This window comes from Echinops telfairi, unplaced genomic scaffold (genome assembly GCF_000313985.2).
Source record: "Echinops telfairi isolate 266 unplaced genomic scaffold, ASM31398v2 ScPeMD7_7400;HRSCAF=8409, whole genome shotgun sequence".
Lineage (NCBI taxonomy): Eukaryota > Metazoa > Chordata > Mammalia > Afrosoricida > Tenrecidae > Echinops > Echinops telfairi.
Window position 1 is genome coordinate 8,322,285 of NW_022111300.1, and position 72,089 is coordinate 8,394,373.

The 72,089-nt window shown below is 41.6% G+C and overlaps 1 long non-coding RNA gene across 1 annotated transcript; it reads right to left on the reverse strand.

The window, feature by feature from the left end:
• Positions 1-4,171: 4,171 nt before the first annotated feature.
• LOC123522388 lies at positions 4,172-43,629 on the reverse strand. The gene is made up of 5 exons (XR_006680649.1): positions 43,608-43,629; positions 38,859-38,928; positions 28,336-28,398; positions 23,784-23,870; positions 4,172-4,311 (listed from the first exon to the last, which is right to left on the reverse strand). It is a non-coding gene; the product is annotated as an uncharacterized LOC123522388 (long non-coding RNA).
• Positions 43,630-72,089: the final 28,460 nt, after the last annotated feature.

The following is a 72,089-nucleotide window of genomic DNA, read 5'->3' on the forward strand; positions in this document are numbered from 1 at the left end:
TCCTCCGAGGATTTCTCCCAATCCCTAATTGGGGGGGGGGGGGGGGGCGAGGAATAAACTGGTTACCAGAGAGTACTGGAAAGATGACGATAGCAGATTAAAATGATAAACCCGATTTGAAAGGTTAAGACCTTATCACTTGATCTTCCCTCTGATATACTTTGGCTCGATCTGGTTTTCAATATTTGCTCTCTGTGTGTGTGTGTGTGTGTTTCATATTGGAGTTTATCTATGATCTAGTTTCTCATTGTGGGTCGCCTTTATGAATTTTTGTTTTGCGCTTTTCGGTACCTGAAGCCCAGGATTGATGCACCCCCAGAGACAAGGACTAGAGTAAGGGGTCCTGGGTGGTCTGGTAGGGAGGATGGCGGAGGGGAAAGGGCTGCTGATGTCAAGGAGTCCAAGAAGGAAGAAAGGGTTTTGAAACAGACTGCAGTGGCGATTGTACAACCCTGCTTGATGTGATTGAACTGTGCAATAGTGTGATGTCTGAATTAGCTCCAAGTAACACAGCATGTATTGCTTTCTAACTATAAAATGTATTCTAATTTAATAACATTTAGAAACACCTAAAACAGAAAAGAAAAACTCACTGTAATCCCATCCCCCTGGGAAATTCTTACTGAGCTGGCACCATGCTAAACATGGAGTTTCATATCTTGCTTTATCTTTCACCCAACATTGGATCATAAGCTTTCTCCTCTATCCTCTATTAAAAATGCTTCACAAATGTGACAGTTCATGACAGACTAATAGTCTGTTATGTGGATGCACCATGATTTATTGAGATATTTCTATACTGTGGAAGGATGTTTTGATGAAACTAAGCTTTAATGTTAGAGGTATTTACAATATTTATTTGTTTCCTATTATCTCCATTAAAATACGTTATCAGAAATTAAATCATTAGAAAATTAGGAAACATTTCATGTTCTCCTGCATTAATTATTCTGCTTCCTTTAATTTTTTCTCTATTCTTGTTTGCTTACATTCTCAGCTTCACTTTATTCAAAATCTTCACATTCTACAAAATTTCTTTACAATTTTAATTAAGATTTCATTAAATGAATATTTTTAGATAGGAAGACTTGATTTTTTCATAATTTTAGGAACTTGATATGTATATCTATTCATTCAAATCCTTTATCACTCAATAAAAATTTGCAGTTTTGTGTTTTTTAAAGAAGTTCCCACACATTCCAATTCCAGACTAAAGGTCATCTTCTCAGAAAGGTCTTCTTTAATTACCCAATTCAACTTTGATTCCTCTGCCCCATTGCTATTATGCTCATCACAGAAACCTGCTTGTTTCTCCTAGGAGTCATCATCATTGTTTGTAATTATTTGTTTATTCATGTATTATCGATTCTCCTCATCTAAGTCCATGAAATCAGGGACCATAATATCATGTCCATTGCATTGGGCCTCTACTCAAGTACTCCCTCAATGCAAGAACACTCTGTTCTATTAAACTGGCATTCCATGATGTGCATCTTCCCGACAGGATCGTTGAAGACAAAGTAGGTGCATAAACAAATGTGGTGAAGAAAGCTGATGGTGCCTGGCTATCAAAAGATACAGTGTTGGGGGCCTTAAAGGCTTGAAGATAAACAAGCAGCCATCTAGCTGAGAAGAAGCAAAACCGACATGGAAGAAGCACACCAGCCTGTGTGATCACAAGGTGTCGATGGGATCAGGTGTCAGACATCAAAGAACAAAAATGTTATATCACTGTGAATGAGGGGGAGTGCGGAGTGGAGACCCAAAGCCCATTTGTAGGCAACTGGACATGCCCTTACAGAAGGGTCATGGGGAGGAGATGAACCAGTCAGGGTGCAGTATAGCACCAATGTAACATACAACTTTCCTCTAGTTCTTTAATGCTTCCTCTCCACCACTATTATGATCCCAATTCTACCTTACAAATCCAGCTAGAACGGAGGATGTACACTGGTACAGATAAAAGTTGGGAACACAGGGAATCCAGGACAGATAAACCCCTCAGGACCAATAATGCGAGTAGCGATACCAGGAGGGTCAAGGGAAGGTAAGGGAGAAAGGGGGAGCCGATCCCAATGATCTACATATAACCCTCTCCCTGGGGCACAGACAGCAGAAAAGTGGGTAAAGGGAGACATCGGACAGTGTAAGACATGAAAAAATAATAATAATTTATAAATTAGCAAGAGTTCATGAGGGAAGGAGGGTAGGGGAGGGAAGGAAAAAAATGAGGAACTTAAAAAAAATGAGGAGCTGAAGTAGAAAGAAAATGTTTTGAGAATGACGATGGCAACAAATGTACAAATGCGCTTGACACAATGGATGTATGTATGTATTGTGATAAGATTTGTATAAGCCCCCAATAAAATGATTAAAAAACAAACTATTATATATGTGTGTGTGTGTATATATTATATATCTTGTCCACTGTTGTATACCTACCCAGTGCTCAGCCAATATTTTCTGAATAAATGAATGAAAACCTCATTAACTGAGAAGTTATAGAGACAGAATAGGATAATATTTGAAAGGTAAAGGCAAGCGTATTTACTTATATTTCATCTAAATTTCAATCCGAAAATTGTGTGTTGGTTGTGGTGGGTATCTTTATACTAAAACATCTACCTGCTCGACAGTTTTTACATTTACAAGTCAGTGGCAGTAATTATGTTCATCCTGTTGTATAATCATCACCACTATCAACTTCGGCATTTTTCCATCACATTTTACAAAAGACCAATACCCTCTACGCGACAGCTCCCCCGTCCCCAGCCCCTTGTAATTATTAACAAACTTCCGACGCTAACAAAAACCCACTGCCATCGAGCAGCTTCTGACTCATATAACTTCATATGCGGTTTCTAAGGCTGTCCATTTTTGCGGAAGCCGATATTCTCAAGTTTTTCCCTATGAATGACTGATGGGTTTGAACTTCCAACCTTGTGTCTGGCAGTGCAAGGCTTACCCAATGGCACCAGCAGGACTCCCTCTTGGTTTCTATGTATCACCCTACTCTAGCTAGTTCACAGAAGTGAAATCATGCAATATGTGAGCTACTCACCTTCACTCAGCATGATGTGCTCACACTTAATCCATGTAACAGCGTGCTTCATAGTTTCCATGATGGCTTAATAAGACTTCACCGTGCGCGCCTCATTTTGTCGATTCATTGCCGATTAAAGGATATTGAGGTTGTTTCCACGATAAGGGCCAGGGCACCGTTTCAAGTCTATGTTGGTGGCCTCTCATCTGAAGGATGTGTCTGTGTCTTATGTTGTTTTTGTCTCTTTTAGGGCTTTTTTTAAAATTAACTGTTTTCTTTAAATTAAAAAAAAGCTAAGCATCTCTATTTCCTTTTTTTTTTTTTTTTTCGGTGCTGATATCTTCCTTTAGAAACGTTTGTCATAACTTTGGTCATGAAAGATTCTTTATAAAGAATATAAAAAATTCATAATGTAATACAAATTTGTATTCTAATATGTACTATTAAATACATACGATCATTAAATATGATCATTAAATATACATATAGATGGAATTTTATTGTATTCATAAATCTTCTATAGGTACGATGTATAAAATATATAATAGAAATATAACAAATTATATCTATTGTTTTCACTTTATAAAACAATAATAATGGTATTATTCTTATTATAACAATAATAATTGTAACAAACTGAACAATAATGAGGTGCTACCTGGCATTCATAAGAATGAGGGCTATCAGGGAAATAGACACAGGATAGAGAATATAGGACATAGAAAGAAGAACATCTTCATACATGATTAATGAACACATACACTGATTCAGACATTCTGGAGAACAATAAGGTCATGTAAGCCAGGATTCACCAGAGAAACAGAAAAACTTAGAGATTTAGAATTTCTGAGGAATTGGCTCACGTGGTTGTCTGGGCTCGCAAGTCCACATGCAGAGTCTCCACTGTAGGGATTCTCTCAGAGGATGAAGCTTTTTCACACCCCTCTGAGAATTCTTGCATAGATTGGGGTATGAGAAAAATATACAATCTGTTGTATGTTTGCTGTTGGCTTAGATTCCACCAAATCGTCAAATAGGAAATTAATAAGTGTAGTAGAACCTTACACTGCAGACAGAATAAATGAGCCAGATTACAACGTGTGCAGTGGATAAAAATGTAGTGTCGATTTAAACAATGAAAGAAACAGAAAAGTGAAAGCAGAAATACAACAAGGTACCTACAGATAGTTGCTTTTTGATGGAAGACACGTTCGGTGGGGAAGAGATAGTCTTTTCAACAAGCAGTGCCGGAAATCTAGGATCCCCGCCTGCAAAAGAACGAAACAGGAGTCGTACCTACATCATAACCAACAATGAACTCGAATGGGCTTAAGGCCTAAGCACAAACCTGAGAGTTATGATGAACAATGAAGAAAGAGGCATACATTTAGGGGGTTTAATGCAGGAGATGAATACACTATTGGGATTTTAAAAACGCCCACACCACAGAAGACAAAATAGAGGAGAGGGGCCTCCTCAAATATGACATTTCCATCCATCAAAAGGGTTCAACAGAAGAGTGAAAAGTACGCCCACAGATTGGGTGGGGGTGGGGATTTGCAGTGCTGTATCAGATGAAGGGCTACTTTTAAAAATCTATAGAAACCGGCCACATCTCAATAAGAAAAACACAAATAATCCAATAAAAAATGAGCAAAAGCCGTGAGCAGATAATCCGCAAACGATGCCGTTCGAACAGTCATCCTATGAAGAAATGCTCACAATCATTCGCTATAAGAGAAACACAAATTAAAATGAGGATGAGGTTCACAGACGTCACACTGACAGTGATAACACTGTTTTCTTTTTTTTAAGTAAACAATGTTGGAGAGGATATGGAGAGACTGGAACACTCAGACACTGCTGGTGGGACTGCGGAATTGTAGAGCAGCGATGTAAAACGGGGGCACTCCTCTAGACAAATAGAACTACCACATGACCCTGTACTATCTCAACTCGGTATACAGAAATCAAGACAAAAATACAAACAGATACATGCACACCCATGTTTATCACAGTGCTTTCTATAATAGCAAAAAATAAAAACCCCAAAAGCCCATCAGTGGAGAATGGGTAAAAAGGCTCTGGTTTATACACACAATGGAATACTCTGTGTTTTTAAAGCACAATAATGAATATGTCAAACACCTTATAACATGGGCGACCTTGGAAGACATCATGTTCAACACAATGAGTCAATCCCATAAAGACAAATACTTCATGACACAATTATTATAAAAAAGGCAGGGGGAGGAGAAGCAAACTTTGCAGACTAAACTTTGCAGCCACGAGTCCAAAGGCAGATGAAGAATAACTTTGAACTCAGGTTGGTTCCTCCATTGCGGTTCTTGCACGACTTAAACAGCCCCACCCCCACCGCCCCCACCCCGAGAAAATGGGCGGAGAGGTGGGAGGAGGGTCAAACCAAACCACCAAAGAGACTGACTGTGAGCTGTAATCCCACTTCACTGTATGATTAGGATTAAAATAAAGCTGCGGAATATGGTTGCAAAAAAGTGTAAATATTATATGCCCAAATGATTACACAAAGTAGAAAGAATAAAAGCAGTTTTGAGAGGAAAGGGGGGAAAGTGGGAACGTCAGCATGTTAAATCTCTCATTTGTAGTCTCACGCACACACACGCACGCATTCACTCACGCACTGTCTCACTCACTCACTCACTCACTCACTCACTCACTCACTCACTCACTCACTGTCTCACTCACTTATGCACGCACTCACTCACTCAGGCACTCACTCACTCACTCATGCACTCACTCACTCACTCAGGCACTCACTCACTCACTCATTCACTCACTCAGGCACTCACTCACTCACTCAGGCACTCACTCACTCACTCACGCACTCACTCATTCACTCACTCAGGCACTCACTCACTCACTCAGGCACTCACTCACTCACTCACTCACTCACTCATTCACTCACTCATGCACTCACTCACTCTCATCAAGTAGATTCTGACACACCACTGCTCTAGGAAACAGCTGGAATTGCCCCCTTTGAGCTTCCAAGATTTTCAACGTTTCAGGAGTAACAGCCTGATCTTTGTTGTTGCTCTGTTCGGATAACTTACTTAACAACAAAACTCAATAAAGATATAAGAAAGGCTAAAGGTGAAAGCTAAGGATGGTGATGTGATAAACTAGACACTGGAGGAGAAATCCTTGTTCATAGCGGGGGTTAAAAGATACTATAAGAAGAAATAGAAGTCCATGAGGATGATGAAACATTTTGATTGCAATATAGACACTGAATAAAATATAAACATTTCAGTTTATCAAGAGAAACATTCACAGAATTCAAATACAGGTTATAGATGGGAACACAGCTAAGAAAAAACATTACATAAAATAATATGCAAAACTAAAGACTAAATACAGTTAGAGTTGTGAATATGAGGAGCTAAATTAGTGTATAAATAGAAGACAAAAATAAAACTCAGATTGACTCATAAAACAAAAACCAAAATCTAATGCCAAAGGATGGGCGCCACAGCACACGTCAGTAAGCAGAGGTGCTCCAAGCAAAGATAAAGAAGCCGAGGCAGTTTGCCTTGCCCAATATTTACTGCTTTCCCTGTTTTCTTACCTTCCTTCAGATAGTGGCCCTTGTGACTATCTCTGGCCAATAGAACACATGCTGAAATGCTAAGTAAGAACCAGGAGGCCTCTTTCATCCAACACTTTCCCTGTTACGTGTTCCTGATGGCCTAGATGCCAGATGGAAGTGGTCCACTCAACCCACATTGGACTGTGCATGAGCCACTTCAAATGTGAGCTTTAACTTTTACAGTAATGGTTGTCTGACTTGACCATTAAAAGTAGCCAAGACTGCTTGGCAAAATGTCCATGTCCAGATCTGGGACAGGCAATGTGTAAGATTAGCCTAGGGCATCTCTTCATAAAAGAAAGTACAGAAGCTAATATCAGTGATTTTTATCGTGTCTAAAGACGTCAAGGGCCAATTGGTTTCCAGTGGCCCAAAATAAACAATCTCTACACCATCAAATAGGAATAATAACTGCAATAGACTTAACCACCTAAAGTATGTTTAAAACTCAGCAATTCACAACTAAATAGATGGAAACAGAGCAAAATTTCCCTGGTCAGCTTTGATGGATGAACCAATGTGTTATTTTGAAAAAAAACATATATCCTATTTCTCCAATAGGAGTGAAACTTAGATAAATGTATCTCAGTATAAGTCCAAATAACTGATAAGCACAAAAAGTCTGTTTAGAAATATTCCTGCTAATTAATGAAGAAAATGGTAGAGTTAGAATATCATTTTGGAATTGTTAATGAAGCAATAGATCTAAGAACTAGCTTTCAATTGGTTCTAATATCATAAAAAGAAAATCCACCAGGTGAAAAATCCACGCAGAGAAATCTCTGAGGATCTGTCTGGACAAGACTGCCTTGTCTTTTGTGGGTCTCTAAAGACAGGGTACACGGGAAGGGGAAACATCCTACTAAACAAGCCTATGAAAAGTTTAGGATTCTAGTACAAGAATGGACAGCAAAATAGGAAATAACATTTAGGAATAAATATAAAAGCATACAGTGATCATGTGTAAGATGTGGCTGACATTTAAAACTGTGAAGAAAAAATGACATTGAGTTCCTGGCTAATTCCAGGAGTAAAAATAAAGTTCTAGCCTTACTACTAAGACTGGGAAAGATTTTTCTAGGAATGATTCAAAATCCATAAAAGAAAATGATTTTAAATCAACCTGTATAAATAATAGGAGTAAAACGGAGCAAAACCAAAAACCTTAAAAAAAATAGAAGGAAAGTCAGACATGACAATATAATTAATTACTGACTCACCAGAAACAAGGGCGGCCAGGTGGCGGTAACTGACATACACACTTGAGATGCTAGAAATTATCAATCAAGAATTCTATGTCCTTTAGAAACAAACACAAAATACAGACATTTTCAAATAAACAATTAAAAGTCAAAAATACATGAACATTATAGTGCATCACCACCACGGATAAATTGCTTAATATATAAAAAGCTCTTACAGTGAAAAGAGACAATGTAGTAGACATCCACATTTTTATGGTATAGTATGTAGGTCTACGTGGTCAGTCTGAAGGAAAGTAAGTGGAAATGTCACATAAACATGTGATGAGACATCCATCATCCTCACTCACGTAATTTCACAGCACACTGAGTTTTCATGGGTGTGAGGAAATGGGATTTCATATATTATTCGTGAGTGTATTCATATATTCTTGATGAGTGTATGTTCATATATTCTTGGTGAGTGTATCTTTAAGGCTCTTTATTTAAGGGAAATTTGACAATATTTCCAAATTTTTAAATATGTAAATACTCTGACCCAGGAATTTATACTATAGATATCCTTTCAGCATTGAAATGAGGTTGGTGCAACTTGATTTAATGGAATATCGTTGTAGAAAAGAGTGAAAAATCAACCTTGCTTGCTCTTCAACCGGGACTTATGGATAAATTACACCCCAGTTATGGAATACTAATGACAGGAACTTTGGTCATGTAGTGGGTTATGGATTGGACTGCTAACCTCAAAGTCAGCAGTTCGAAACTACCAACCACTCCGCAGGAGAAAGCGGAGGCTTTCTACTCCTGCAAAGAGTCACACGCTTGGAAACCCACAGAGCTAGCTGTACTCTGTCCTGCAGATGAGTCCAAATCGACTTGATGGCAGTGGGTTGAGTTTTCTCGAGAACCACAGTTTAAAAGCAAGAGGCAGGCATTTATGTATGATACTCAAGGATCTTTTGATCCATTTAATGCACTAAATGTAATATTATGTGAAAAAAATCAAAGTAAAGAGCAGTACATATAGTATGGTCCACTTATGCAATAGAGGGAGAAAAGCAGTAAAGCCAACTGGTGTGGCTGACTTCACATAGTAACTATTCAACAAGTCAGTCAACTTTATTCTTTATCTATAAACAACCTCAGATGTTTTCTGTGAAGCTTGACTTGCGTGAGATGTGAAAGTCTTTGTAAATGCAAATTCTGTGCAGCTCATCACAGGACAGTGGGCGCAAGAATGGGTTACTTTGGGGGCAGCCCTGTGTACTTACTCAACATCTTAGAGCCTTCACACATACACCTCAAGTTCCTGTATTTAAATCACAAAAATGCTAACAATAATGCCCCCAATCCTTTTAGAAATTGCTGTGAGAATCATCGAACGTAATCTATGTGAACCGGCTTTGTAAATGACCTCACCGTAAAGAACATAGATGTTATAGTTACAGAGTTCGAACTTAAAACATGTACCCACGACTCTGACAGAAACAGGATTTCAGAGGTGGGAAGACTGGACAGAGTAGCTGTGCAATGTTTGCAATGGTAGCAACCAGCTAATTTACTTTGGAAATGGGCGGTGGGGGTTGGGGGGCAGTGCTTATCTGAATTCCAATGTGCTGGAAATACAACCTAGGCTTGCCCAAACTCTCTACCATCCAGGCGATCCTGGCTCTTAGTGACCCTGCAGGAGAGGATAGAACTGTTGAGTTTCCAAACGTGTAAATCTTTAAAGAAGCTGACTGCCTTATCTTCTTCCCACAGAGTGGCTGGTGGGTTCAAAATGAGTGACCTTTTGATTAACAGCCCAACACATGACCCGCTGCAACACCAGGGTCCTTTCAAAGAGGGATGAGTTCCCCCCTCCCCATCCCCAAAGTGAACTATCTTACTACTTTTTATATTCATTATGTATTACAATAATATTTGATGTAGTCAATAAAATATATCACTGAAATACATTTTACCTGTCTTTTAAAAGAATGTAGCTACTATGAAAGTTTAAAATTACTTATATGGCTTGCGTTATATTTCTTTTGGACAGCACTGACAAGGAAGTTCAGGATAAAATTTAGGTTCCATTGGAAAGGACAGAGAAGAGGGATGAGGAGTTTTAGGCATTCCCACCACATGTACAAACTTACAGAGGGTCCCGACAATGGTCAAATGCACCCTTCCGTGAGCAGACCAGTGGACTTGCTGCAAAGAGGCAGGGCAGTGCCAGATAAGTGTTGTGAATCTACATAAGGAAGAACTTTGAAAACCAATCTGAAGTTAGTGCCTTCAGGAGAGAGAAAGTTTGAACCACAGAGGGATGCCTGCCAATGTTTCAGCTCCATCACATCTCTATTCTCCAATGACAGAGTGTGGGGTCAAAGAACGACCAACAGAGCCTCCATCCAGTTGAAAGCTATCGTTGTGTACTCACTGAGTTTGCTCCCTGAATCGTTCCTGTTTGAATAGTTCATTACTGATTCAAAAAATCAAACTGGGAAAAGGGGGCAGGAATTAATATCATTGAAAGTCAAGAGCATTATGCTAGACACAGGCATATCTGGCCTCTTTGGTTCCTGCACAGAAGCCTTGGTGGTGTAGTAGTTATGCATTGGGCTGCTAACCACAAGGTCAGCAGTTCAAAACCACCAGCTTCTCCGAGGGACACAGATGAGATTTTGACTCCCATAAGCTATACAGTCTTGGAAAGGATTGCTAAGAATCAAAATTGACTCGATGTTAATGAGTGTGCTTGCTTTCTGAGTTAGTTCTTACACCGCCTGTGTCTAATTCACATAAGACAGCAGCATTCAGAAAGAACGTGCCAGCGAGCGTTCTACTATTCCATGCAGGAATAGCATTGGAAGCCAGTTATAATCTCACAACTCCTACTACACAACACTGCCTATTCAAGAAAAAAGTGAACTGAGGACTGTACTATTAAATCTCTTCAACATTTTTCACTTACAAACATGCCGTAAAAGACTCACGGGGAGAATAAACAGTTAGTTGCCTTCTAGCCAGCACCCTATAGGATTGAGTAGAACTTCCCCGAAGGGTTTCTAAGGCTGAGATCTTGATAGAAGCAGCCTGCCACATTTTCCATTTCCTTCTGTGGAGCATTTGGGGAGGTTTGGACTGCTGCCATCGTGTCATGAGGGCACCACGGTGCCAGCAGGGCACTTCATTTGAGGATAGATGTGTTACTTGCCGTGGAGCTGAAGAATGAGAATGGTGCGTACAGCTCCCGAGCATACGTAAAGAAGACTTCACTGTGCACAGGGAATGCTACATCTGGGAAGAAATGGTGGCTTTTAACTGGATTGAGGCTCTGTTCATCTTTCTTTGACCACACGTTTAGGGAGACACCTGGAGTGGCATGACGTCACAGTGGTTCTTCTTCTGAATCTCTTTGGGAGAGAAATGTGGGGCGAGGAGCACTCAAAAACATGACATGGAGTAACTCCGTGAAAGTGGTGGTTTCTTACTTATTATTCCAAGAGTCTGTAAGGGAGTAAGCGGATCTGTGCAAAGAAAGCAAGTAAAATGTCTGTGACGAGTGGAGCCTACAGTTGGGTTTGCAGGAGGAGCTATAACTACCTACCTGTCCTTTCCTTTACTCGGGGTGGGAGGCGGCATAATTTGCATGTTCGTGAATGTCGAATCCAAAAGTACCCAGAAAAACAGACCATCATCTGATAGTACAGCACAGTTTCTATGAAGAGAGGACACGTCTGATCACACTGTCCGAAATTGTCACAAGTCTCTCCGCTTGTGCCCTTTGCGGTCCTGGAGGCTAGTCAGTGCTTTGAAGCAAGCCATGTTTTCTTAGGCAAGCCACCAAAGGATGATGTAAACCTCAAAGCCTGACAACTTGGACCCCAGTCCTAGATTTTTCGCAGAAAAGGCCTCACATAGTCTTTCGAGTTACTCCTTTGTCTATTAGAACAACTTCTAGGGACTGCCCAGGGAGAGAATTATTGACTAGAATCATAGTTCACAATAATAAGATGTTAAAGAAAATTCAAGCTGACGGGACCTAATTGTCAAATCCCTCTTGATTATGATACTTCCCTTTACTATTGTTCGTCATTCTGGGTCATAAATGTGTACAACAGATCCTGCAGGATCTAAGTGCAAACTGCTATAGGCAAAAAACAAGATTGCAAGGAAGTAGGCTGCTCCGTTTCAATGGAATCTGTGTATTAAGATACCAGTGTTTTATGTGGTCCTAATCTGTTCTTAGGCATCCTTGAAGGTTGGAAACAGTCACACATTTGGCTGCTGCGGGGGGTGAGTCCCCCGGTTTCTTAAAAGAAAGATGCACTCCCAAATCCACTTCCAAGAAATCAGTCATTGAAAACCCTGTGCGGCACAACCACCGTGAGTCAGAGCTACTGGATGCAACTGGTGCTTGATTCTTGGCACTAATGTCACAGAGGTTACAAAGAGGAACAAGATAAGTCCTTCACCACATAGAACAAATAGATTAGCAAATGATATCTAATCAAAGAACACTGCCAGATAGTAAAATCAGAACCCACAAATCATGTGAGTAGATGACTACAGTATGTAAACTTAGTAAGTAAACGTAGGCATCATTTGGAGCAAAAGGGAAAAAGAAAAGAAACAGTCAATATTAACTGATGCCAGGTGAATTTCTACCTTGAACCCAGGTAAATTGGGGAGGGAGAACTCGTTTCTGCTGCTGGTTCTGCTGACTTTGATGTTGGGATGAAGATATGTAAAATACATTTCACTAATTTTTCCAAGGAGCCCTCGTGGTGCAACTGTTAAGCTAACTGAGAGGTTGGTAGTTCAAACCCACTAGCAGCTTCTTGGGAAGAAAAGATCTGACACGGTGCTCCTATAAAGATTTCAGCCTAGGAAAAGCTAATAGTCGTTCCACTCTGTCCTGGAGAGTCAGTGTGAGTCAGAATCGACTTGGCACACAACAATAACAACACAGCTCTTTCAGGAAAGTTCTCTTCACAGCACCAAAGATATCAGAATGTTATAATTTCAAAAGACAAATTCCTCCATGAGAAACAGAATTATATATATATATATATATATATATAATTATTCCTTGTGAGGAAAAGTCCAGAAGATTGCTCTGAGGATGGTGTCCCATCACTGCAATGCACCTGTTTAGTCCTCGAAGGTGGCAAAGACTGTGGTAGGAGAATTTCTATGGGAAATGATACTGCATCCACCCGATAGCCCTAACCTTGCTGCTTCGCACTTTGTTCCCCCTCAAACTCAATCAGCGTTTCAAAGAAACATGCTTTGAGGCCCTGGAGGATGCCAAAATTGTCATTCTGACAGAGTGCAAAATTAAGAGTGCAGAATTCTTCCAAGAAGGGTTCAAGAGATGGAAACACAGTCTTGAGAAGTTTATAGACCCTTGTGGCAATTACATAATTTCCTGTCAATTTGACCAAAGGGGTGGAGTCTAGCCTGTCAATCAGGTTCATAGCCAATGATGCCTCTGTGTGGGCATGGCCTTCTCCTGAGGATTCTGGGAACTCCTGTCTTCCTCCCTGGAGGCAGAACACACACTTTCTATCTATCTATCTATTTATCTAGCTAGCTAAGCTCTTGGGATCCTTCTGTCCTTTGAGAAAAATCTATGAAGATTACCCCTGTGGAATCTCAAAAAAACATTGTCACTACCTGGTGGGATGGTCCCTCTGGCTTGAATTTAAAGGGTTGTAAATGATATAATCCAAAGCCGAAGGAGGGTATAGTATCAGAGCCTATATTGCGAGATTCTAGTTTACAGGAGGCTATGGATGAAAGTGGGAGCCCAAAATACATTTGTGAGATCTACATAGGAAATAAGCCTCCCATGAGTTTCCTCTTTCCATAAGAGAGGGATGGAAGAAACTGGTTACCAAATGGAGTGCATTGGAGAGATGACGATAGGAAATCAAAATGATAAACCTGACTTGACCAGTTAAAACCTTGTCAACGGATCCCCCCTGAGAAAATATACTGGGCCTGATCTGGTTTTCAACATTTTCGGTGGGTTTCTGGTTCTTGTTTTATATGCAACCTTATCTCGGATGTATTTTGTCATTGGGAGTAACCCTCTTGAATTTTTGGTATTATGTTTTTCTGTTTTTTGATATATGAAACAGGATTGATGAATCTACAGAGACAGCAAGTAGAATAAGGGTTTCTGGAGGGTGCAGTGGGGGCCTGGGGCAGAGATAAAGAGGGAACTGATGTCAAGGAGTTCAAGAAGGAAGAAAATGTTTTGACACTTTGTGGTAGCAATTGTACAATACTGCTTGATGGGATTGAACTATGGAACAATATGATATCTGTATTATCTCCCAATACAATGGTTTTTTTGGGGGGAAAAGGCAATTTCATGTGGTACAAACTACCTGCCAAATACTTCTCAAATGAACTTCCTTCTCTTCTCCTCAAGCACCATCCTAGTCAATGCCACCCCAACCTTCACCTTGATCGTTGCTATAGCCACCTCACGGCACTCCCGTCCATGCTTATCCCCATTCTAAAGGCCACTTGTTATTTGAATTGATTCCAACGCATCATGATCTCACATAGGTCATTGTAGACTTGTGCTCTGAAAGGTTCAACGTTAAATGAGCTTCAGAAGTAGGTCACCTAGGTTTTCGCCCAAGATGCCTCTGGGTGGACTCAAGTCACCAACCTCATGGTTAGCAACTGACAGTGTTACAGATTTGTGCTGCCCGGCAACTCCATCTCCATTGTAGCCAGAGTGATATTTCTAGAACATAAATAAGTGTGATGATTCCCGTTTCAAACCCATCAATAGTTCCTTGTTGCTCTTTCATTATTATTGAAAAAGTTTATATTTGGCATTAGCCAGCTGGGCTCAGTTTAGATGATTCCGATTTTGTTGGCAACATCTAAAGCGTCATGGTCAGGAGACAGTCGAACAGATGCCTTCTTCTCACCATCACGCCTATCAAGGTGTTGACCTTGACTAAGTCAGTGTCATTGAGCTTCTTCACAGCCTGTTCGATCTGGTGCTTGCTGGCTTTGACATCCACAATGAACACAAGTGTGCTGTTATCTTTGATCTTCCTCATGGCAGACTCCGTGGTCCAGGGGAACTTGATGACGGTCTAATGGTCCAGCTTACTTCTCCTGGGGGGCGCTCTTCCCAGGGTATTTGGGCTGTCTTCTTGGTCTCAGGGTCTTGGGAAGGTGGGTGATGTGCGGATCTTCTTTTTTGTGCGTGGCTGTGGACGCCTTTCAGCACGGCCTGCTTTGGCTTCCGTTTTGAGAGGGGCAGGAGCTTCCTTCTTTGCCTGTGGTGTTAAAAAGGCCCTTGTTGCTCTTAACAGACAGTAAACTTCTTAGACTGGCCGTCAGACCGTGCAACAGGCCCCTGCCTACATCTCTCATCTCGCTACCAGCAACTCCCTCCTTGCAATCTGTGTTTCCGACTCTTCACTGAGCATTCTTTCCCACGTCTTCTCTCATGCCACACCATCTGCCCAGAACGCCCCTGCCCCTCCTCGCCTCAGCTGACCTCATTCACCATCTTCCCACTCAAAGTTGTTTCCTTGAACCGGCCTTTCTTAATTTCCCAATCGAATTTGTGTTTCTTCATTTGTCACTCTATCAATCGGTTCTTTTGTTCTTTCTGGAAAGAATTTGGAATTAGATGTTGGTTTTTGTTCTTCTTGAGCATACATTTCTCTCTCCCACTGTGTGGGAAATGAACTGAAGGCACACATTATGTCGTTTTGTTCTGTTGTTCTTTTATCCGTCAATACTGAGTACACAGTAAACTTTTAGTACATACTTGTCAAATGAATGACTGCATAAATGAATAAATTAATATGCTAAGTTAAAATATTGATGGGAAAAGTAGGCCGTAAAAGTGTAACACTATGAGTATGCCCCTAACATTAAGCATTAATGAAAGGCTTGTCATTGCTGTTGAATCACCTCTGATCTATTTCATGAGGACCTTCTGTAGCTCAGAACATAATGGTGCCCGGTCCTGTGTCGTCTTCCTGGTCACTGCTAAGTTGGAGACCATGATTGGACCCTTGGGCCAGGCCAGCTCACTGAGAGTCTCCCCTTTCTCATCGGTCCTCTACTCAAACTTGATGCTATTTTCTAGCAATTGGTATTTCTGATGATGTGCACAGAATAAGCAAGGGAAAGTCTCACCCATTGTATTCTTTCTAAGACTGATTTGTTCGTTCGTCTGGTTGTTGTTGTTAGTTGCTTTTGAGTTGTATACTCAGTATACTCAGTATTCTTCACCAACACCAGAGCTTACACACATCGGTTATTTTTCTGACTTCCTTTTTAATTATCAAATGCATATGAGATGATTGAAAAGACCACGCATCACATGCACCGTATCCATTAAGATGATATAACTGTGTTTTAAATCTTTAAACAGATCTTTTGCAACAGATTTTCCCAATGCCGTGTTGTTGGATTTCTTGATTGCTGATTGTTGGCCCAAGTTCAGTGAAACTATGGACAATTTCTAAGGGAGACTAAGAAGAAAAACAAAACAACATTCCAGAACGCATTTAGGTGTCGAGATGATCAATAACTCGGTCTGTTTTCTCTTTTACGTACTTTCAAGTTTCCTTTATTGTAGGTTTGCTGTTTGGTTGGGGCCGTTGGTTCTGACTCATAGCAACCCTACATAGAGGAGAACAACACCCTGCCTGCTCTGCACCATCCTCACCACGGTCCTTACGTTTGAACTCATCTTGCAGCCGCCGGGTCCGTCCCTCTTGTTAAGGCTCTTCCTTCACTTGCTGCCCTTCTACTTTCCTGGTCAACAACTTGTCCAAAGTACAGGAGCGGAAGTCTTGCCATCCTTGCTTCTGAAGAACATTCCGACTGTATTTTTTCCAAGACAGATTTCTTTGTTCTTTTAAAAAATTCTTTATGAGCACCATTCTTCAAATGCATTGATTCTTTTTCAATCTTCCTTATTCAATGTCCAACTTTCACGTGCACAGGTGGTGGTTGAAAAGACCCTGGCTTGGGTCACATGCACCTGACTCCTCAAAGCAACAACCTGGCTTGTCAATACTTTAACGAGGTCTTGACTAGTGCAATGCATTGTTTGATCTCTTGACTGTTATTTCCGTGAGAATTGACTGTGTATCTAAGCAAGACAAAATCTTTGACAAGTCAATATTTTCTCCATTTATCATGATGTTACCTATTGGTCCAGTTGGGAGGATTCTGGTTTTCTTTATATTGACTTATAATCCCTACGGAAGGCTGCCATCCTTGATCTTCATCAGCAAGTGCTTCAGGCTCTCCTCATTGTCATCAGGCAAGCTTCTGTCATCTGCAGCCCACAGGTTAATAAGCTTTCTTTCAATTCTGGTGCCACATTCTTCTCCATATAATAAGACCAGCTACTCTGATGCCTTGCTCAGCACATAGATGGAACAGTGGTGAGAGGACACAGCTGTGGCACACACCTTCCCTGTTTTTAAACCACGCAGCATTCTCGTCTTCCGTTGGTAAACTGCTTCTCGATCCATGTACAAGTTCCAAATGAGCATAATGAAGTGTTCCTGAATTCCCATTCTTCTCAAGGTGATCCACAGTTTATTATGGTTCACCCAGTTGAATGCCTTTGCATAGTCAAGGAAATGCAATAAACATCTGTCTGGTATTCTCTGCTTTGAGCCAAGATCCATCTATCAGCAATGGTATCCCTTATTCCACATCCTGAACTCCTGGTAGCTCCCTGTCAATGAACTGCAGCAGCCCTTGTTGGATGATCTTTGGTAAAATTCTACTTGTATGTGAAATTATTGATATTTTTCTTCAATTTGAGTCATCTTTCTCTGGAATGGGCACAAATATGTATCTCTTTCTGTCAGTTGGAAAAGTAGCAGTCTTCCAAATTTCCTGGCAAAGGAAGTGATTCCCATGTTTCGTCAGCTTGTGGAAACACGTCAATGGATTTTCCATCAATTCCTGGAGCCTTGTTTTAAGCTAATGCTTTCAGTGCATCTTGACCTTCTTTCAGTACCACTGGTTCTCCTGGGCTGCCTCTTGAAATGTTTGAAAATTGACTGCCTCTTGAAATGTTTGAAAATTGACTAGTTCTTTTTGGTCCAGTGTAGTGACTCCGTGTATTCTTTCTATCTTCTTTTGATGCTTCCTGCATCATTCAATATTTTGCCCACACAGTCTTTTCATATTGCAGCATGAAGTTTTGTGGTGCTTTTTAACTTCTTTCATTTTAAGATATGCTGAACATGTTCTTCCTTTTTTGTTTTATAATTCTAGCCCTTTGCACATTTTATTCTAATATTGGACTTTGTCTTCTTGAGCTGCCCTTTGAAATTTTCTATTCAGCTCGTTGGCTTCATTGTTTCTCCAATTTGCCTTCGCTACTGTATGAGTAAGTTTCAGTGTCTCTTCTGACATCCACTTTGATCTTTTCTTTCTTTCCTGACTTTTAAATGACCTTTTGCTTTCTTCATGTATGATTTTTTTTATGTCATTCCATAGCGCATTGGGTCTTCTGCATTAGTGTTCAATGTATCAGATTTATTCGTGAGATGCTCTTGAAGCTCAGGTGGGATATACTCAAAGTCCTATTTTGCCTCTCATACACGTGTTTTAATTTTCTTCAGCCTCACCCTGAACTCAGATATGAGCAATTGATGGTCTGTTCCACAGTCAGCCGTTGGCCTCATTTTATTGCTGATATTGAGCTTCTTTACTACTTGGAACTTCAAAATGTACATTTTAAAAATGCAGAACAATCTTTACTTCCTCTGGTAGTTCTGTGAGTTAGGTATTGGGCTGCTAACCACAAGGTCAGTGACTCAAGGCCACCAGCTTCTCTGAGGGAGAAAGATCAGACTGTCTGCTCCATAAAGAGTCCCAATCCAGAAACCCTGGATATGGTCACTGGGAGCGAAAACTGACTAGATAGCAATGGGTAAATTCTCCAAATAAAATGAATCTGTGATATTCCAATATTTATCATAAAGTTTCCACCTACATTTTCCAGCCTAGATAGCCAATTGTCCTCTTTCTGGCAAATATAATGTGGAATGTTTGTAAGACGATTCTAAATAGAATACTTATTTAATCTATATGGAACAGTGAGAACACAATCACAAATTCCTGGACAGCACATTCCCAGTATCAGGGTGTGGACAAAACACGAATGTTTAACTTATTACAATATATCATTAGATAATATGATCATACTTCAAGCATGATGTAATTTTTGCAACTGTATGCATCCATTTCATTCCTTCTGTCATTTAAGCTATTATGTAATACATCTTACTTCAAAACATGCTATGGTTCTTGCAGCACATGGTTATTATTTTCTCTTCAAATGGGTATCTTTTAAAGAAGCTGAAGAATGAAGGAGAGCTATTTATACTTGTCTAGGCATTGGTATATCCGTTCTTTTTATTTCTTCATATGGATCCACGCTTCTATCTAGTATAATTTTCTTCTGCCTGAAAAAGCTTCTTCTACATTTTCTTATAGTACAAATCTTTTGGCAATAAATGATCTTAGCTACTGTGTGTCTAAAAAGGTACTTTTACTTTGCCTCAGTTTGTATAGGATGTGTTTGGTTAGGTATAGAGTTCTAGGTAGATAGTCCTTTCTTTCAGCCCTTTAAAGAATCACTCCATTGCCTTCTGGCTGCATGTTTCTGATGAGAAGTCTGGGGTACCCAGCCTTCATTACTTTTATGTAAAAGATCAGGGCACTCTGGAAGCTTTAAATATTTTCTTCATCCCTGTTTTTTCAGGAATTTGATGATTATGTGTCTCGGAAGAATTTGTGTGTGTTTATCTTGCCTTGGGTTTGATGAGTGTTGTAGATAGAACTCTGTCCTCTTCAAAAGAATTCTAATCCCCACACCTGTGGTTATAGGAGGGTTTGGAATGGATTTTCTGTGTTATGTTCACCAGACAGTATTCGTCTCCAAAAACAAAACAAAACTTACTGTTATCGAGTTGATTTAGATTCACAGCGACCCTAGATGAGAGAATAGGTTTCTGAGGTTGTAACTCTTTCCGGAAATAGAAAGCCTCATGATTCTCACACGGAGCAGTTAGTGGTTTTGAACTGCTGACCTTGCCATTAGCAGCCCAAGATATAATCCACTGTGCCACCTATTCTGCGATATAAAAGCAGATTAAGCAAGCAAGTAAAGATAGGGAGAAGAGAGGCACCAAGACACAAGATTGTCAAAGAATAGACGCTGAAAAGAGCCAAGGAACTTCTTCCAGAGTCCACCGAGAGCCTTTCACAAAATTCTAGATAAACTCAAGCTCCCAGAATTTAGACGTCTCTCTCCTCAATTCTGCAAGATTATTGAACTCTACTTAGGTTTTTGATTTTTATACCCAAGACTTGAAATTATCTTCAAATCCCAAACAAAAACTCACGGACTCATGGTAATCCTGCAGGACAATGTAAAACTGCTTCTGTGGTTTCAGAGACCATATTTCTTTGGGTTTTTTTTTTAAGCTGTGAATACGTTTTTATTTTTAAATAATTTAATAACCCTTTAAGATTTATTATTAATTGAGAATTAAAGCATAGATCACATCATTCCATAATTCAATCACATCAAGCAGAATTACCCCAAGCAGTTTCCAAACATTCTTTTAACCCAAAGTCAAAGGAGGGATTAGTATCAGAGCCTAAATTGTGAGAATCTGGTTTGCAGAAGGCTGTGGATGTTAGTGGGATTCATTTGTGGAAACTCCATAGGCAATAAGCCTCTGGTGAACTCCCTCTATCCACAGTTGAGGGATGGGAGGAAAGTGGATACTAAACAGTGTATTGGAGAGATGAGTATAGATGATCAAAGGCATAAATCTGATTTCAACACTTCACACTTTGTTAGTTGGTGCCCCCTCTGATGGATGCTGGACCTGATCTGTATTTTCTGTATTTTTTTTGTTTGTTCATATTAGAGTGTATCTCAGAAGCGTTATGTCATTGGCGATCACCCTCTTAAAGTTGTGTTATATGTTTTTCTGTGTTTCCATATAGGACACCCAGAATGGAGGGATAGTAGGTAGAAAAAGGGTTTGAGGGATGTGGTGTACAGCGGTGGTGGTGAGGTGAAAGGGGATGATGTCAAGGTGCAGGAAGGGACTGTGATTTTTAATGGGAGCAGAAAGCCTCGTCTTTCTCCGAGTGGCTTCTAGTTTCCAACTGCTGACCTTGATGTTCGCAGCCCACCCCACTATGGGGCACTCTGCCACTGGCCACTCTGGTCAGCAGTGTGAGACCACCTGCAGGTGCGCTTCAGGAGAACGAGGCTGCTTTCTATTCCATCAAGAATGACCGTCTCAGAAAGCCGCCAGGGCAGTTCTACCCTGTCCTGCACGGCCACCACGAGGAGGAACCGATTCTGACCGTGAGTACCTCCAGATAAAAGGCCTGACTGACAGGAGGGCTCACCTCATTCCTTTCCCCTCACTTACATTATAACCCTGGACTGTACATTGCCAAATATCGGAAAATAGTTGTTGCTTGTGTTTGCATGTTCTCATTGATTTTAGCAGACGGCTTTGCTTCTTCCTCATGACTGGATACTTACGCCCTCCCCCCACCCCCCAATTTTTGACAGATTCTATCCACTCTTCACACTGTAGCCAAAGAAATTTTCTCAGTAGAATTTTGATCCTACCAATTCCAAACTGTAATGAGATGCACAGCTTCTACATGATCTAACCCCCACTTCTTCCTTTAGGTTCATTCTTCACACTTCCCAAAGTTCTACTTTGTGCTTCAGCATTACCAAATTCCTTCCAGTTTTCTTCAAATATGCCTTCCTCTCTCTCACATCTGGGCCACTGCAGATACACTCTCTACTTAAGAAATTTCATCTGCACCTTGAACAGGCTCTGGCTGGTGACTACCTATCAGTCCTTTGCAAGTATTTTACCGGGTTCGTTCCTCATAAATATCTCGCACAACATTTTGACTTGAAATTCTTTACATAAAACTTGGGTAATATCCCTTTCCAACACTCTCATAACACCCCGCATTTGCCTTGTGATAATCCTCATCACTTCATTACGATCACTTGTTTAAAGTTGCATTCTCCATCTGTTCAATCCAAATGAAGATTCAGTATCGCTCACTCAACCTTCTGGATCTTCCGTTTTAAATCCTCGGCAGCTGGGAAAGCAGAACTCAATGAGCCTTTGCTAAATGAATGAATGAATGAATGAGTGAAATCATCAGCTAATTAGCCAAAGAACTCTCGTGTGGTGGTGGGGTGAGAGAGAGAAATCAGAAGGATCTTAAGGGCAGCAGTTTTCCATTTGGCTAACCTCCTGGGTCCAATTTTCCAGATGCCACTTAGCTCGACGCTCTGTTTTGTCTGTGTCGACAGAGGCACTGTGGTAAAAGGGGTGCATTTGATACCTTTCTGCCTGTGAACCAAGAAGGCTCCGAGTAAATGCCTTTGCATGATGGTGTATTCAGAAGTAATCATGATGAACAAGGTTTCACAATGATTGAGTTCAGTACTTGACAATTCTATTACTCTGTGTCTTGGGTAATTCCATGCAAGAAGGAGCTCCATTATGCCTTAACCTGTTCTTTGTCATCACTGTTGTTTCAGTGTCCCGGTAAAAGAATGCCCACAGACCTGTAATGATATTCATCATCCGAATCAAGTCATGTGAACAGACAAAGGTAGGTGGTAGCAATCACAGATGGGGGAGAAAATGTTTTGAAGAATTGAGAAACGTCATGTTTCATACAAGGACACGCTGCAGAAGTTTAACATTTTAATGAAAAAGGTTGTAGGTCTACTGCCCAACGTGAAAAAGTGGTCTGCCTCTTCGTAGTCATTCAAACTTTTTCATTGATCAATTTTCCCAAATTTAGAATGAAATAAAAATTTCCCTCAAAGAGGTATGCTTTCGTGCTATAGTTTAGATGCGCAATAAAAGGAAGTATTTCCAAACTAAAACTAAGAAGTCATTTGTTTACTAAAAACCCAGTGTTATCATAAAATATTTGAGCTAAAAGTATTTTTACAAGTCATTTGAACCAATCTCCTAATTTTAGCATTAGGAGGTAGTTTTTCAACCACCTCTACTGTTTTCTTGAATATATTTTTCCCTCTGATATTGACCTCATGGTGACTTCTGACCCAGAATCGGCCTCCTTTTCTCATTACATCAGCCCATCCATGTCTTATTGAGGTCCATTCAACGCCTGCGCACCACAGCAGGCACTGCACGCAGCTCTAACAGGCACCTAGACCTCCTCGCCTGTACGAGCTCTGCCCACCCCCCCACCCCACTCCCCGTTTCTAGGACTGCCTGTACTCCTCATTGCACTTGATTCACTCCAGTCAGGCTATCAAGTGTTCCACACTTGCGATACCTCACCCTCAGCCTCCTAGAGCTTAGACTTCTTGCGAAGATTTGAAATCAGCAAGATTTCAGAACCCATTTTAGATATCTTCATGATCGTTAGCAGGTTTGTTCCCATTGTTAAAGTTGTTATGCCAATCCATCCCATTGAGGGTCTCCTGTTTTTTCACCGACTCTCTCCTTCAAACACACATTGTGTCCTTACCCAGGGTTTGGTCCTTTGGGCTGTGGTGTCTAAATAAGCACGACAAAGCCTTGCCACCACACTCCTCAGGAGCCCCCTGGCGGAACTTCCTCCAAGATTGACTTGGTCCTCCTTTTGAATGTCCATGGTATAGTCAATGTTCTCCACCAACACTACCATTAAAATGTGTCATTAGTTTTTGTACTTTCTAGCTTTCCTCTGGACTTCCTAGGCTCAAAAATACTTTCAGGAGAGTAACGGCAGCAAAGTGGTTCTCATGTGGGAAAGTGGGGGATGTGCCAAAGGCCCTGGGAATGATGGAGATGCTGACAAAGCTCACCCAGGAATGCGACCCAACTTCTTCCACCCCCAATTGAGGCGCTTCTCCTTGAGCGGCAAGCATCCTTATTCCTTTTACCACCAATTTCTAAAAGAAAAAGGAAAAACAATCATGAGCCTCATTATATGCCACTCTATCATCACTCATTCACTCTTTTGCATGTTAAAACCAATTTCTGGACTCCAAATCACAAATTTTTGATTGAAGAAACTGCAAGAGGGACTGTGAATTTGATTTCTAATAATTTCACAAGTGATATTGATTTTAATTTGTTGTCACTTGTCCAGAAACCACACTGTCACTCAAAGTGTGGGGTGTGCACTATTACTGGGGCAGGATCTCAGGTCTTCCTCAGACCTATTGTGCTAGTCTGGGTACTTTAGAGAAACAAATCCACAAAAACTCATGTATAAGAGAGAGTTTTATATAAAGGGTAAGTGCACATCAAGAAAACATCCCAACCCAGTGCTGCCCAAACCCACAAGTCCAACATTAACCCATATGTCTGACACCAATCCACAAAGTCCTCCTCCATCTCACAAAACATACACTAACTGAGTGATCAGTCAGTGAATGTGTAAGCATCTCAGCGCTGGCAGGGGTCTCCAACACGGCTGCTCCAGCACCCAGAGCTGCATCGGGGTAGGTCCATGTGGCTTCTCCTTGGGGATGTCTTGCAGGACGTGAGCTTTGCCCATTGAAGCAAGGAGCTGACTAAGGCTCCCTGCTCAGAAAGCAAGAGACCCGAGAACTAGAAAGGCTAGGCCTACTGGGCCATTTATCCCTCTGCCTTTCAATTAACTCCACATGTATTAATTGGCCAAGTTGGCAAAATAAACTTTAACTGTCTTACCTACTAAATGAGAATTTGCATTTAAACAAGATCTTTGTGACCAGGGTCCACATTACAGTCTGTGAAGCACTCCCTGTTCTAGCTTAATGGCTCTCAAGCCTGACTCACCATTAAAATCAGTGGGAAGCTGTGCACAGTGACTAATTCTGGGGCACCCATGGACTGCACTGGGGTCTAAGCATCATCATGTAAAAACCGAGAATCTTGCTTTAATGAAGAGTCTGATTAAATCTGGGGGGTGCTGGTAGTCTACATTTCCACAAAGCCTGCCCAATGCTACTGCGGATGGGTGTGAGGATTGATCTGTGCGTAGCAATCCTTTCTATACCAGACCATCAATGCGGTCCTAGTTCGCAATCACAGGATCTGTATCAGGCCGTCGTCTGTTTTCCTCTCTCTGGACCTATTACTCTCAAGGCCTCTAGACGCGGGTATTCGGCCTTGGTGGAACATTGCAATAATTTGGAATGTACAACGTGAAAAAAGAAACTTTCTAAAAGGACAAATTCTTGCATCTGGCTCCAGAAATTCTGACTTGATCAGTATGTGATTGGAATGCTTACATCTTCCCAGATAATTCTAATTGATGCAATGTTTAAGAAACACTGGTTTCAAACCAAGGACCCCTGGGCATGTATGGAGTTATACATTGGGCTGTAGCTGGATTCCGTCAGTCGCCTGAAGAGAAAGCTGAGGCCGTCTGCTCCTGTGAAGATTTACAGTCTCTGAAACCCCAGGGAGCAGTTCTGGTCTGCCCTAGATGGTCACTATGCACCGGCCATGAACTTGATGAGTGTGGACTGGGCCTGGGAGATGAAGATCGGGGCTTCCAATTGGTTCAGTCTACTTTGATCTCTTGCTGGGAATTGGCGGTTCCATCCCAGCTGTGTTGAATCAGAAGCTATATTTTAGCAAGATCCCCGGATGATTCTTCTTGATCAGGGCTGGGTGTTGTTGTTGTTGGGCGCCATTGGGTTGGTTCCAGTGGGTAGCAATGTAAGCACAGCAAAGCCAAGCGCCGGCTGGTCCTGTGCCACCCTCACCATTGTTCTATGCTGGAGGCTCAAACACTAGGCAGGCCCTTGGCAGACACGAGGTTCCCCAGCCCTGTTCTAGAGTCTTGCTAAAATGAACTGGGATGAAGCACGTCCCAAACGTGTTTAAACGCCCTGTCCAGTATTCCCAGGCTGTCGCAGTGTTCTGTGCTGCTCCAGCCCTTCTTTACATTTGTCCTGTGCTGCTCTTTCCATCACTCTGATGAGCTGATCCAACACCAGTCTCAGCACGACTCCTGTTAGCAGGACTGCAAAACTTGATAGCTAGCACACGTTTCTAGAACCTACCTATATCTCGATTTCATGTTTGGGTGAAAAGTCACCTCCCTCGCACAGTCATCCAGGCTCCCACTAGAAGCAGGAGAAGCCCAGACATGGAGGGCTTGATTTCTCTTTCTCCTGTTTTGGCCCTGTTGTCCTGCTTTCTCCCCTTCTCTGTCTCTCTGTCTGCTTTTACATTGTCATTCCCTGTCATGGCTGCATCCAGACTTCATGGTCTTTTAGGGCAAGTACAATGGCCTCCAGCGTGTCTCCGCTTCCCATCTCACTCAGCTGCTATAATTCGACCATGGAGTCGATCGTCACCCCGCATCCATAGTACTCTTTAGTACCCAGTCAATGGCATTCTTAAGGTCCCACCATGGGGAGGTTGTGACCTATTGTAACATGCATGCCCATCGACCTTAAAACCACATGCCACAGTCTATTCCCATGCATGGCAATCCTCCGTGTGTCAGAGCAGCACGGTGCTCTGTCTGATTTGTCATGACTAATTTGTAACAAGTAGATCAGCAGGCATGCCTTTTGAGGTACCTCTGGGTGGATTTGAACCTCCAAACTTTTGGTTAACCACCGAGTGCCTTAACCATGTGTACACGCAAAGATCCCTCTGCCACCTTACCTGATGCGTTTATTTTCTTCCTTACAGTTGTCATCTTAGGATTTTAGATTATTTGTTGATTGTCTTTCTCCTTGTCTTTGTCCCACAACTCAAATATAGTTGAATTGAGGGCAGAGATTTCCATCTCTTCTGTTCCGTGGTTTCTCCAAAGAGTCTAGAACAGGGTCCAGTCTTCAATCATGAACTGCTAAGTGAAATTGTTGTGCATTTTCGCCACAGCTTGCAATATCGAGATCATTATTTGTTATTCATCCGTTACAAATCTTGCTCTAAGGGGGGCTGATGTCCTCAGGCCCTTCTCGTGTTCAGGGGGAAGGCAGGCGTCAGGGGGTGGGAAGATGGAGTGAGCGACCAGGGGGAGAACGCAGAGAACCGCACCGTCAGCTTCCTCGAGAAGACAGCCTTGGTTTCTGCAGACCTCTTGGCTGTTCCGTGTCAGGGTAGTTTATGACATGCCGGGCTCCCTTGTCTGGTCCCTGGCGAGCACTGAGGCCAACTGGAGAGTGACGAGGGACAAGGGCTAACCTACTGCCGAAGGAGGGCTCCAGAGCCAGACTCCCTGCTCCGGGCCTTCCCAGCACCGAGGCCTCGGCAGGCAATCTTTCTTCTCTGAGATTAACCTGGCGGTGAGCCACAGTAAACACCAAATCTCCCTTCCAGGGAGGAAAGATTAAATATCTGATTAAAATTTTTGGCTGCTAATGTATTGAACTTGGATGGCTGGGCCGTTTGGAAGTCACATGACTTTCAGTGTGTGTCTGCTGTTGTGGTCCACGCACCGGAGAGGTCACCACGCGGGGTGGGGGGTGGACAAGAGGCAGCAGGCTCCGCGCGGGCGGTGGGGCGCTGGGCCTGGGGCTGCAGGCCGAGGAGGGGACCACCGCGCCCAGGGAGGGCAGGCCCTGTCTGTGTGCAGCCCCCTGCTCTGGCCCTCGTCTTTGTCGCTTGGTAGATTTGGTTTATTTCATCCCACCCCCGCCTATTGTTTCTGAGCTGCCCCGCAAAATGATGTCATGGGCAGCTTTCGAAGTCTACAGGAAGTCTTCTGAGCGAGTGACCAGTGCACTTGGTTCGCTGTCCTCTTGCTCCTGGGCCTCCGTGGAAACCCCACCCCAGAGAGCTCAGGGAGGCAGCCCTGGAGGAGAGATACACTCCTCTCCGCCTCCACCGGCCCATTCCCTCCCCCAGCCTCGCCACCCCCTCCTCCCACCCTTCATCACCCTTCCCTGGGGTTTGGACCGAGGCCAGCGTCAGAGGACGAAGGAAGGCTCAGAGAAGGGGAAGCCAGAGGAGTGGAGGCCCAAGGGAGTTGGGCAGAAAAACAGGAGGCAGGGACTTCCGGTGAACGAAACTTCACCTATGCTGGACTTGGAGTACTAACGTCAGGCCCTACATTTGATAGAGTTACAGTCACAGTGATGTCCACAGAGAAGCCAAGTGACGAGAAGCCGTAAACCATCAAGGACTTGCCTCAAATGGCAGCGAGAGGGCCACATTGACGCGGCTGTCCAGTGATGCATTTTGAGTAAAAGTCTAAAAAAAATTTTAACAGCATAATAACCAATAGGTGTCCAGTGCTTTACAGTGTCCATAGCACCCCACCCTGTGCACATGCACACAGGGATCCCTGGGTAGTGCAGACAGTTACACCCCTGGCACTTCAAACCTACAGGCACCTTAGAATAATGGGCTTGGTGCTTCGCTTTGGAAAGGTCACTGCCATACAAACCCAACGGAGCCCACCTGTTCTGAGCCGGAGTCAGCGCAGCAATTGGTTTGGTGTGTATACAAGGGCTTCAAAAGATCCTGAAAAACATGGAATGAAAAAATAATATATATGTCAAAAATACCACTACAAATTCGCAGAAAGCTCTATTAAAAAAGTATCACATTGTGAAGCTATTGTTTTTCAGCTTAGCTTCTATGTCCAAACACTTCTATTTAAAAATAGCTTTATTGGCACATACTTCACATGTCATACAATTTAATTGATCAGTCATATTAAGAAGAGTTGTGCAATCGTTACCACAATCAATTGCTGAACCTTTTCTTCTCATACTGCACATATCCACCCATCCTTCCTTGCCATGTCCCTTGTAATTATCAATCCAGTTACTCTCTCTATAGATCTATCTCTCTTGGATTTCATATACAGAAAATCACACAAAACACAAACAAGAAGCAAACAAAACCAATAATAATGACTAGACAAATCATAGAAAAACCGCAGTCAAAAAGAAAGCAGAAAATAGTAAAAACGGAAAGAACCTTAAAATGGGCCAAAAGGGGCGAGCACATGACAAGGTATTACAGTTTAGCATAACGACATCCGCCACAATTGACTTTACACTGCTCTCTGATGCCAAGGCGATTCACATTTCTGCACTTCAGATTTGGATGTTATTATTTACAAACCTTAGCTCACACAGGCTGGTGTACTTCTGTGTGGACTTAGTTGAGGCCTCACCTAGATGGTTGCTTGTTTGAAGACAAGCCTTTAAGACCCCAGAGTCTATTCTTTCTGATAGCTGGATAACATCTGGTTGCTTTATCAAAGTGTGTGATAAATTCAACGATCTCTTTATATGGGCGAGTAAAGCGTACGGTTATATCGTAAGAAATAATTGTTCTTATATTGGGACTAGAATTAAATGAGGGCCCCACATCCATTCATATAGCTATGGTTTATATATGTCTATGGTTCTATGGTAGAAAACATTATCAATCATCCCCTGGGATGTAAGGTAATTAGATTGATAGCGTCATTAATTTAGCCAAAGGTATAAAATTTAAAACACTATTGAATAAAGGAAATTATGCAAATATAGCCCAGCTTTTTAGACCAAAATACATGAATTGTTGATTTGCAAAGATTAAACTTTTAAGTGACTGGATACTATTGACACAAACAATGGGGCTTGGTGATTGGGCAACCCTTTCAATAACACTCATTCACAAAGGCAGAACCATGCCTACCAGATTAATGCATGTCATAAGAAAGCAAGGAACACAGGGAATCCAAGGCGGATGAGCCCTTCAGGACCAGTGGTGAGAGTGGCGATACTGGGAGGGTGGAGGAAGAGTGGGGTGGAAAGGGGGAACCGATTACAAGGATCTACATATAACCCCCTCCCTGGGGGACAGACAACAGAAAAGTGGGTGAAGGGAGACATCGGACAGTGTAAGATATGACAAAATAATAATAATTTCTAAATTATCAAGGGTTCATGAGGGAGGAGGGAACAGGAAGGGAGGGGGAAAATGAGAAGCTGATATCAAGGGTTCAAGTTGAAAGCAAATGTTTTGAGAATGATGATGGCAACAAATGTACAAATGTGCTTGACACAATGGATGTATGTATGGATTGTGATAAGAATTGTATGAGCCTCCAATACAATGATTTTTTTTAAAGCAAGGAGGGCATTACCATTATAAATATATGATAGTCCTGGGCCACCATTCATTGGGCACCCTCAGAGCAAGAGATTCAAAACAAAGTCCAGCGACAGCCAATTCCATAACCTTGGGATAATACTCACTTGTGTCTTCTCAGACAAAGGTGTTGCAGCCTCAAGTCCAAGGGCGTATGTTCCTTAACTCTTTTACAGATGACTTTGAAGGAAAGCCCTTTTTGCTTAGTAGAGTTTCCACATTGAATCCTTCTGGCGTGGCCCATGAAGGATGCTGTGCACCTCCAAGGACAGAGTCTAAAGTCCCAGGAGTCTGTAGCTCATGGCCTGTGTCACTAGGGACTGGATGGGAACTAGGTCAAGTGCCCAATTAGGAACATAGTACCAGAACAGAAGAACGGACCACTGCATCGTCTGAAATCAGGAAAGGTTTGTGACAGCGTTGTATCCTCTCACCATACTTATTCTATCTATATGCTGAGGAAATGAGAATGTGGCACCCGAATTGGAGGAAGGCTTATTAACAACCTGCAGTATGCAGATAGCACATAGCACATCCTTGCTTGCTAAAGGTGTAAAAGACTCGAGGCACTTGCTAATGAAAATCAAGGATCGCAACTTTCGGTATGGAGTACGACCCCATGTCAAGAAGACCAAAATCCTCACAACTGGACCAATAAGTACCATCATGATAAATGGAGAAAAGGTTGAATTTGTCAAGGATTTTGTCTTGTTTGGATCCACAGTCAATGCTCATGAAAGCAGCCGTCAAGAGATCAAATGATGCATTGCATTAGGTAAATCTGCTGCACAAGACGTCTTTAGAGTATTGAAATGCATGGATGTTACTTTGAGGACGAAAGTACACCAGACCTAAGCCATGATTTTTTCTATATTTTCCACTGCATCATATGCTTGTGAAAGTTGGACATTGAGTAAGGCAGACTGTAGAAGAATCAATGCATTTGAATTGTGATGCTGGAGAAGAATATTGAAAGTCCCATGGACTGATCCGAGGATAAACTGATCTGTCTTGAAAGAAGTACGGCCAGAGTTCTCCTTAGAGGCAAGGATAACAAGACTTCATCTTACATAACATGAACATGTTGTCAGGAGAGTTCAGTCCCTGGAGAAGGACATTGTGTTAGACAGGGTTCTCTAGAGAGATAAAACCAAATTGCTGATAATTTAATATATTTATTTATAAAGATAATTAGATATATAACAAGAAACTGTTAAATCATATACAGATAAATATATAATACAAGGAATAAACAGTTAAATTATAAAGCACTACAAATGGCTCAATGCAACTCACTCCCGTGACAGAGAGTTGTGAGAGACTAGCAGTCCTTCAAGTCTAGTCTGCTGCCAGATCTTCCTTTATTTATAGAGAGAGCTAGGCTATGTCAGCACAGCAGCCAATCACAAGGCAGGACACCAACTGCCAGCCAAGTCACCAACTGCCAGTCCCCAGCTCCAGAGATGTCTTAAAGGGACCTCAACTTACAGTGACACAGTCCACAGGCTGGGCGTCCCACCAATGATCAAAGAGCGAGAGACAAGAAAGGCGAGGCTCACCAAGGCATTTATCTCTCTGCCCTTCAGTTAATCCCACTTGTGTTTATCGGCCAGGCTGGCACAATAAACTATCTCAGACATCATATTTCATAAAGCAGAGGGGCAGCAAAAACAAGAAAGCCCCCAAGAAGAAGGATTGATACATTCGCTGCAACAAGCTCAAGCGTACAAACAATTGTGAGGATGGCAAAGGACCAGGCGGGGTTTCATTCTGTTGTGCATAAGGCCACTATAAATGGGAACAGATTGAAGGGCACCTAACAATGACAACAATAAGTGTTTTTGTTTTGTGTTGTTTTCCTGATGGGAGGTGTTCTTCCTGGTTTCCCCACTGATAGAAATGCAATCACATTTCTCTGAGACATATTTGCTCTTTTCCCCTCGACTCGGATTTCCAGTAGGGTTTGCTTATTGCTAATCACTCTTGTAGGCATGTCTGTTGATTTGGGGTGACCTTACCACAGTGTCGTATGGCAGCAGCTGAATGATCGTCTCCTTCTCTCTCATCTTGAGAAACTAACCCCAGTTGAGTTGAGGTCTCCTTTGTTGAAGTAATTTTAAAGATATACATATAAAGGGGGTGAAAAATCATTCATGGCCTCTAGACAGGCCTCTACCTCATTGCTTGGTAGACTGGATTAAAAGATCTCATAGGTCCATACACTTATGAAGGGGTGTTTTCATCATTCTAATCCTTCCCTAGAGAATTCTGTGCTATTTGATTTATGCTACGTCAAAATGGAAGTTATAGCATCCTCGAAGGATTCCAACCAAGTGCCTCTTCAATATTATTTGAGTTTGGGGACCCAAAAGAAGATCAGGGAACCATCAAGCTTATAGGGTGGTAGGAGTCCAGTTTTACAATAAAATGCTTGTAAGACAGACTTTGTCACCCTGGAAGAATGAGGAGGTACATTTTATGATGGGGTAGGGGTGGAGAGAGATCTGGGTGTAAGTTCCTGTACTTTTCCCCCCATTTTTTTATTGGGAACTCTTCCAGATATTATAACAATCCAAAATTCAATTAGGTCAAGCATGATTTTACAATTGTTGCCATCATCATTTTCAAAGCATTTTCTTTCTTCTTGCATTCTTTGGTATCAGCTCCCCTTTATCCCTGCCCTCCCCAACCCTATCCCCCAAGAATTCTTGTTGTTATATTAAATGTTGTTATTACTGTTATACCACCCCCTCTCCTCCCCCTCCCCCTGTTGTACTCCGTTCACCTGCTGTCTCTTTGAGTGGAGCTATATAGTCATCATTACTATCAGTTCCCCCTTTCCCTCCTCCTCCCCTCTTTCTATACACTCGGGGAATCATTACTCCCTTTACTATTGCTGAAGGGTTTACCTATCTTGGATTTCCTTCATTGAATAATCTTAATTATACAAATGAACAAATACAGGTCTAACAGGATTAATGAGGTAAAAGTGAGCCCATAATAATAGGGGGAGTAAATATTAAATAACTAGAGGATAGTTATGTGGTTCAACAATGCTATACTGCATCCTGGATATATGATCCCTTCTGTGTGGCCCTTCTGTGAGGGACTGTTCAGTCATCTTACAGGTGGGTTTTGAGTCTGCACTTTGTCTATGTCCCTTCATGTCAATTTGGTTGCTAGTTTGTGAACTTCTCTTACCTATTCCTGTCTACACCTGATGATCACACAGGCTGGTGTACTTCTTCCGTGTGGGCTTTGTTGCTTCCATGCTAGATGGATGCTTGTTTAACTACAGTCTTTAAGACCCCAGACACTATATCTTTTGATAGTGAGGCACCATCAGCTTTCTTCACCACATTGGCTTATGCACTCAATTTTGTCTTCAGCGAGCGTGTTGGAAAGGTGAGTATCATACATTCCCACATTATTAGAATGAACCATTCTTTTACTGAGGTAAGATTAAAGGAGAGGTCCAAATTCCATCTGCTTCCTTGTTGTATATATATATTTCTGTATGTCTGTGTGTGTACATACACACACAGACAAATATGCCTGTCTTTATATTTTTATATATTTACATATATACATATTTATACCTATATATAATTTTTACTTTATTGGTATTTTCTCTATTTTTTTCTTTCTTCCTGCTCCACTATCATATTTACCCATCATTCACCTCTCAGTAATTCCTCTCGGATACATTTCTATTGATCAAACATGACCAGCAATGCTATTCTCTCCTCACCATCACACTTAGATCCCTTGATATTCACCTATCCTTGTCGTTATTGGCTCATCACTCCACTACCCTCACCTTCTCCTCTCCCGTGCCCCCGCCACCCTAACCTTCAGTCCTGTCGCCATCTCTTGGGATTGTTTATCCTGCCTATCTTATATAGATAGACACCAAAAGAGAAAGAAAGGAAACACATACACACGACCCCATGCAAATAGCTCCAGGTCTAACGATTATCCTGACCCCAAGTCGATGAGTAGTCCTCTGTTAAATAGCAAGCAGGCCCTGATAAAATCCACCTGTTCATTCCCCCTTTCTTTCATTCCCCCCATCTCTCAGGACCCACTTACCCAACAACACTTATACCTTTTTAGTCTTCAGCCTTTGTGTCTCAGGGGTGCATCTTCTAGAAGACCCCACTGCTTTTCCTGAAGTCAAGGCTGGAGCGGTCTAGTGCTCCACCCCCCACTCCATAATACCTTTAACTTACAGTGCTCCCCCCACCCGTGAATATCCCCCAACCAGTTCAGATGAGGTGCCAAGCACAGTCCCCAAGTCAGATGTCTGCTATTGAGCTTCCTCAGGGCCTTCGTGTCTTTGCTCCCACTGCTGGTCTACTGCACTCCCCTCGTGGCTGACCCATGTGGGCGGGTCAGGCCATTCTCCTTGAAGTGTATCTTCAGCGTTGTCCTCCGGAGCACTGCCATCTAGGGAAGCGGATTTTTTTTTTTTTTAACAGTCTTATTGGCGCTTCATCCACATGACTTTCCTGGCCTTTTCCTCACCAATGCAGTTTTTATACTTATTCCCAGAGAAGACCTAGACAGTTCCTGTATAGGACACATGCACTAGAAAGTTCCTTCTCATGAAGCTTCAAACTCGTGCTTCAAGCGAGGGCTGCCCTCGGCGAGGCTACACAGCCACACTACGTACCTGACTGAGGCTTTAGAGCAAGGTTGGTGAGACTTTTCGTCTAGCTTCCTTTGGGCACAACCTCGTAAAGGACACCTTATTTGGTGCAGGAAAGGGTCCGTGAGAAGATGGGAAACCCTCCGGGAGATGCATTGACAACAGTCACAACCATGGGAAGAGGCAAAATCAAGACCAAGCAATATTTTGTTCTGGTATATAGAAAGTCACCATGAGGCAGAATGGACTCAACGCAATGAACAACATCTATTGTCATCTTTAGCGTGTGCGGGGTCAGGACAAGCTGCTCCTGGTAGTTACGAAGCCTGATCACACAGCACATTATCAACTGTACCACAGACTCCACACAACGTAGAACGGACTGAGCACCTGCCTCTCTGTGGCCCTCGGTAAATAGCCAAGGATCGGGGGAACATTTCCAGGGGCAGAGAGGGATCTGGGTTGTCAGGGCTCAGAGGTGTGCAATGCCATTGTGGAGTTTTGCTCAGCTTATTTGGCAAAGCTGGTGCTATTGCACAAGAAGCTGAGTATCTATGACTCCCGATACATTAGTCCTATTACTGTGCGGTCTCACTCGAGAGTAGAACGGAAATAATTCCCAGCCTCCACATTCAATGCAGACAGAGGGACATTCATGGTTAAACAACATAGGCTCATGGCTGCTACACGCATAGAAGGAGCCCAGTACTTTGCACCATCCTTTTCTTCTCCCAGCCCTAGTTATTTCTTAGATTCCCGGGGGATGACTTACACATTCTTTCAGATCAGTGTAGACCGATTCATGACTACTACCTCCACTGATTGACATAGGGATTCTGGACTGAACTTACTTCTGCCATTGCTCTCCTCCTAGGCCCCCACCATTCCGCACTCTGACTCCCTCATTGGTGATCAGGTTCAGATTCATGATGGATGTCTTGGGTGCAGGTTTCAACCCTCCAGAAGAATCTTCCCAGAATCTGACCTCCAATTGGTTCTCAAGATGAAGCTGTACATTTCAGGCAGGATGCCTTTCAAGAGCCAGTTTGACTAATATCACTAGGGTCTCTCTCAATGCCCAGATATAGCCAAGATGTAAGCAGTGGAGAGTAGAGGGAGAAAGATTATCGACACGCCCACCTCCGAAATCAAACCTATTGTCATTGAATCAATTCTGGCTAGTGTCAACTATATTTTATAGAGTGGAACAGCACCATCGGGTTTTCTTCGCTGTTCTTCTGTGCCACTACCTGGTGAGTTTGAACAACTAACCTTTAGGTTAGGATTAGAGCACCCAGGGACCCTCATCCACACTAGACCTGTCATGGGCTTGGCTCTGGCCCAAACAGAGAGTCTGTCTACATTTAGTAGAATTAGTCTCCTTCTTCAATGGCCTGGAGGCCCTGTCTGACTCCTCTGATTTCACAAGGGGGAGGGAGAATCAAGCTCCACCTCTGCTGAAGGATGATTCCTAGGAGACAGACGTCAGCCCTGCCTCCACCCGCCAATGCTCTTTCTTATATTCTGACACCCCCTGGCACTCTACTTCGCTGCTGCATTTGACAATCTGTTGCAATGGCCGAATAGGACGTGCAGACAAAATTAACAATTAGGGGAGTTGTTAGCCAAGGTCATGGGTTATAAGTCAGGATTGACAATATTAAGGACACATTTCTTTTGTTTCCAGTTCTTCTTCTCAGCTGTGCTGATGGGCCTGTCTCTCTCTGGTCCTCAGCTTATCAGCCACATGGCCCCTTGGGCTCCGTCTTACTCAAGCAGGTGTTACAAAGTTCCTTTAGTGCTGTAAAATGCCCAACGGTCACCCCACTCTGTAGACCAGCCTCCTGTTTGAGGGTGCTCAGTTTTACTCATGCTGTGGGCCAGAGACCCCGACACCTTGTATGTGGTCTCTACTGCCAGAGCCACTTATCCTCCAGGGATTGCGAGTATATTCCTCTCCTGGCTCTTCCATCATGATGTCTTCACTCCTGCTCCGAAGACGGCATACTTTATACTCAGTACAAGGGTAACACTGACCAATCCCTTCATGTCCATTCCACACACCCTATTTTCTAACTCCCAGCCGGGAATGTGTTGGGCATTACAGTGACTATGGAGAGAAAAGCCACACCAAGTCATTTCCCTGAACTACCTACACCAGCAAGAAGATCGTGTGCTCCAGCCTTTAAGACTTCTATCAGAATCTTGGCATTCTGGTGAGGCAAAAGAACAGACTTTGGGGTCAGAGTAATCTCTGTCCTAGCTCTGAGCCTACTTTCTTATATAAAGAGATGACAACTAGACCTATCTGCCCATAGGGATACTCTGAGGGTTAAGTGGAAGACCTAACAGAAAGTCTCTGGAGGCATGTATTGCACAAAGTTGGCACTTGATACAGCTTAATTCTTGTTTTAATATTCTTTTTCAAAATGTACCTGTGTTAGACAGGGTTCTCTAGAGAGATAAAACCAAATTGCTGATAATTTAATATATTTATTTATAAAGATAATTAGATATATAATAAGAAATGAACTGTTAAATCATACACAGATAAATATATAATACAAGAAATAAACAGTTAAATTATAAAGCACTACAAATGGCTCAATGCAACTCACTCCTGTGGCAGAGTTGTGAGAGACTAGCAGCCCTTCAAGTCTAGTCTGCTGCCAGATCTTCCTCTATTTATAGAGAGAGCTAGGCTATGTCGGCACAGCAGCCAATCAGAAGGCAGGTCACCAACTGCCAGGCAGGTCACCAACCGCCAGTCCCGAGCTCCAGAGATGTCTTAAAGGGACCTCAACTTATAGCGACACAGTCCACAGGCTAGGCGTCCCACAGGTAGTGTAGCCTTTAAATTGAGGCACAGAACAAGCAAGGCAGCCGCACACTGGTCCAATAATCAAAGAGCGAGAGACAAGAAAGATGAGGCTCACCAAGCCATTTATCTCTCTGCCCTTCAGTTAATCCCATTTGTGTTTATCGGCCAGGCTGGCACAATAAACTATCTCAGTACCCTATTTTGAATTCAAAATAAATGCTAGTGTACCAGTTGGATGTAAGAAGCATTGAGGGATTGTTTTTGGAATGGCATGCCACGTTTATCAATGGGGGAAGAAAGTTTCTCTGTTATTTAGTTGGGTCCTAAGAAAGAAATGTAAACATTTGGACATTGTTTACATTATGAAATAACAACAGATATTACTGACCTATGGAATAACATTAAAATATACTAGTAGGTGTGCAGAAAAGGGAAGAAAAAGGGGAAAAGAAGTTATATCTTTCAAGCACCTACTAGACACCAGGCAAGGTGACAAACTTTCTGCTGTTTTGTCCAAAGGTAAAATACAAACAAACAAAATTTCAAAAATTCTATATTCCACATATGAGGACACAGAGACCTTCTAGATTCGATCTCTAGAAAATAAGGAATATCATCCTTTTTTACTTTCACCTTCCTATATGTGTCTAAGACCTCATGGTGATTCTTTAGATCAATCCATTCCCTGCCCCATAGCTCCCTCCCTTGCTGACTGACATTCTCTTAAGGCATGAAGTGCTCTGGCTTAGTTGGAGAGACAAGTGGAGATTCCTGTTCTGTGGGTTCCTACCTGAGTTCAGTGAAATTCCAGACCCTGGTGGGCACTGAACATAGCCAGATAACTGCTTTCCATCTCAATATTTCTTCCTCTCCAGTAATTTTCAAAGCAGATTTCTTTATGACCTGGTTTAATTAAATTATTGTTGTTTTTAATTGCCATTGAGTTAAGTCCAATTTAGGATGGCCCCATATGTCAAACAGTAGAACAGCTCCACAGCATTTCCAAGGCTCCGATTTTCCCAAAGGAGCCCTGGTGTCATAGTGGTTACAAGTTGGGCTGTTAGCCAGAGGCCAGCAGTTCAAAACTATGTCACTCCATGGGAGAATGATGAGGCTTTCTACTCCCATAAAACGTTGGAGTCTTGGAAACCCACAGGGGCAGTTCTACCCTGACCTATATGAATCAGAATCAACTCAATGGCAGAAAGTTCTGTTTTGTTTCACCTTTCTAAAACATATAGTCGGGCTCATTCTGAGGCACCTCTGGGTAAGTGAGAACCAACTTTTTGGCCAGTTGTTGAGTGGGGAATGATGTGTGCAACCCAGGAGACCCCTGGAAATCCCAAGCAATGTTTTACTCACATCTGGCAAAAAGGAAAGGGTCTGCCTCCTTTCTGCAGTTGTACATGATTAAATCTGTGACCTTCAGAGCCTAAAAGAGAAAACCAGATTGATTCATAAACAACCAGGGACCAAAATACTTTTGATTTCCTTTTATTGTACTTCTGGGAACCAACCAATTAGATTCAGAGCTCACGGTGACTGGAAGGTTGTTTTTTTAAACTGATTCAGAAACCATAACACATTTCTAGGCTATTCATTTTGGCATTTGCAAGTCTAATTTTTGCCCCTCAATCGTAAAAGAAGAGGAAGTTGTTCAGCTCCAAAGAAAGAAGCCAATCGATGTCCCAAGTTGCCATCGCTCCTAGGCAAACACCAAAACCAAACAAAAAACACAGAAAGAAGGCTGGATAAGTCTCACGCCTCACCACTGGTGACATTTGCAAAAAGCAGGCCCTACATGCGAACCGAAACAAAACCAAGTTCATTAGTCAAGTTCATTCCGATGATAGCAACCCTGTAGGATAGGGCAGAATGGCTCCATCTAGGGTTTCCAAGCCTGTTGATCATTACAGACGGAGACTGCCACATCTTGCTCCCATGGAGGGCCTTGTAGGTCCCGACAATCAATCTTTTAGCTAAAAGCCAAGCACGTTACCACTCCACCAGGAGGGCACCTTCGATGAGAGACGGAGAGAATGCATTGGAGACTTCGATTTGCTATCGATCTTAGTACTTAAGCTGAGGTGGTTAAAACATGCCTTGTGTTTCAGCAGAAAGGATTTGAAGCTGCTGATATATTAAACAAAATCCATAAATAAAGAAGACAATCAAGAATTATTGTAGTCGTACCTCCCATTTCTATAGCACGCAGAGTGTTCAAGGCATCCTCAACATTACACAACGGGATTTAAAAGGTTTGTGGGAGAAAAATGAAATGAAAAGATGGAATTTTTCATGGGAAATTTTGAAGCCTCCTTGTATTCTTCCATTGGTTCAACATAATAGAGTTATTGTTAATGGGCAGTCCCATTTCTCATAATTTTGTGGCTAAAACATTGAGTGTTTGTTCTAAGGAAAGAAAAAGTAGGTAGTTTTAAAAAGTTTAGGAAAACACATAAGAGCAAACAAGGCCACACTAGAGACACTATTCGTGCCATGTTTCGGCTCAGAAAATTGCTCACTGCCATTATCGTTGTGGGAAACAAACGCAAAGTATTGTAAAGTAATCACTCCTAAACCTTTCTTTGCTCTAGCTTTACAAAAGTCAAAACCTGAATCTACAACATCCACCAAAATATGTCCTTCTACCTTTTTTGGTTCTATTGAACTTGAGAATGCATGTTAAAGCTAATAGACAAGAAATGGAAATAACAGTCCCAAACTATGAAGCCATGGTGGTGCTGTCATGTAAGTGTTGGATGGCTCATGGCAAGGTCTGAGGTTCAAACCCACTAGCTTCTCTGAGGCAGAAAGATGAGGCTGTCTGCCTCGGAAATCCTTTGCAGGGCATTATGAGTTGGAATTGGCTCAAGATGGGAGTGGGTACCTGCCTACCTGCCTGCCTTGCAGGAGAAAGATGTGGCAGTTTTCCAGGTGCCATTGAATTGATTGTCACTCACAGCAGTTTCATATGTGTGTCAGAGTAGAACTCTACTTCGTTTGGTTCAGAGGAGATCAATTACAGACTCATAACAATGCTATAGGACAGGGCAGAAGTACCCCTGCGGTTTCCAAGACAGTAACTCTTTGCAGGAGTAGAAAGCCTCGTCTTTCTCCCACAGAGTGGTTGGTGGTTTCAAACAGCTGACTTTGAGGTTAGTTATCCAAAGTGTGACTCGCCACGCCACCAGGGTTTTGGGTTTCACTTGGTGACACTGTGTTTGCTTCTTTGGAAGATTAGGTAGATCACCAACCATATCTTGCTTTCATGGCTTTTCCAGATAGACGGAACTTGCAACTGTGCAGTTAACAGCAGTATGAGTGAATCATCTGTACCACAGAAGGACAACCTACTACTATGTGCTGATAATTTTATCTGTCAAAACTGAAAGCTAAATCTTCTGAAATATTATGTCTCTTAATTAGAGCTAGAAGAAGGGTTCATTCTGTTTTTTAGGTATTTTATTTTGTAATGCACATATAGTTGCAACACATGCATTTATTTATTTTTTGTGAATAGATATGCTATAAATATATATTTTTTTAAATGAGTAGCAAAGGTGTCTAAGATCAGTTTAATTTCATAGCTAGAGATTTGAATTGATAGCCTCCCAACACTGCCCCACCCAAAGGGCTGGCTTTCTGCAACTTTATTGGAAACTTGATTATTTGTTGTGCTTTAATTTTCTTATCTAAAAGAGGCGGTAGGATAAACATACCTCTCTTGGGAGGCAAAGAACCAGGAGTTGTAGTATTCCTGTGTCAGGTGATATGTCTTAACTTACCAATAAACGCCAAAATGTCAAACCATTGCCATTGAGCTAATTCCAAATCTCAGGATCATTGTAAAAGACATTGAACTGTCCCATAGGGGTCCTGAGGCTGCAAACCTTTACAGAAGTTGACTGATTCATCTTTCTTCTGTGGGGAGGCTGGTGGGGTTGAACCGCCAACCTTTCAGTTAGCAGGATCTGCTTCTAAAAAGAATAGCCCCTAGAAACGGTATGGAGCACACCTTTGCTGGGATGCACAGTGGGTCACATTGAGTCAGGACAGACTCTACGGCCATTGTTTAGCTTTTGTTTGGGCTTTTATTTTTGGCACGGTGGGCTAGGCACTGGGCTGCTGTTCTCAAGGTTAAGGTTTCAAAGCCATCAGCTGCTCCTCTGGAGCAAAATGAACCTTTCTACTCCTGTAAGGGTTTACCATCTCGGCAATCTTATATAGGATCACGGGGAGTCAGAATTGACTTGATGGCTAAGGGGGATGAGGTATCCTTTGTAGGGGGTCTGTATTCAATAACAAAAACAAGAAGAGATTTGCTTTGATCCTTGCAAAACTCTTAAGATCCAGGGCCTTATCTACCCTCCATGAAAACATTCACCTCTACAACTATTGTGTCAATCAGCTCAAATGCAAACCACAAGAATGTGTTTGAAAAATTTTTGAACAGTCAAATCACAAGGGCTTGCAATCATGCTTGAGAAAGAATGAGGTAAATAATATCTTTCTGTCTGGATCTCATAAGCAGTTGCTAATCCTCATATGATGAGCCAACTTTGCTGTGGGTGGGGCACCAGGGGATCAAAGCCTCAGACTGATACAGAACAAGGCCTGCTTGTTGATCCCAGAGACATCTTAAATTCTAAATCTTTTAAAACTGATTCCTTTGTTTTTATGTTTCCTAGATTACTGTAAACAGAGTCCACCCAAAATGATATGTGTATCTCTTCATGGCACGCATCACCCTAGTCTGTCTGGCATTGAATGCAAGCCTTCATCTTCGATCTCTCACTAGATCTGGGAGAGAAACGTGGATGTCATGCTCCATTCTACGCCAGCCCTTCACTCCCCCACTTCCCCTCAAACACTCGATTCCATTTCTTGCCTGAGACAAGTACTTTTTTTTAATGGTTGAACTGAATTGAGCGGACTCGGATTTTAGCTGAGTGTTTTTTAGATCTCGTTAACTATGTCGGAGTTGAAGCATCGAGAAGATTTTACTGCTTACTAAAAAGAGTGCTATGAAAGGCTACAAGTCCTGGCCCGAACGTATTCCATCTATCCGGAATTAAGGACAGATTAGTACTAGTAAAATGCCCCCAGCAGTCCCCTTTCTTTATCTGCTATGCCAACTGGGAGATCCATTTGGAATTCACCCACTGCTTCACATTTGCGTGAGAAAGGCTTTTGTGGCCACGTGTCAGCTTTATTTTACAAATTCAAAATATCCGGGTCAGTATTCCTAAACACTGTCTCCAAACTTGCTTTTAATAGCATAGCATCTTTCTTAATACGATTTTGACTCGGAAATGTTTGATTCCATTCAGAAGCAGACGGTGTGGGGAAAGAGAAAAAGATGGAATTACTAAAAAATAAGAGAGGTGCTGCGGGTGGAAGAGACGGCAGCCGGTTCAACTGGGAACCCAGATCCCTTTAACCTTGACTTCAAGGGTCCACCAGCTGGTTTGGCTTCTGTCTTGTGCGGTTTAAATAAAGGGACGCCACACAGTTGCCACCACATGTCGCGCCCACGTGACAGGGTCAACCGGACCAGGCTGCCAGCTCGTAAGCGAGCGGTCTGACTTGGTGCCCGTGCCCCCTCCGCGAAAGGTGGGGAGAAGGCCGCCCGCCCCGCGCAGCAAGCCCTAGAGAGCGCCCTCTACAGCGGGGACCCGCAGGGTGCCCTCCAGCCGCTGCCCACGGCGGGGGCTCGGACTGAAGCCCCCCAACACACACACAAACCAGAGGAAGCCCTCGGGCTGCTTGCAGGGAGCACACAGTGGGGAAGGTGCCAAACCGAGCCGAAGCCTGATGGGGTATTGGGTCACGGAGTGTTGGCGTGTACCAGGGAACGGATGCTGGCATTCCAGAGCATTCTCCCAGGATAACGGGGGCAAGTGCGTTTGTGCCTTTCAACCTGATCTTGTCGTTCAAAGGCGGGGGGGCAACCAGGGAAGAGGGAAACAAGGACACGCCCCGCAGCGTCCCGCCCCCCCCCCCCCCCCCCCCCTCCGCATTCCTCCCGTGGCCGGGGCGTGGGGTCCAGCAAGCCCCCCTGGAGAAAGGAAGGGGGTGCCTGGACACGTGTTGATGGGTGCGCCTTACCGAGCAAGGATGAGGCATCAAACTCAAAGGGAAAGAGCAGCGCCCCGCGGGGAATTGGACGCACGCGCTGCCTGCGAGCTGTGCAATGTCATTGGCAGGTAGCCCTGTAGCCTTGAAGAAAATGTGAAGTATGCGCACTGCAGACAAAGGGGACCCACTGCAAACACCGCTCAACAACCCTTTCAAAAGAGAGCGGGGGCGGGGCTGTATTTACCTTTTAGAGACGCGGGGTCACCCTGCCTTACACTGAAGAAGGAAAGAAATGGCTCTAACACCTTAACATCTTGAGCGCATACCACATAGGACAAAACTGGAAGGTGGGCAAGAAGGAGCAAGCGGTCACGGAAAGGTGACCTGGCCCACTCAGCAGAGGCATCGGTGTGCAATACGTTGTGGTGACTTTCCCAGATGAATTTGTCTTTTCCCAGAAATCCACGGCATTCTCCATTGAAGGGCAGCTATATGAGTAGACTCAGACTCTTTCCATAACCTCCGAATCAAATATGCAAGGTGAGCAAGAACTCTCTACCCTCTCCTCACCTTCCCCGCCTCCCACCCCACCCCACCTGCTCCCCAACTACACAGAAGCAGCCTTAAGGGCTAACAGCGTTTAAAGAACGTTGCTCAGATTCTCCTAGAAACGTACAGTTGGGCATGGGTTGTTAAGCAGGATTTGGGAACATGTGTGAGAGTGTGTAAGCTTCCAGAGCTTTGTTGAGGGGGAGAGAGAAATTACTGCCAATTAGAATAAAGGAATGAAGGATCTGGTAGTCACCAATTGACCTTAGATTTAAAGGAAAGAATAAACCCTTTTAAAAATGAAAATATGTGACTATCTCCTTAAACTCTCATAGCATTTTTGAAAAACTAAAGCACTTGACACGGCCACCCCATATTGGAGTTATTTATATGGCTGTCTGTCTTTCCCACTAGACTGTGAGATCCTAGAACAGAGCATTATTTATTTTTCTGCTTTTCATAGTATTTCCCATTTGTATTTATTTTCTACTTTCCATCATACCAAGCATAGTGCCTCTTATAGAACAGACAACTAATATCTCCTGATTTGAAAATATGATCTTTAGCAAAAGCAAAAAAAAATAAAGGGGTGGGGGAGTGGGTTGGAAGGGAATGAGATAAATGGATCGAAAAGAGTTCGATATTATGCAAGTTAGACTTGTTGTCTCTGGCAAAACAAGTTCCAAATAAAGGCCTATTAGAGAGACAGCATTATAAAGAAAACCCAAATCCTTGAGGGAAGGAAGCGAAGACATCTAGGTGAAAACAAAATACGAGGCGCAAAAATTTATATGTTTATATATCATAATGTTAATCATCCCTTTATACAAATATTTCTACCACCACCACTCTCAACACACACACACACACACACACACACACACACACACGCAAGTTCTTATGTGGGGTGACTTAGAAACCAGCCTGTTAGTGGAAGGCAATGGGTAAACACTGAGAAGCACTCTACGCCCAGAGATCTGACAAGGGAGGCAGCTAACTGTGAGGTGTGAGGGGGGTTGGGCTGGTTGATGATCTAAGAATAGAATGGTGGTGGAAGCCACTAGAACAGAATAATTTTAAGAGATGCCGGAGTGGAAGGACACAATTCCAACTCATGAATATTTATCAGCAAATATATTTTTCTCTAAAGACAACTACTGTGAGACACAACCCTTTAGTGTCATAAAAGAACCATTGGGTCCGGTTAGAAAAATGATCCAACAAGAGCTTTTACCAGGACACTAGATTTGGGGGTTATCCCAGGGGGCAGAACCACAGTGAGCTCACTTCTGGGCCTAGCACCAATTTCCACATATATAGCCAAGCAAACATCACATTTAAATTTGGAAGGAAAAAAAGGCAGGAAGGAAGGGGTGGAAAGTGGAAGCAAAAGGAAGGTATGGATGGAGGGAGGCAGAAAAGAAACAAAAAACATGGACCCCCTTCGAAGGGGTCCAAAGAGAACCAGGAAAATAATGATTAAAGGTGAACCAATCACATCAATTCAAGGAGTTACTCTTAGTCAACTAGGGTGGGAGGAATGGAAAAGCTAAGCGATGATAACTATTTTTACATTTTTAAATAATTCTTTTTGAGAAAACCATTGAATAGTGACTCTAATTCGCCTGAAAGCAGAGTGACAAAGACGAATACAGTTAAGTTACAAAAAGGGGAACTTGGACATAAAGACAGTTTGTCATTAAAGGGTAATTGAACAGGTTCCTATAGGAGTTTATATGCCTTTCATCCCTGCTGATGTCTGAGAAGCCAATTAGTAATTTTCTTAGTTGGGCTAGTTATAGACCTATCCGAGGCAAAAGGTTGCTGCCAGAACCTCCTCTCCCTGCCTGATCTCTGATTTTATTCCATGTCCTATTGCTTATCTTCTAAATGTGCTTGTAATAACCTGCCCTCCTGCTAGCACCTTCTTGTAAATGAGATGCCTATCTGCATTTATCCCAGCTAAATAAACTGAATTCCATAAAACCCATCCTGGGTTATCCTCCACGAGAGTTATTACTCCACTAACATGCTACTGTTGCTACTGTTACCTCATGTTTTAACGTCTCCTTTGGGCTTGAGTTATGCTACGTTATTGTATACCTAAGATAAGAGGCTGTCTGGAGTCTGTTCAGTGTTATCGCATAACACACAGTGACTTTTTTATGGAAGGCACTCCATGCGTACCTCTGCACTGATGCAAGTTTTATTGAAACTCATGCAGAGGCAGTGTGTCTGTGCATGCACACACACACACATACATATCAAAGAATACCCATCTACCTTTAATATGTCTATGTGCTACAGGCGTCCTGGGGGTGTGTGGTTAAAACATTTGACTATTTGAACCCACCAGCTGCTCTGTGGGAGGAAGAGGTGACAATCTGTTCTGTAAAGATGTATAGTCTGAGAGCCCCGAGGAGGCCGTTCTCCTCTGTCCCAGCAGGTTGCTATGAGTTGGAATCAACTTGATAGCTGTAGTTTGGTAGTTTGGGATGTATGTTGTTGTTGTTGTTGTTGTTTCACATAAGTGCTTAATTGAAAATAAAGTCATGAAGTCACTCTCCCATACTTGGCTGATAATCTGTCATACTGCTATGTCCAGCATTGTATCCATTTATCTTAGCGAGGCCACTGTTTTCTGAAATAATGCCAGCTCAGTGGCATCCATGTCTGTCATACTGACAAACCCAGACTCAGCTCATCTCTGCCGCTCCAGACCCCGAAGATGCAGCTAGACTCAACCCTGAGATCCCCAGACTCATAGGCCTTCACAGATTTTTAAATGGGGTGCTCTAAATGTTTGAAAAGGCTTAATGAAATGAACACAGATACTCTGTTTTGTTTTCAGTGAAAGCTTTAAGGCAAATTAGATTCCCACTTACTTTCCACACAAGTTGTTGGGTGATAATCCTGACATGTATCACAATGGGTTGGCATTCTCAGCGATGGCATGCTCCTGGCTACATTTCTCATACTCGACTTTCTCTGCCCCTCCTACTTTCCCATCTTCACTGTAGAGCAATTGTTGACCTTTTGGTCTCATGTAGATTTTTAAAAATGGAGCCTTGTACTCATGAGTAATACCCTTTATATTGTATACCAATGTGCATTCCACCAATAGGTGACTTCAGGTGACAGTTTTGATTCAAGGTTTGTAGAGAGTCTCAGGGTGGTTCTCTTGGAGAGACCCTAGTCTCAACTTGTCCAGGACTCCTGGATTTTCAAGAATTTGTGTTCTGATCCTTTTTCTCTTTCTCTCATTGTATCCGGGTCCATATTGTAGCTCTGATCAGAACACTCAGTAGTTGTGGCTGGGCACCCTCTAATTCTTCCCGTCTCAGGGGAGCTGAAACTAGGACTTGTGTCGGCTGTGTAGCTTTATAGACTAGTTTCTTCTCTTGGTCCTAACAAATAGAGAACAATAGTTGTATTTTACATAGCTGCTTGCAAGCCTTTAAGACCCCAGGTGCTACTCACGTCACTAGGCTACAAAACATGGTCATGTGACTTGACTGCGTTGTCCCATGAGCTTAAGAACCTAGGCCTTCAAACCGCAAAAATCATTCTCTCAAGGTAGTTACATAATCTGATGTCAATTTGGGACTTCAGAGGATTAAGCGTGAAGGGGTGGAGTCAAGTCTGTCAGTTGGGTCATAGTCAGTGAGGCTTCTGTGTGGACATGGCCTTCTCCTGAGATTTCTAGGAACTCCAGTATTTCCTCCTTGGAGGAGGGAGACTCACTCTCTTAGCTCACTCCCTTGGAGACGCTCTACTGACAAGACACATGGCACTAGGCTGATCGACCCTGTGCTCTGGGAGCTGGAGAAGCCACGTGGAGACCCCTGCCAGTGGTGAGATGCTTACAACGCCACTGGACCCACAGACTTTGCATCCACAGGCCCGTGATCGTCCTGCCTTCGGTTTCATTGCACGTGTTTCGTGAGTCTGAAGAGGGCTTTAGAGATTGGTATTGCACATATGGGCTAATCTCAGACTTATGGCTTGGACTGGACTGGGTTGGGATGCTTTCTTAATGTACAATTACCCTTTATATAAAACTGTCTCTTATACACATCTGCATGTTCATGAATTTGTTTCTCTAGTCTACCCGCACTAACACAAGGTGTTTGATTAAGTCTAAGATCTATCTGTAATTGTGCTCTCTATGAATACATATGCATGTGCACATATCAGTACAGATATGTACATAGATATTGCTAGCTGTAAATACATATACTCACCTCCACCTAACACACACATATATGCTTATATACCTACATGCGTGACTATGCACTCATTTTTTGGTGACTGCTGTATTGTTGACAAATTACAGATGTCATCTTCTCAGCACAGACCCTTTCTCTTGAGTTCTTCTTAGCATGATTAGTTATTGTGATCCAGCTGTGCTCCTTGCATCCAGATTGTGTACAACTTTTTCTACACCCCCCCAATGACAAGCATCTACATTCATGAGCACGAGCCCCCTCCCTTTATCATCCTTGATAATGACCAAGAAACACTGTGTTCTTATAAAAGGGGGACCAGAAAATATTTGTCCTGATGTGATTGACTTATGTCACCGAATATTATGTGGTCCAGAGGCATCCATATTAGAGAATGTTTGGGACTCTTTAATGTTGCACCGTATTCCACAGTCTGGATGCAGCACACTTTGCTTATCCATTCATCTGTTGAAGGACACTTAGGTTTTTTCCCCTCTTGTGCTATGGTATTTTTAATCTCCTCTCATGCTTGTGAAGACAGGACAATGAACACCAGAGAGGAATTGATGCATTTGAATATGGTCATGAAGAAGAATATTGAAAGTTCCATGGACTGCCAGAAACACACGTAAAGAAGTAGAGTTAGAATTCTCCTAAGCAGCAAGGACGGCGAAATTTCATCCCATGTTATTTTGGATGTGTTGTCAGGATCAGGAGGGATCAGCTGCTAACAAAAGACATCATGCTTGGTAAAATAAAGGGTCAGAGAAAAAGAGTGTGGCCACACAGTGGGCTCAAACATAAGAAGGATTCTGAGAATAGCACCGGACTAAGCAGATTTTCTTCTGTTGCACCTAGGGTCACTGTCACTCAGAACCAACTTGAGGACACTCACAGCAATCGCTGCTAATGAAAGAGATTGTTTCTTCTCCATTGAATGGATTTTGAACACTTGTTTAAAATCGGTTGTTCATGAAGGAGTAAATTTATTTCTGGGTTCTCAATTATATTCCACTGGTTTAAGTGTCTCTTCTTGAATTAATACCAGTCTGTTTTGAGTAAGGGACTATGAGGCTTCCAACTTTGTTCTTCTTTAATAGGACTTAGAATAGTGGGGGTCCCTTTCCTTCCATTTAAAAGTGGTCATTCTTTTGCATGGTTGCTGTTGGGATTTGCATCTGAATTGCATTGTATCTTCAGTGGCTGGTGTTGGGTGCTATCAAGTTAGCTCCAACTCATACGGACCCGACGAAATACAACAGGAAGAGACACTCACTAGGTTTGTGCTGTGTTCACACTTGTTATGATTGAGCTTATGGTTTCACCAGGTCCAGTGAGGAGTCTTCTTTGCAGGGACGGGTCTCTCCTGATAACGCCTAGGGAAGTTTCACCATCCTCACTTCTAAGGAACATTTTGGTTGTACTTCCTCCAAGACAGATTTGTTATTTTGGAAGACCTTGGTATTTAATCTTCTTCACCAACACCATAATTCAAAGGCATCGGTTCTTCTGCGGCCTGCCTTATTCTTTGTCCAGTTTTTACAAGCACGAAAGGTGATTGCAAATACCACTGTGTGCATCAAATACACCTGCATTTCACGGTGAAACCTTTGCTCTCTCACATCGTAAATGGATCTTGTGCAGCATTTGCCAGTGCAATACACTTTAAAATAAATAAATAAATTAGGTGGGGGGTTATAGTTCGGATCACCCTTTTTCTAAATCCAATAGTTTAGACTACTAATCAAATCCCCCAATAGTTTATCCCTCATTCACTCTTTTCCCTCTTGTGACTTCTAACTTGCATTTCACCAGAGCCGTGGTGGTGCAGTGGTGATGTGTTGGGCTGAGAGCTGCATGGCCAGCAGCAGCTCCGTGGCAGAAAGACTGGGCTTTCTACTCCCGTAAGCAGTAAGTCTCAGAAACCCACAGTGGGTCACTGTGGGCCAGTCTTGACACGATGGCAGTGAGTTTGAAGTTTAACACCTATTAACAGTCTAGCCCTTTGCTTTCTCTTCCCTCCCTTACCCTTGCCCTCATCCCCATCCCTTTCCAATCTCTGAGGTCTGCTCCCTTGGGGATGAAAATCTTTATCTTGGGATCCCCATGCTGGGAATAGTAGACTCATATAAGATTTGCTCTTTGGGGATTGGCTAATTTCACCCAACATAACATTCTTCAGATCCATCCATGTCATGGGGTGTTTCATGGTCTTGTCAGTTTTTTAGAGGACTCACCAGCTGCTCCTAGGGAGAAAGACGAGGCTTTCTGCTCCAGTAAAGACTGGCAGCCTGAAACTCACAGGGGGCAGTTCTACTCTGCCCGAAAGGGTCACCACGAGTTGGAATCTACTCAATGACAGTGAGTGAGACTCTCCCACTGTGTATATATGCTAGTGTGTCTTTATCCATCCTTCTCCCTCTAGGTCATTTCCCTCTTCTTGTTATTGTGAATAGTGCTGCAGTGAACATGGATGTGTGTGTGTCTGTGCGATGACTTACTTTTTTAGGATATATAACCAGCAGAAGGATTTTTGGGTCAAATGGAATTTCTATTCACAATTGTTTGGGAAAGTGTTACATCACTTTCCACAGCGGCGCTACATATTGACAGTCCCACCAGCAGTGTATGAGCTTCTCGATTGCTCCTCAGCCTCTGTTTTGCTTGGTTTTGCCTGTGGCAGTCATTGTCAGGGTGAGGTCCTATCTCATTATTTTATTTGCATCGCCTCTATGGCTAGCGATCATGAGCATTTCCTTATATTTGTTGGACATTTGGATGTTTTCTTGAGTGAACTGTATGTTCATGTTCTGTGCCTCCCTTTTAATTGGGGTATTCATCTTTTACTTATTGAGGGCTTACAGTTTATTATTTGTGTCACAGTCAAGATTTTCCCCACCTGTGGGCTCTTCTTTTACTCTTGTGATCAAGTCTTCTGATGCATATAAGTGTCTTATTTTTGTGGGCCTCAGTCATCGAATTTGTCATCTGTGTTTCCTTTGTTATATTTGATAGGGTCGACGCCCTGCAATAGGACCCGTAAGTTTGTCCCTACTTTGTTATTGATGATCTTTACAGCTCTAGGATTTACATTTAGGTCGTTGATCCATCTTGAGTGTGTTTTTGAACATAAGTTGAGGTGTGGTTCCTGTTTCATTCTTCTGCAGATAGAGATTTAACTTTGCCAACACCTGTTGAAGAGAATGTCTCTCTCTCATTTATTGATTTTGGAACCTTTGTTGTCAATCTGCAATCTCTCCAATTTCTTGACTGCTACTTCCATGAGTGTTATTTGTGGATCCAAGTAAAAAGGTTTTTGGTCTTTTGTCAAAAGATCGGTTGTCTGTAGATAGATGAATTTATTTCTATATTCTCTATTCTGCCCCATTGGTCTGTGTACCATCATTGCATCAGGCTGTTTAAACTACTGTGGCTATTAATAAGTTTTGGCTTTGGGAAGTGAGAAACCTCATACATTGTTCTTCTTCTTAAGCTGCTCTTTATTTATCATTGGTCTCTTCAATCTCCATAAGAAGTTAGTAATGAGTTTTTCAATGTCTTTAAAAAATGTAGTTGGTATTTGCATGAGAACTGCATTTCATTTATAGAATGCTGTGGGTGATGTTGACATTTTCACACTTCACTGTATGAAGAAGAATACAGCATTAGGATTGGAGGAGGGTTCATTACCAAGCTGTGATATGCAAAAATAACCCAAAACAAAACAACTTTGCTTGCGGGAAAACCAAGAGTACTTGAAGCACTTACTGATGAAGATCAAAGAATAGAGTCTTCAGTATGAAACTTCCTTTTAGAGATTATATGATTTCATACAGAGAAAATTCCAAAGACTTGATTAAAAAAGCAATACTATTGTTATGTTGATTTCCTTTTTTTCAGAGATCTTGCATGTTAATTTTGTCTCCTGCCATGCTGCCAAATCTCTCAAATGTTTCCAACAATTCTTTTATCAGATCTTTGGGATTTTTCCCTGCCAAATTCAATCCATCCTTTGGATTTCAACTGCTTCCAAAAGTGTCGAGTGTGGACCCAAGTAAATTGAAATCATTGACCACTTCAGTCTCTTTGGTTTATCATGAATGTATCTATTGGTCCAATCGTGAGGATTGTTGCTGTTATTGTTTACATTAAGTGGTCATCCATACTGAAGAGAGTTGAATAGAAAATTTCAAATGGCAACTCAAGAAGATAAAGTAAAGCACTATAATGAAATAGGCAAAGATCTAGAGTCAGAAAACTAAAAGAGAAAAACATGCTCAGTTTATCTTAAGTTGAAAGAAATGAAGAAAAAGTTCAAGCCTTGAGTTGCAACACAGATTCCCTGGGCAAAATATTTATGATGTAGGAAGCATCGACAGAATATGGGAGGGACATGCAGAGTTACTATAACAAAAAGAATTGATTGACATTTGACCATTTCAAGAGATAGTTTATGACCAAGAACCTAGAGTATTGAAGAAAGAAGTCCAAGGTTTCCCGAAGGCATTAACAGCAAATGAGGTTCTAGGAATTGACAGAATAATAACTGAAATATTTCAGCAAACAGTTTCAGTGCTGGAAGCACTCAAGAAATTTGGAAGTGAGCAACCTGGCCAACAAATTGAAAAAGATACATGTATGTGCCCATCCCAAAGGAAGGTGACCCAACAGAACACACAAGCAATGTCATTGACCATATGCAAATAAAACTTTGCTGCAGACAATTAAAACATGATACAGCAGTATATTACAGAGAACTGCCAGAAATTCAAACTGAATCAGAAGACATGGAATGAAGGAGATCATTCTATGTCAGATGGATCTTGGTTGAATTCAGAGAATATCAGAAAGATATTTACTTGTTTTTTATTGACTGGGAAAACACATTCAGCTGTGTGGATCATAACTATGGAAAACATTGTTAAAAATAGGAATTATAGAACATTTTATGGTGTTCATGAAGAACCTGTACATAACTTCTTCCAATCTTTTACCTACTCCAATATCAAGAACAGTCTCTTCTGATATGCCTCTTGTGTTTTATTTCCTTCCTGTCTTTTAATAATGTTTTGCTTTCTTCGTGTATTATGTTCTTGATATCATCCCACAACTCATCTGCTCTCCAGTCATTAATGTTTAAATGCCTTGAATTTGTGCTTGAAATAGTCTCTAGATCCAAACTCACATTTTGACTTTTATGGATTGGTTTTCATTTTTTTAAAATTGCAACCTCAGCTTGCATTTGAGCAATTGATGGTGTGTTCCAAAGTCAGCCCCTGAACTTGTTTTTGCTCTTAAATTTGAGTTTCATCTTCATCTTCCCTCATCACTGTAGTCAATTTAATTCCTATTTCTTTCAGCTGGCTATGTCCACGTGTATACTCATCATTATGCTGTTGAAAAATGTATTTGCAATAAAGAAGTCATTGCTCTTGCAAATTTCTATCACTTAGATCTCCAGTCATTATTATTCATTATCCAGCTGTCGCATGCACATAAAAACATTTTAAAAAGCAACTCACTGTCCTCAAGTTGATGCTGACTCATAGGAACTCTGCACGACAGGGTAGAACTGGCCCGGTAAGTTTCTGAGACTGTTTCTGTTAAAATCCCCATCTTTCTCCTCAGGATCCACTGGTGGTTTCAAACTGTCGCTCTTGAGGGTCACAACCCTAGGTATAACCACCACATTACTCTGGGGAGTAGGGGGAGGGTAAGGATGCTATGGTTCATACCAGGTGTGCTTCAAAGTGCCATCTTTGCTTTTTAACATTTTACACAGGTCTTTTACAACATGTAACACAAATTCAATGCAGTGCATCATCTGATTTCATGAATGATGTTCCTGTGGGCATTAATTGGGGGTCCAAGTAAAATGAAATCCTTGCTAATATCAACATTTTCTTCATTTATCATAATGGGCTTATTGGCCCATTGTAAGAATTTGTTTTCTTCATGTTGAGGTGTAATCTATTTGAAGGTTTTGATCTTCATCAGTAAGTACTTAAAGTTTTTTTTGCAAATCAATTGCTATATCAGCTTTGTATTGCAGATTGGTAGTTATATTTTACATGTTTTGGGACCCTAAGATGAAAAATTATAAATTTCAGCAATAAAATCCCAATTCAAAATCCCAATTTGTCTTATTTTGGAGTGGGTGCAGGAACCACAGGCTAGAAAAACTGATGTTTTTAATGTATATATGTTAAAATGTATATAGATATGGAAGGGTATGGTATCTGGATTAGGTCCTAATGAAATGATTTAGAAAAATAAAATAAAATGTATATGGAAAAATAAACAAGAAGAGCCAAGACAATTCTGACAAAGAAGTTCTGGTCAAATGGAATTCATTTGATCTCATATTTAAAATGCTGTCTTAAAATTATATGTTTTATCTTTCTATCGCATGATAAATAATGTGTAACACATTTAGTGGCGTTAAACAGCATACATTTATTTTCCTACTGTTCCGGAGGCTTGATTTAAAAGGAAAATATTTCACTGGACTCAAATGTCAAGGTCTGAAAAGGGCTGGGTCCCTTCCAGAGGCCCAGTGTCCTGTCCAGCTCCTGGAAGTCACACTTTCCTTGGCTCACGACCACCTGCCTCCATCTTCAAAGCCAGAGACCTGGCATTTCTCTAACTATTCATTTGTGGGCATATTTTCTCCCACTCTGAACTCAGGCAGGAGCATTTCGCCAATTTTAAGGAACCATTTGATTAAATTTCCCCCACTTGGATAATCCCAGAATCTCTCTATCACAAAGTTCTAAATTTAATGGCATCTTCAAGATCCCTTTTGCCGTGCAAGGTAACATAGTCCCAGGTTTTCCTTCCTCAGAGGTTCTACTTCTACGACACAGACTGCTGCCTTACTCTGCTGATGCAGGAGGAAGATGTACTTCCAGGGAGAACCAAGATAAATCTGCGGAAGATGGTTCATTTCAATGAAAAGCAGCATAGCTCACAGTTAAACTTACCTCCAGCTTGGTGACCCAATTGTCTAAATAAATCAATTCTTGTTCAAGTAAAGTCTATTAAACCTCTGGGTTTATTGCCAAAGAAACAAAATAATTTCATGATGAGACTCCCCACCCCACTGCCCCACCACAAAAGCCACTTAGACAGTGTAAAAGCAAAATGACAACCACAGCAAAATGTGCAAGACAATCGGTAAGGCCAAGCAAGAGTAACTTCTTTTTCATGTATGTTTTGGTGTGTACCAACTCAACAGTTTTCTACCTGTAGACGCCCGTTTGGTTGAATGCGTTCTTTACGTGGTATCCCTACCCTCACGCTCCTTCTCTGAGCTGTCATTCCCCAAGGACACCAGCCCGTTGCCCTATAAGACGCCTACGTAATCTTTAAACTTGCTGTCCTCAGCTTGGTCCCCTGAGATAGTTCATACTGTTCAAGTTAGAATTTTTAACTAGCTAAGTGAACTATTGTTTGGTTTTAAAAAAAATTCAGAGAGGAAAAGGGATGTGTGGCTAATTACCTTGATAACCAACCTCCTCTTTGCCTGGAGACCAGAAGCACTGGATGGTGCCCAACTGTCACAACTGACCATTTTGATCAGAGTCTGGAAGAAACTTGGCCGACAACGGAAAAGCACAGAACAGAATTCCAAAGTCTCATAATTCCATACTCATGGAGGGCAGATAACCCCCTAAAATATTACCCTGATACAAAATTGAAACTTTAAACTGAACCTATCCCCTGAAGAACTTATTTTTCGATTATCTATGTCTCTCCATTTGCCTTGACCCATGAAAATACCCACTGTCCTCGACTTGCTTCAAACGCACAGTGACACGACAGGGCAGAGCAGAGCTGCCATGTCTCCTCATTCTCCTTCCGAACGCTGGGAGTTCAAACCACCAGCCTTCTGTTAGCTGCTCATCACTTAGTCCCCTGGGCTATCAGACTCATCGACGCCACAAAAAACTGACGACAAATCAATGCTTTGTATGAAATGTTATTCCTATAAACCATGGCATAACATGTCAAGTGTAAGCTACTAGTATTTTTTGTGGGTGGTTTCCTCTTTTCCTTCCATTTTTCCTAACAGACTCTGAGAAGAGATTCTTTCATCCTGAATTGAGTATGCTGTACGTGACCTCATTCTCCCTTCATTCACCGGATACCACTGAACTTGATCCACAGCCCTAACTACATGCTTCTCTCCATTAAACGTTATATTCTAACCACACAAAAGTAGTCTGTAATCTGAATATTAATTTTTCTAAGTTTCCAAAATATTTCTTGTCAAATTACCAGGCAAATTGTATGAGAATGTAGATTGCTATTCCATCTGTCTTAATTGTCAGAGATGTTTTATAGTCTGAATCTCTAGAAAGAGAAATTTCTAAAGTTTTGGACACATTTTTCTTAAAAAAAACAATTGTCGGGAAGGATCATTTTCTTTCCTTTGTTTATTAGATAAACCACATTAAAACATGAATCATCAAAATGATAGAGTTCTAATCTATCTTTCATACCCATCCTACCAGGAAATGTGATCATTAAAATGAAGGTCCTGGGTCACAGATAAACAACATCACTCTTTTTAGAAATGCAGGCTTCATGCAAGGCCAACTAATTCTTCTTGCTATTTTCCATATTATTCATGTGGTCTTTGTGGTCCACCACTCATGATGGCATCCCCTTCCCCTGTGAATGGCTTTATATGCAAACTAATTGATATTTATAGAATTCTGATCCTTTGGCCATAAATACCAGCTGTCTCAATCTGGACCAAGTAGTCCTTACCAAATATTCTTAGAACTAAGGCATGAACCGGAAACAGAGGGGGTCTGACTCAGGGGCTGTTGGCAGTGATGGTTTCTACAATGTAAAGAGAACTTATTTGCAGTGGGCAAGAATTAAGATGACCATGTAGAGACAAGTAAAAATATGAGAGACCTAGCGCTCTTGAGGGCTTGGTTTTAGTGAACCCTGAACCTCACTGCATCTTTGTTGTTCTAACAGTTAAATAAAGTATTCAAATAACCATCCTTTTAAGTATTCATTTTACCTAAGCAAAAAGATGGAATGGTTTCTCTGAGTTCAGACTAAAACATTCCTAATGCACATTGCTTAAATGAACATATTTGAGCTAAGTACATAAATTTTTATCAACTTGAAGATATATAAAAGTGTAGGGGTGGTATCCAATCTGTCAATCAGCCTGATGGTGCCTTGTTGTGGGTGTAGCTTCTCTTAAGGAGGACCTTGGGAATCTCCCTCTCTCTGGGCCTTCCCTTTTTGGCCACCTAGAGAGCTTCCAGAGCCTTGCCATGTTTCCACGGCCCTTGGATCCATGTAACTTGGCATCCACCAGCCTGTAATCTTCCTTCAGTCTGCATCATTGCATGTGGCTGTGTGAGTCTGAGGAGGGACTTAGGGATGAGTATCAGACTTCAGGACTTGAGTTGGACTGGGCTGGGATGCTTTCTTGATTTATAATTACTTCTTGATAAAAAGCTCTTTCTTCTACATATTTGAGTGTAACTGGATTTGTTTCTCTAGTCAACCCAGCCTAACACACTATCCATCTATTCAAGCCTACCTATTAATCAGTTAATTTCTAAGTATCAATCTACTAATAAGGCTGTATAACTTTAAGAAAATAATTTTTTACTGACGGTGGAATCTGTAACAATGTTATGTTTTTTTTCCTAATATTATTTTACCTTTTTTCCTGATCAGTCTTGCCTTAAGCAATTTTACCATATGATTTTTAATAAACAAACCATGATTTTTTGAAGCCTTTAACTTTGTGTTTGCTTGTTACCAACTTTTTCATTCTTCTTATTTCTTTCACTTAAATTTATAGTTTTTTATTAACATTTAGAAATACATACTTAGCTTCCTGATTGTCAGATTTTCTTACTTTCTAATTTAAAAAAAATATGGCTATGTTTTCTGCGAAGTGGGATTTAGTTGTATTTACCAAGATTTGATGTTATATATTTATTATAGTTTAGTTCAAAAGTGCTTTACTGTCTCAGAAACCTACTGTATTCAGTGCTACAACACGTTGCTGAAGTACTTTCATTCCCTTATCCCCTCTTATCGAAGAATTTTCTTATTCATTGGAATCTATGAAAGAATAAAGGACCCAAACCCTCTAAGTAAGTCCTCAAGAATCTTAAAATCTCAGTGGAGAGAGAAGATGTACGAACGTGGACATAAAAGCATCAACCACTTGATTATGGTATATTATATAGAAATGGTAGTAACAACTAAAACTGACTGTAGTGACTAGAGAAATTTCAAAGAAAATGTGAGATTGGCTTTTTGGAATTATTTAGTAAGAGCAGTAAAAGGAGTATGGGAAGATATAGGGAGAAAAGGTATAGTAATTGGAAACTTCAAAGACCATTTGGGGAAACCATGAGTAAGTCAATTTACCGTGGTAGAGAACTGTGTCGTGAACCGAGGGGTTAGAATGAAAAACATTTAGTTCATCTTATATATCATTGAATATTGAACTATCAGACTTCTTTATCCTATAGATAATGCCAAACTATGGAGAAATTTCAGATTGACAATTGATACAAAGAAGTATTGTAGAAATATTAATCAGGATGGATAAATTAATCAGCTGGATAAATTTAAAGAAAAATGCAACGACAGCAAGTGTAATAGGGCAGTGTACTAGGGCCGTGATTGGGATGATTAATAATGAAATTAGAAGGGTCTCTAAGGGAATCTAGGGGCTCTAGTAGTGTAGTATTTACATGTTGGGCTGCTAACTGCAAGACTGACAGTTCGCAACCAGCAGGAGAAAAATGAGATTTTCTACTCATGTAAAGATAACTCTGGGAAACCCTCAAGGACAGTTTTACTACATGCAATAGGGTCACTGTGAGTCAAATCAACTCGGTGGCACTGAATCTATTTTTTAATGACAGAAAATAAGGGTCGCTGGTGGTATGGTGGGTTCTGTGCTGGACTGCTAGCCATATGTAAGGTCAGCAGTTCAAACCAACTATGTGGTCCATAGGAGAAAGATGAAGCTCTCAGCTCCCATAAATGTTGATGGCCTGGTTCCAATGTCCTTCAACTTTGCTGTGAGTCAGAATTGACTCAATGATAGTGAGGTTGGATCACTATTTTTTAATGCAACAGAACTTGCCGGGGATGTCTATTCACCTTCATCCTCACTTTGGCACCAGTGAAAAAGGACAGAAGCATTTCTCTGATCACATCAAAGAAACTATGCATTTGATTTCAGGCTGAATAGAAACTGAGAAGTGACAATGTAGACAGTCGTGGATGTTGTTAGTTGTTAGTTGCTGTGGAGAGAGCTCTGACTCTTGGTGGCCTTATGTTAACAGCAAAACATTGTGTGGCTCCTTAACCAACATTTAAATGCTTTTTCTTTCTTGGGAGAAAGTACTTCCTGGCATTTGAGATACCATTTCTGTTTGAATGTGTAGGTAGAGAAGTATTGCAATTTTTCCACTTGTCAGTAACCTTGGCTGAGAGATAGCCTATGTATTGCCTTTCGACCTGATGCCTTCCACATTTGTTCAGATCCCGAACCCCATAGCTTAGCCATGAGCCAAAAACATGCCACGATACTACAGATCTTTCCCTTGAAATGCATCATACGAAATGGAATCTTATTTCTTGCCAAAAACATTGTGGGCGTCTGTCACAACACTTATCTTCTTTCCATCAACATCAGCAACAGCATCATCATAATATTTCACGTCCAACCTAGGATGACATCAGAAAAAAATCTCTCCAGCTTGTTTCTAAGGGTGTAAACTCTATGTGTGGAGCCGCAGGGCCACTTTAGAACAGATTTGTGACTCCTCGATCCCTATTTCCACACTCACCATTTCCTTCTCATCATAGATCAATACTCACTTTCACTTAATATACAGCCAAACACCTCACGGGACTTGGTTCTTTAGTTTGGGGGGTTAGGTCAGGGTTTCATGGGCCATTCATGTTTAGTGCTTCTGTGCTCCCTTAGCTTGTCGTGTAATACCTGGGGTCATAGAAGCTTGTAAGCAGTCACCCATGGCAAAAAAGGTGGTCTCTACCCCCCTGTAGTAATAGAGGAAGGGGAGACAGGAATAGGAGGAGATTATGAAATATGTCACTAATTACTTCCATGATCAACTGCCACGAGAACAGAAGAACTGGATGGAGCCTTGCTTCCATTATTGAACATTTAGATCAGAGGTTTCATAGAAGATTCCCGATCAAAAGCAATATAATGCAGAACAAAATTTCAAATTCTCATGGACTTCAGACTTTGTGGAATCATGGAAGGTGGATGAACCCCGGAAATGAATTCTTCTGAGAGGATCTTCAAACCCTAAACCAAAAATATCTCCTGAAGTCTTCTTAAAACAGAACCATCGTTTTGCTTCATGAGTGAAGAAGGGTTGCCGTGAGCCTCATGCATGTGTAAGATCTAGCTCTGTGGTCTCAAGCAGTCATGATGTCTTAGCAGTTAAGGGTTGGGCTGCTACCCCAAAGAGTGACATTTTGAACCCACGCATTTTCTGTGGAAGAAAAATGGAGCAGTCTGCTTCCATCAAGATTTATAGCCTCAGGACCCGATGAAGCAGTTCTCTTCTGCCTGAGAGCATCTCTGTGAGTCAGAATTGAGCGTGGTTTGATTTGTAAGGGAGCAGATAGACAAGCAAAATGAAACCCAAACTCAATGCCATCAAGTCCATGTCGACTCATAGAAACCCTATAGGGCAGGGTAGTTTCACAGACTGTAACTCTTGACACGAGTAGAAGGATTGGTCTTTCTCCCATGGCTGCTGGTGGTTTTGGATTGCTGACCTTGCAGTTAACACCCCAACAAGTAAATGCTCCTAACTTGACAACATGCCTAACAATGTTCTATTTAGGCTTACTGTTCTTATTAGGCTCACTGCCTAATAATGTTCTATCTAACTTTGCAACTAGTTACGTTAGATTGAGTTTATGTTAATGTGGGGAGAATAGCTCAGAAAAGGCAGGTAAGCATGAATAACTCCAAGAATCTAATCAATGTCACTAAACTATGAGTGTATAAATTGTTGAACTGGTATATATTTTGTGTGTATACTCTCAACAAGAAAATGAATAAAACTTAAGGAAATTTGTTAAAAAAGACTTTCATTGCAAACTCTTCAGTTAACCCTGACCACCTGCAAAACTACTTTATTAATTCACCCTACAATAAATTTTATATTTTCAAATGTCTATCTCTCTTGTATTAATAGGTTTTTAACCTTCCCCATTATTTTATACACTTCAAGTATTCAAAAGCTGTCTCCCAACTGACTAACTCCCATGCTTTGAGAATATGCAACTATCTAAATGAATTTATCTTCTTTTTCATAGCTTTAGTTTCTTTCTCCCAAAGCCACCAATGAATCATTTTCATGGGCTAATCAGAACAACTCCAGGCAACCAGGCCAAAAAAGGTTTGCAACAATGAGGAAAAGAGATATCCTTTGAACATTTATCTTCTCAGCTGTTATACTATAGGCCCCAAAGCTGCCTAAACAAGTCACAATTCTCCTACTGCTGATGGTATCAGGCATGAACATTCTGGTGTCTATGCCAAAATAATGTCTTACAAGGAAGAAACACATCTTCCCATCTCTTCTCATTTCTCTGAAAAACTATTTTTCTTTCTAAATAGTCTTGGCCTTTTAGCCCAACTCATAGCTTTCACCCATTGAAGACAGAATGAGTTTCCTGACGTGGTGAGCCTAGGAGAGGAATCGAACATGCGCAACAAAGCATCATTCTATCATCTCTTTCCCCTTGGGAGCCAGCTATGTGTAAAGAGAGCCTGCTTGAACCTGCTCCTGCATGCCACCAGTTTTATAGGGCATCTCCCCCAGATGCCAGACTTCAGGAATTCAACACTCTCTGAGGCAAATAGGTCAGGTGAATTCCAAGTTTTGATATATTAAGATGCCCATCTTTAATGCACATCTGTGCCTCTAACAGCTGGCTCTTGGGTTTCCATTTGACTGATGTCACCCCAGACATATGGCTGGCATTGACAGAGTAAGACACCAGGATTTAGAAAGAGGCCCAGGGTAAGTGAAACAGTCAATTTACCATCGCCGTTCATTGAGAGCTGTTGGGCACTAGCCACCAAGAAATTAACATCTTGTTCTCTTTTGCTATTATTCCTCATCTGTAATACATCCTGGAGGCTTTACGTATTTATACCCCAGTCACATTTGAAATAACTTGCAGTAACCTTGCAGTTCTAGGCTCAATCTTTTGGTGATAAGATTCCCTTCAATCGAATCACTTAAGATTGTGAGTCAAGTAATAAAAACATCATTTATGAATGAAGTCAGTATATCTGAATCAATTTTTCTAGATAATTAATAATTTCTTAAGAGATCACATCCTTTTGAAAATGAAAGGAAACAATGTGAACTATAATAGAATAAATATGCATATGTACCTGAGATTTGTTTAGAAGCAGAAAACATTATACTTAAAACTACGAAAGGCATTGTTTGTTCAGTACTGAGTACCTTTGTGTGGTAATGACAAAAACATTTTCTAGGGCCATGTTTTAAAGATCGTGGCACAAAAGGACAAATATTACACGATCCCACATGTTTGTCTGTAGGCAAGGCAAATACATAGAGATGGAAGTGGATTAGAGGTTACAAGAATTGGGGTTGGAGTCTAAGGACTTAGTGCTTAGTGGAAATACCATTTCTGTTGGGGATTATGAAAATATTTTGGAAATAAACAGTGATGATGGATATACACTTTGTGAATATTCTCAAGACTGCTGCACTATACATTAACACGGTTAAAATGATAAGCTTCGTGTTAAATATACTTTACCACAAAACAAAAACAAAAGTGATATTGTGTCTCTCAAACAATGTCAACTACTGGACTCAATGAAATCCTAGAATTAGTTCTGTAACAAAATTAACTTTTTAAAACTAAACAGTTAATATTTTATGAATCTGAGTTAACTTCAAGAGTAGGTTGCATTTCTGAGATACATTTGTGGACTCTTAAAAAAGAATTTGGAAATAAGACCAAGAAGCATTGAGTTGGTCTCTTCATTTTCTGGCTAACTTGTCAATAAAAATCCCGCAGTTAGAACCTCATTACTTGCTTCATTATTTGTTTACCCCTTCAATAATGGTACATATCATTCAAGGGTCTTCTCACCCAATCTCGCTAGAAAGCAGAAAGAGTCAGCAGAGAACCTACCTGAATCAACTGAAAATGGAGCATCATCAGTAGTCGGAGGAAAAGAAGATGAAAAAAGAAACTTAAAGGCAAAATCAAATAATTGAGTTCAGAGTTTGGCCAGTGTACAGCATTTAAAGGCTGCAAAGTCTTGTTCTTCGAAGTTAGTCACCATCCTTCACAAAAGTTTTCAAATTCATGTTCCTCATAACAACTATGTGAGATGGAATTTGAGTTTACACTTCAGTGGGAATGCCCACGATGATTTTCATCAAAACAAGGATTATGGAAACTTTCAACACATTTAAGTCAATTCTTCCACTTCCACTCTGCAGTGCTTATCAAGGTAAGCAAGCACGGATGATCTGTTACAGAGACCTCTGCTTCCTCAGGAACAGTGTCTCTGACATGCTCGTGTCTAGGATGTAAACTACATTTCTACATTTCTACAGTAGGACTCCCCGACCCTGAAAAGACTCAATAAAAAAACCCAGACCTTGAGTTGCAAACTTGAAAGATTCTCTGGGCACCATATTGAATGATGCAGGAAGCATCAAGCGATAGAAAGAATATACAGAGTTGCTGCACCAAACAGAATTAGTTAACCTTCCACCATTTCAGTAGGCAGCATATGAACAAAAATCAAAGGTGCTGAAGGAAGAAGTTCACACTGTACCACCTGCATTAGCTGAAAACAAGACTCCAGGAATTGATGGAATACCCACTGAAATGTTTTAGAAAGCTGAAGAAGCACAGGAAGCATTCACTCATGTGTGCCAGGAAATCTGGAAGACAGCTACTTGGCTAACTGACTGGAAGAGATCTATACTTGTGCCCATTCCAAAGAAAGGTGACCCAACAATGCTCAAATTATATAACAATATCATTGATGTCACACTCAAGTAAAATTTTGCTTAAGATCATCCAACAATGTATGGATTGTGATAAGTTGTACTAGCCCCCAATAAAATGGTTGGGTTTTTTTAAAAAGATCATCCAACAATGGTTGCAGCAGTACATTGATACAGAACTGCCAGAATTTCAGGCCAGTTTCAGAAGAGGACTTGGAACAAGGGATGTAATTACTGATGTCAGATGGATCTTGGCTCAAAGTAGAGAATACCAAGCAGATGTTTCTTTGTGTTTCATTGACTATGCAAAGGCATTTAACTGTGTGGATCATAATAAATTGTGGATAACCTTGAAAAGAATGTGAATTCCAGAACACTTCATTGTGCTCATAAGGAAGTTGGACATGGATCCAAGAGGCAGTTTTGTGAATAGAACATGGGACGACTGCATGGTTTAAAATCAGAAAAGATGTGTGACAGGGCTGTATCCTCTCACAATACTTGTTAAATCTGTATGCTGAGAAAATCATCAGAGAAGCTGGATAATAGGAAGAAGAATCTGGCACCAGGATTGGAGGAAGACTTATTAGCAACCTACAATACGACGATGTACAAGCTTGCTTGCATATTGTAACCTTCAGTATGATTTACAACTCAGTGTCATGAAGAACCAAATCCTCACAATTGAATCCAAAGGTAACATCATCATAAACTGGAGAAAACGTTGACGTTTTCAAGGATTGTGTCTTGCTTGGATCCACAATCAATGCTCATAGAAGCAGCAGCCGAGGGATCCAAAGACGTATTGCATGAGGTCAATCTGCTGCACAAGACCTCTTTAGAGTACTGAAGAACAAGATGTTACTTTGAGGACTGTGGACGCCTGACCCAAGTCATGGTATTCTCCATTGCATCATAGACTTGTGAATGTTGAACATTGAATAAGGAAGGCTGTAGAAGGTTTAGTGCAGTTGAAGTGCGGTGCTGTAGAAGGATATTGAAAGCACTGTGAACTGGTTAAAGGACACATTGATCTGTCTTGGAAGAAGTAAGCCCAGAGTTCCCTTAGAGGCAAGGATAGCAAGACTTCATCTTCCATACTTTGGACATGTTATCAGGAGAGACCAGTCCCTGGAGGAGGACATCATGTTTGATAAAGTGGCAGGGAAGTGACAACAGAGGAAGACCCTCAAGGAGATGGAATGGCCCCGTGGCTGCATCAGTGGGCTCAGCATGGCAAGAACTGTGAGAATGGAATAGGATCAGGCTGGGTTTCACTCTGTCGGGCATGAGGTCACTATGGGTCAGAGCCGACTTGATGGTCCCTAACAACAACAACTCTTGGGCAGATGTTACAGAATTTGAGCTGGCATCATCAGTCTCTTTCCTCGGGAATTTGAAAATGAGACCAATTTGTTCTCTCCATAGAGCTGGTCCTTTATCAGAAAAATCTTGGTACTGTGGTACAGTTTTGTATTCTGCTAGGGAGTTCAAAGAAAGCATCACGTTTTTTGACCAAAAGAGTAGGAAGTATTCATAACTTCAGAGCGAAAAGAGGTAAAGATGGAAAGAACTCTGACAACTCTCCAGGGTTAATTCATTCTTGAGGTCAAAATGGTCTTTCTTGGGGAATTTACACGACAAGCCATCCCTTGTCATAAATTCTCTTTCCCATAGGCTAGTTTGAGCTCTTTCTATTCCTCCCTCTTCTCCTTCCTTACTTTTCCCCTTTCTCTCCCCTCTCATTCTCCTGCCCTTCTTTCATTCCTTCCTTTCTTCCTTCCTATTTTTCCTAAGAAAATATTTGGGACTTTTTTTTTTTTAAGATTTAAAAAAGTATCAGCAAAGCACTAAATTTGAGAAGCACGGCACTAGAAAACAGTCTATTCATTTGTTCACCAGTGAGCCCAAAGATGAAGTTTCTAATATCCTTCTATCCCATCCCCTAGGAAATACTGTTCAAATACGGTTTATCCTTTCTTCTGCACTTCTGTCCCTGGTATACTTTAAAGTTCCTCTCATTTTACTGTCCTGTGACCCAAGATCACCAGCCTTCCCATGGAACGTGTCGCATTTCACGGAGGCCATCCAGTGCTTTCCTTTATCAAGCAGAGCCATTCCCAAGCCTGTCTTTGATAGCTGCCATAGAGTCTTCCCAACTTATGATGGCCACATGAAGAACAGAAGAAAATATGACCTAATCATTGCGGCTCATGCTCCGGTGATCCACTGGGTCATCATTGGCTGGCTTTCAGATGCACATAGCCCTTCTTTTCTTCATTGTGCATCTTAGTCTGAAAACTCTGCAAAAACCTGTTCAGCGCCATAACCTTCAGCATCACACAGTGCATTGGCTGGAATCAAACCCAGGTCTCCTGCATGAATGGCACGAGTGCTTCTACTGGACCACCAGTGCCTCACTGGACTCTATGCGCCTTTATGAAATGACAACTCTACACACAGTGTGATTTTATGTTGACACTTAGCTCCTAATTTGCCAAAGGATTCACAAAATTCTTACCTATGTCCCCTAAATTGGATGTTTGTCGCTTCTTCCCTTCAAAGTTTTTCCCAGCAAGTAGGGCTATCATAGTGAAGTGCTATATATACACCTCAGTAAGAACAAGTCTTTTATTCTACAAATAAACACTTTGGGGATATTGGCAAGGGCACTACCAATTTAGAGGTCAGGATCTAATGACCTTTCCCAACAGACTTCATTTAAATCATCCTAGAGTGAGGCTGGAATGATGGAATATTGCAGCCACGGTGCCTTACTTCCCAATGATCCAGATAAGTGGGGATAACAAGCAAAGACCTCCCACCCACACCCACTTAGTTTCCAGGCCTTTCTTTCTTCGTCTATGCCCAGGCCTGGCTGATGTGATCGGAAACAATGCTGCCAAACTTTCCTTCACTGAGCTCAACGGGGCTTATTATATAATCTCAGCTCTTGTTCCAAGAAAACCAAGATCAATCTCAAAAAGCAGTCATCTGAACTTGGCAGATACTCGTGTGGGAAAGTCTTTAAACAAAAACAAATTTGTTGATGTACTGGGACAAGAAACTCAGAGAACAGATAAAATATTCCACAAGCCAACTCCGCCCTCAGCTTCAGCATTCACACTTCTCTCAGCCAGCAATCCTGTTCTGCTCCTCAGCTCCTCGTGATAAATCCCGTGAGCTGAAGGGAATACCAAGACACTCAAGGGGAGGATCCCTAATTGTAGAACCCCTGGGCTCTAAACTTAGATGCACGAAGAAAACACCTGATCAACAACAAAAGAATGAAGAATGTATTAACAACAATGATTAGTTTGACATGCCTTTTATGCTTCCAGAAAAATCTAAACTTTCCCTATAGGACAGGGTAGAGCTGTCCCTGTGGGTTTCTGACACTGTAAATGTTCATGGGAGTAAAAAGCCTCATCTTTTTGCTGAGGAGCAGCTGGTGGTTTCGAGCTGCTGACCTTTTGATTGGCAGCGCAAGTACCACTGTGCCACCAGGGACCAATGCTTCCAGTAGATGCCAATTAATTTTCTCTGGTCACGCTCCTCTCTTTCCCAGGGCTGCTCAGAGAGGAGCCCCTCTGTCTTCATTGCAATGAGTGGCCACCCGGCAGAACATGGTTGCATCAATGGGCTTGAGCAGAGGAACAATTGTGAGGATGATGCAGGACCCCGACAGGGTTTCACTCTGCTGTACACAGGGTTGCTGTGAGTTTGAACGGACTCAGCCATGCCTAACAGCAACATTGAGGTGTAGCTCCCATGCCACACAATTCACCCATCTAAAGTGAGTACGTCAATCGTTTTAGAGTGCTTAGAAAGGTGTGCAAGTATTGCTGCAATCTAATTTTATAACATTTTGTCCTCAAAATAGAAACCCACTAGCAGTGACTTTACATTCTATCATATTCTCTGTCTTTATGGATTTGTCAATTCTGGACATCACACACAAATCAGTTGGAGTGGGAGGTGGTGGCTGTAATTCCAAAAATTTCTAGGAAAATTCCATTATCTTTCAATTCCATTTTCTATTCATTTTTTGAAGCCCCCTTCTATAATACGTTATCATTTATACTTAATTTCTTTCACTTAGTTTCAAGGTTCATTGTACATATTGCAGCACACAAGGGGTTACCCCCCCAAATTGGAATTATTTTCCCCAAAGCTATGTATTTAAATTTTTCTACAAAACAACCATATCCTCTTCAAATTACTCTCCATTATACTTAATACACTTGTCAAATCTGCTATTCCACCCTTGGAAACATTTTTCAAACTCATCTGTTTGGATGGTGAGGTAGTTTATTGTGCCAACCTGGCTGATAAACACACGTGGGATTAATTGAAGGGCGGAGGGATAAATGGCTCAGTGAGCCTCGCCTTTCTAGTTCTCAGATCTCTTGTTTTCTGATGGTCGCACCAAGGTGCAGCTGCCTTAGCCAGTTCCCTGCTTCAGCTGGCAAGGCTGACTTCCTGCAAGACATCCCCAAGGAGAAGCCACATGGGCCTACCCTGATGCAGCCCTGGGTGCTGGAGCAGCCATGTGGAGACCCCTGCCAGCGCTGAGATGCTTACACATTCAGTGACTCGGTTTTCCTCCTGCAGTTGGCATCATTGCGTCTGTTTTGTGAGATAGAGGAGGACTTTGTGGATTGGTGTTGGACATATGGGTTAATGGGTTAATGTTGGACTTGTGGGCTAGGGCAGCACTGGGTTGGGATGTTTTCTTGATGTGCACTTAACCTTTATATAAAACTCTCTCTTATACATGAGTTTCTGTGGATTTGTTTCTCTAAAATACCCAGACTAACACAGATGGCTTGATAGCACCTCCCTTATTTTTTTCCTCACCTCTTCTAAGTCTTCAAATCACTGTCCTTTCATGCCCCTCTTCATTCACAGAAACAAAAAAAAAGTAGTATGGTGTGAGATCAGGTGAGTAAGGTGCATGGGCAAGAGAGGCATGCTGCTTTTTTGCTCAAAATTGGCACATTGAGATGGCTGCATCAGCAGGTGCATTGTCATGGTGGCAAAACCAGTGCCCCGTCTGCCACAAACCAGGCCTTTTTTTGTCATACCCTGTTATGCTTTCTTTCAGAACCTCTAAATAGAAAGCTAGATTAAGTCTGAACTAGTGGAACAAACTCCAAATGCACTATCAGTTGACATTTTTGTTCGTTCAGGAAGATGACGGATGTCCAGAACAAGGTTTGCATTAATTAACATTTCACCCCTTTTGAAATGAGAAAAACATTCCTACACTTGAGTTTTTCCCATAGTGCTGTCCTTGTAAGCTGTGTTCAACATCACAACAGTTTCGGCGGCATTTTTCCTAAGCAGAAAACAAAATTTCTGACCATATGCTGTTCTCTTAAATTGACTATCATAAAAAACGAGGTTTGAGGCAAACTGCTTTTACAAAAAAATTCACGGTGATGTGACCACAGAGAACCTCCCCAGGTGATGCCACTGGTTGCACTAAATAAGTGCAAGTTGCTTGATGCTTGACTAGCAGGAAAAATACATACTACGAAAGCTCCACCCAACGGAGCTTTTTTCTGTTTGGGGGTGTACCCCCTCATATGTCAGCACTTCATTCCTTTGAATGATTGAATAATGTTCCATTACTTATCACTAGTCTATCAACTTGTCATACTATGGTGGCTTGAATGTGCCACCAAATCCTAACAGGGTCATCCGTGGTGAACAAGTTTCAGTGGAGCTTTCAGACAAAGAACAGTCTAACGGAGTAGGAATAAGTGATCTACTTCTGATGGATTCCCCACTAAAAGCCTCGGGAACAGTAGTAGAACACTGATATGTTGTCAGAAGATTTGCTTCTCGGGTTCAAAGGCACTCAAAATATGACTGGGGAAAAGCTGCCTACTCAAAGCAGCGTTGAACTTAATGATGTGAATGGAGCAAAGCTTCTCCTGAGGGGGTATGATTCCAAATGAGAAGAAGCAGCTGCAAATACCCATTAATCGTCAGGACATGACACCTACAAAATATGAGCCAAGGAAAATTGGAGGTTGTCAAATATTAGATGGGACACATAAAAATGCGTATCCTAGGCATTAATGAATTGAAATAGTCTGGCATTGGCCGGTTTGAGTCAAAGAAACAGGTAGTTACTATGCTGGAAATGACAAGTTCAAGAGGAATGGCACTCCAGTCACCACAATCACTCTGCATTGATGATTATTGGTGATTGGAATGTGAAAGTTGGAAACAAAGAGGCTGGATCATGAATTAGAAAATGCAGCTTTCATGACAGAAATGAAGCTGTAGATTGCACGACAGACTTTTGCAAGGTCAAAGGTTTGTTCATCACAAATACCTTTTTTTCAGTAACATAAACAATAACTATACAGGTGGACTTCACCAGATGAAATGCACAGGAATTAACAGCTGTAAGAAGACATGATTTAGAAGCTCAAGGTCATCAGTCAAAACAATATAAATTTCAATTATCTAGTGCTGCTTTAAGAAAAATACCACATGAGGGTGGCTTTAGCAAACAGTCAATTACCTCACAGTTTAGAAGTCCAAAAATCCAAATGCAGGCATGAACTTTCATGGAAGGCTTTTTATCTCTGGGGATTCGGGGGATAAGGCCTTAACTCTTCTCCGTTTCTGGGCAATGACTTGGTTCTTTAGATTGGTGTCCTATCTATCCTCCTCATCTCTGCTACTCTTACTTGTTTATTTAATCTCTACTGTATCTGGAAAGAGATTAATTAAAAGCACACCCTACACTAACAAAGAAAACGGATTCTCAAATGAGATTAAAATCACAAATATAAGAATTAGGTTTTACGACACATATTGGGGGGAGACAATTCAGCCATAGCATAACATATTCTGTTTATCCATTCATCAGTTGATGAGTACTGGGTGATTTCCACTTTGAGGCTATTGGAAATAATGCTGTTATAAATATTTATAAATAAATGATTGTCCCTCTTTGTATTATGCTTTGCTTTGTTGTACTTCAATAACACCCCGAAAATCCAAACTCACTGCCATCGAGTTGATGTCAATGCATAGGGACCCTATAAGACCAGGTAGAACTATCCTTGGGAGTTTCTGAGACGGCTAACTCTATTGGAGTAGAAAGCCGTGTCTTTTTCCTGCGGAGCGGACTGGTGGTTTTGAACTGCTGACCTTGTGGGTTGCAACCAAAACTGTAACCACTAAGCCACCAGTGCTGCTGACTACTTCACAGACACTGCATATTTTACAAATTGAAGGTTTGTGGCAACCTTATATGGAACAAGTCTATCGGCACTATTTCCCATCAATATTATGCTTACTTTGTATCAATGTCATATTTGGGTAATTCTCACAACACTTCAAAGCTTTTCATAATAATACCAAACCAAAAATTTACTGCCATTGAGTTGATGCTGACTCATAACGCCCAAGATGAGAGTGATGTTGCCATTGGAAGTTTCTGAGACTGTAACTCTTTACGGGAGTAAAAAGCCCTGTCTTTCTCCCTCAGAGCAGCTAGTGGTTCCAAACTGCTGATCTTGAGGTTAGCAGCCCAACACGTAACCATTCCACCTTTAAATTCACACAGTGAATAGACTATAATATCGTGCAAACACATGTTTATATGTACAAAAACCGTTGTGCATCTCCTTTGAGGTCGCTTGAAA